This window comes from Oncorhynchus nerka, linkage group LG10 (assembly GCF_034236695.1).
Source record: "Oncorhynchus nerka isolate Pitt River linkage group LG10, Oner_Uvic_2.0, whole genome shotgun sequence".
Taxonomy (NCBI): domain Eukaryota; kingdom Metazoa; phylum Chordata; class Actinopteri; order Salmoniformes; family Salmonidae; genus Oncorhynchus; species Oncorhynchus nerka.
This window is the reverse complement of record NC_088405.1, coordinates 86,048,794-86,106,923: the sequence shown is the minus strand read 5'-3', so window position 1 is coordinate 86,106,923 and position 58,130 is coordinate 86,048,794. Positions and strand designations below refer to the sequence as shown.

The window sequence follows — 58,130 nt, the reverse complement described above, 5'->3', positions numbered from 1 at the left end:
TCAAAGTCAATATAGCTAATAGAAGGAACACCTTAATAAACCTGCTACAATCAGTACAGTGTAAGGGCAGCAAGCAGCTTAGCAGTTACACTGGCGGGCCCCGGTGGCAATAAATTAATAAAACCAAAAGCTTACCAGTGTAGCGTTCATTTCCCTTCACTTGAACTAAGGGGCCTAGCTTGAACCATGAAAAACAGCCCCAGACTATTATTCCTCCTCCACCAAACTTTACAGTTGGCACTATGCATTAGGGCAGGTAGCGTTCTCCTGGCATTGGCCAAACCCAGATTCGTCCGTCGTACTGCCAGATGGTGAAGTGTGATTCATCACTCGCGTTTCCACTGCTCCAGAGTCCAATGACGACGAGCTTTACACCACACCACACAATGCTTGGCATGGTGCATGGTGTTCTTAGGCTTGTGGGTGGCTGCTCGGTCATGGAAACCCATTTCATGAAGCTCCCGACGAACAGTTATTGTACTAACATTGCTTCCAGAGGAAGTTTGGAACTCTGTACTGAGTGTTCAATGACGTTCTCTGTAGACTCTCTGCTAATAGCCTGTGAGCAGTGGCTTTAGGGTTTGTCCTTACTTGACCAATGGGGCCTATTCCTCCCTCCCCCAGCAAACAGGAAGAACCCCGCGGGACCTTAACCCAACTCTACCAGATGCAGACCAGACATGGAGACAACTGTCTAATGTTTTGTACTTGTCTCATTGGATAGAAACATGGTACCAAAACCAGTACATGTATTGTCTCTACATTCTCACTAACAGGGATGTAAAGACATTTGTGCATAACATTTGAGAGAAATAAGCTTTTTGTGCGCATAGACAATTTCTGGGATCTTTTAATTCAGCTCATGAAACATGGGACCAACACATTACATGTTGTGTTTATATTTTTGTTCAAATGATTACTAAGTAAACTACATCAGGCCTACATTTTTTTAAATACTTGTTTTATTAAATTCTCCACACATTACTCTGGTGTGAGTAGCCATAGCAACTGCTCCATTTCAAATCAAATCAAATCAAAGTGTATCTGTCACCTGCACCGAATACAACATGTGTAGACCTTACAGTGGTGTCATGCTTACTTACAGGCTCTAACCAATAGTGCAAAAAAGGTATTAGGTGAACAATAGGTAGGTAAAGAAATAAAACAACAGTAAAAAGACAGGCTATATACAGTAGCGAGGCTATAAAAGTAGCGAGGCTACATACAGACACCGGTTAGTCAAGCTGATTGAGGTAGTATGTACATGTAGATATGGTTAAAGTGACTATGCATATATGATGAACAGAGAGTAGCAGTAGTGTAAAAGAGAGGTTGTCAGGTGGTGGGTGGCGGGACGCAATGCAGACAGCCCGGTTAGCCAATGTGCGGGAGCACTGGTTGGTCGGCACAATTGAGGTAGTATGTACATGAATGTATAGTTAAAGTGACTATGCATATATGATAAACAGAGAGTAGCAGAAGTGTAAAAAGAGGGGTTGGGGGAGGGGGAGCACACAATGCAAATAGTCCGGATAGCCATTTGATGACCTGTTCAGGAGTCTTATGGCTTGGGGGTAAAAACTGTTGAGAAGCCCTTTTGTCCTAGACTTGGCACTCCGGTACCGCTTGCCATGCGGTAGCAGAGAGAACAGTCTGTGGCTGGGGTCTTTGACAGTTTTTAGGGCCTTCCTCAGACACCGCCTGCTGTAGAGGTCCAGGATGGCAGTCAGCTTAGCCCCAGTGATGTACTGGGACGTACGCACTACCCTCTGTAGTGCCTTGCGGTCGGAGGCTAAGGAATTGCCGTACCAGGCAGTGATGCAACCAGCTGCTCTCGATGTTGCAGCTGTAGAACCTTTTGAGGATCTCAGGACCTATGCCAAATCTTTTTAGTTTCCTGAGGGGGAATAGGCTTTGTCGTGCCCTCTTCACGACTGTATTGGTGTGCTTGGACCATTCTAGTTTGTTGTTGATGTGGACACCAAGGAACTTGAAGCTCTCAACCTGCTCCACTACAGCCCCTGTAGTCCACAATCATCTCCTTAGTCTTGGTTACGTTGAGGGATAAGTTGTTATTCTGGCACTACCCGGCCAGGTCTCTGACCTCCTCCCTATAGGCTGTCTCGTCGTTGTCGGTGTTGTGTCGTCTGCAAACATAATGATGGTGTTGGAGTCGTGCCTGTCCATGCAGTTGTGGGTGAACAGGGAGTACAGGAGGGGACTGAGCACGCACCCCTGGGGAGCTCCAGTGTTGAGGATCAGTGTGGCAGATGTGTTGCTATCTATCCTCACCACCTGGGGGCAGCCCGTCAGGAAGTCCAGGATTCAGTTGCAGAGGGAGGTGTTTAGTCCCAGGATCCTTAGCTTAGTGATGAGCTTTGAGGTTACTATGGTGTTGAGCGCTGAGCTGTAGTCAATGAAGAGCATTCTCACATAAGTGTTCCTTTTGTCCAGGTGGGAAAGGGCAGTGTGGAGTGCAATGGAGATTGCATCATCTGTGGATCTGTTTGGGTGGTATGCAAATTGGAGTGAGTCTAGGGTTTCTGGGATAATGGTGTTGATGTGAGCCATTACCAACCTTTCAAAGCACTTCATGGCTACGGACGTGAGTGCTACGGGTCTGTAGTCATTTAGGCAGGTTTCCTTTGTGTTCTTGGGCACAGGGACTATGGTGGTCTGCTTGAAACATGTTGGTATTACAGACTCAATCATGTTCAACTCATGTTGTAAATGTCAATGAAGACACCTGCCAGTTGGTCAGCACATGCCCGGAGTACACGTCCTGGTAATCCGTCTGGCCCCGCAGCCTTGTGTATGTTGACCTGTTTAAAGGTCTTACTCACGTCGGCTATGGAGAGCGTGATCACACAGTCGTCCGGAACAGCTGATGCTCTCATGCATGCCTCAGTGTTGCTTGCCTCAAAGCGAGCATCGAAGTGATTTAGCTCATCTGGTAGGCTCGTGTCACTGGGCAGCTCGCGGCTGTGCTTCCCTTTGTAGTCTGTAATAGTTTCCAAGCCCTGCCACATAAGATGAGTGTCGGAGCCGGTGTAGTATGATTCAGTCTTAGCCCTGTATTGACACTTTGCCTGTTTGATGTTTCGTCGCAGGACATAGCAGGATTTCTTTTAAGCTTCCGGGTTAGAGTCCCGCACCTTGAAAGCGGCAGTTATACTCTTTATCTCAGTGCGAATCTTGCCTGTAATCCATGGCTTCTGGTTGGGGTATGTACATACAGTCACTGTGGGGACGACGTCCTTGATGCACTTATTGATAAAGCCAGTGATTGATGTGGTATACTCCTCAATGCCATCAGAAGAATCCCGGAACATGTTCCAGTCTGTGATAGCAAAACAGTCCTGTAGTTTAGTATCTGCTTCATCTGACCACTTTTTTATAGACCGAGTCACTGGTGCTTCCTGCTTTAATTTTTGCTTCTAAGCATGAATCAGGAGGATAGAGTTGTGGTCGGAATTACCAAATGGAGGTTAAGGGAGAGCTTTGTACGCAACTCTGTGTGTGGAGTACAGGCGATCTAGAATTATTTTGGTAGAACTGATTTAAGTTTCCCTGCATTAAAGTCCCCGGCCACTAGGAGCGCCGCCTCTGGGTGAGTGGTTTCCAGTTTGCTTATTTCCTTGTGCCGCATTTGGCTGCTCCATTTGGCTGCTCCTCAGCGCCAAGAGACAGTTGCCTATACAGTGTACACACGGCTGATAAGATTTTGGCAATGAAGGCAGTCCTATTTACCCAGAGTCTGAATAACTCATGACATAGACATATATAATTGTGCATATCTCTGCTTGCATCTTAGGTAAGTGACTGGTTACAACTGGAGTAAGACACGCCGAGACTGAGCCGGAGGAGGGGGGAAATTACAAAAAAAAAAATATGACTATATTAAGCCTACAATTTTTTTATTAAATGCTACACACATGACATATTTCTCGTCCTTTCTGGTCCTGCATCTTTTGCATATTTTGACCTATAGAAAAGAGTACAACAATGATATAGCAAATTAAGATGCGTGATGCAAGCCTTTTGTTTTGATGACAAAACAAAGTAGCCTTCAGACCTGTGGAAGTCTTGTCTTTCAGGGTCCAGCTCCAACTGACAGGTTGAATACCATGTGCCTTTGTTTTTGTTGTTGTTGAAGGGGTAAGGGGGTGGGCTCTAGATGATTCTATCAACCAATCAGACCTTTTTTTCCCCAAATCAAATCAAATTTTATTTGTCACATACACATGGTTAGCAGATGTTAATGCGAGTGTAGCGAAATGCTTGTGCTTCTAGTTCCGACAATGCAGTGATAACCAACAAGTAATCTAACTAACAATTCCAAAACTACTGTCTTGTACACAGTGTAAGGGGATAAGGAATATGTACATAAGGATATATGAATGAGTGATGGTACAGAGCAGCATACAGTAGATGGTATCGAGTACAGTATATACATATGAGATGAGTATGTAGACAAAGTAAACAAAGTGGCATAGTTAAAGTGGCTAGTGACAGAAGAATGCAGTCGATGATCTAGAGTACAGTATATACATATGCATATGAGATGAATAATGTAGGTTAAGTAACATTATATAAGGTAGCATTGTTTAAAGTGGCTAGTGATATATTTACATCATTTCCCATCAATTCCCATTATTAAAGTGGCTGGAGTTGGGTCAGTGTCAATGACAGTGTGTTGGCAGCAGCCACTCAATGTTAGTGGTGGCTGTTTAACAGTCTGATGGCCTTGAGATAGAAGCTGTTTTTCAGTCTCTCGGTCCCAGCTTTGATGCACCTGTACTGACCTCGCCTTCTGGATGATAGCGGGGTGAACAGGCAGTGGTTCGGGTGGTTGATGTCCTTGATGATCTTTATGGCCTTCCTGTAACATCGGGTGGTGTAGGTGTCCTGGAGGGCAGGTAGTTTGCCCCCGGTGATGCGTTGTGCAGACCTCACTACCCTCTGGAGAGCCTTACGGTTGAGGGCGGAGCAGTTGCCGTACCAGGCGGTGATACAGCCCGCCAGGATGCTCTCGATTGTGCATCTGTAGAAGTTTGTGAGTGCTTTTGGTGACAAGCCGAATTTCTTCAGCCTCCTGAGGTTGAAGAGGCGCTGCTGCGCCTTCTTCACGACGCTGTCAGTGTGAGTGGACCAATTCAGGTTGTCTGTGATGTGTATGCCGAGGAACTTAAAACTTGCTACCCTCTCCACTACTGATCCATCGATGTGGATAGGGGGGTGTTCCCTCTGCTGTTTCCTGAAGTCCACAATCATCTCCTTAGTTTTGTTGACGTTGAGTGTGAGGTTATTTTCCTGACACCACACTCCGAGGGCCCTCACCTCCTCCCTGTAGGCCGTCTCGTCGTTGTTGGTAATCAAGCCTACCACTGTTGTGTCGTCCGCAAACTTGATGATTGAGTTGGAGGCGTGCGTGGCCACGCAGTCGTGGGTGAACAGGGAGTACAGGAGAGGGCTCAGAACGCACCCTTGTGGGGCCCCCGTGTTGAGGATCAGCGGGAGGAGATGTTGTTGCCTACCCTCACCACCTGGGGGCGGCCCGTCAGGAAGTCCAGTACCCAGTTGCACAGGGGCGGGGTCGAGACCCAGGGTCTCGAGCTTGATGACGAGCTTGGAGGGTACTATGGTATTGAATGCCGAGCTGTAGTCGATGAACAGCATTCTCACATAGGTATTCCTCTTGTCCAGGTGGGTTAGGGCAGTGTGCAGTGTGGTTGAGATTGCATCGTCTGTGGACCTATTTGGGCGGTAAGCAAATTGGAGTGGGTCTAGGGTGTCAGGTAGGGTGGAGGTGATATGGTCCTTGACTAGTCTCTCAAAGCACTTCATGATGACGGAAGTGAGTGCTACGGGGCGGTAGTCGTTTAGCTCAGTTACCTTAGCTTTCTTGGGAACAGGAACAATGGTGGCCCTCTTGAAGCATGTGGGAACAGCAGACTGGTATAGGGATTGATTGAATATGTCCGTAAACACACCGGCCAGCTGGTCTGCGCATGCTCTGAGGCGCGGCTGGGGATGCCGTCTGGGCCTGCAGCCTTGCGAGGGTTAACACGTTTAAATGTCTTACTCACCTCGGCTGCAGTGAAGGAGAGACCGCATGTTTTCGTTGCAGGCCATGTCAGTGGCACTGTATTGTCCTCAAAGCGGGCAAAAAAGTTATTTAGTCTGCCTGGGAGCAAGACATCCTGGTCCGTGACTGGGCTGGGTTTCTTCTTGTAGTCCGTGATTGACTGTAGACCCTGCCACATGCCTCTTGTGTCTGAGCCATTGAATTGAGATTCCACTTTGTCTCTGTACTGACGCTTAGCTTGTTTAATAGCCTTGCGGAGGGAATAGCTGCATTGTTTATATTCGGACATGTTACCAGACACCTTGCCCTGATTAAAAGCAGTGGTTCGCGCTTTCAGTTTCACGCGAATGCTGCCATCAATCCACGGTTTCTGGTTTGGGAATGTTTTTATCGTTGCTATGGGAACGACATCTTCGACGCACGTTCTAATGAACTCGCACACCGAATCAGCGTATTCGTCAATATTTCCATCTGACGCAATACGAAACATGTCCCAGTCCACGTGATGGAAGCAGTCTTGGAGTGTGGAGTCAGCTTGGTCTGACCAGCGTTGGACAGACCTCAGCGTGGGAGCCTCTTGTTTTAGTTTCTGCCTGTAGGCAGGGATCAGCAAAATGGAGTCGTGGTCAGCTTTTCCGAAAGGGGGCGGGGCAGGGCCTTATATGCGTCGCGGAAGTTAGAGTAACAATGATCCAAGGTTTTACCACCCCTGGTTGCGCAATCGATATGCTGGTAAAATTTAGGGAGTCTTGTTTTCAGATTAGCTTTGTTAAAATCCCCAGCTACAATGAATGCAGCCTCTGGATAAATGGTTTCCAGTTTGCAAAGAGTTAAATAAAGTTCGTTCAGAGCCATCGATGTGTCTGCTTGGGGGGAGATATATACGGCTGTGATTATAATCGAGGAGAATTCTCTTGGAAGATAATGCGGTCTACATTTGATTGTGAGGAATTCTAAATCAGGTGAACAGAAGGATTTGAGTTCCTGTATGTTTCCTTCATCACACCATGTCTCGTTAGTCATGAGGCATACGCCCCCGCCACTCTTCTTACCAGAAAGATGTTTGTTTCTGTCGGCGCGATGCGTGGAGAAACCCGTTGGCTGCACCGCAACGGATAGCGTCTTCCCAGTAAGCCATGTTTCTGTGAAGCAGAGAACGTTGCAGTCTCTGATGTCCCTCTGGAATGCTACCCTTGCTCGGATTTCGTCAACCTTGTTGTCAAGAGACTGGACATTGGCAAGAAGAATGCTGGGGAGTGGTGCGCGATGTGCCCTTTTTCGGAGTCTGACCAGAACACCGCCTCGTTTCCCTCTTTTTCGGAGTCGTTTCCTTGGGTCGCTGCATGCGATCCATTCCGTTGTCCTGTTTGTAAGGCAGAACACCGGATCCGCGTCGCGGAAAACATATTCTTGGTCGTACTGATGGTGAGTTGGCGCTGATCTTATATTCAGTAGTTCTTCTCGACTGTATGTAATGAAACCTAAGATGACCTGGGGTACTAATGTAAGAAATAACACGTAAAAAAACAAAAAACTGCATAGTTTCCTAGGAACGCGAAGCGAGGCGGCCATCTCAGTCGGCGCCGGACCTGTATGTAAATATATTCAAATTTATATCACCACGCCAACACAGTCGGACTGAACATTTCAGTGGCCCAAGGAGGCTCACTGAGATTTAGTAGACAAAGTGATGATTGAAAAATTAAATGAAAAGGACTGAATTGGGGCATTAATAAAAGACACTGTTTATTGTGGTTCACATTTTCCATTTTTAAAAATGTCACAATGATACGGTGTAATAATTTAAGCAGTCTGTAAATGCAAATGTAGTGGACAGAAAACAAAGTTCTCATTGGGTTGTGCTGTCAGTATGTGATTATGCATGTCATTTTTTTTAAACAAAAAATCATAATGCTAAACAAAACAAGAAATTAGAGCCTTTAACGCTACATACCCACAGTATATTCACATATCCACCTCCTTTTATCTGCATAGGTACTGAAGAGTCAAGACTCAACTCCATGTTAAAAGCCAGAATGGATACCACAGTAGGGTGTGTGTGTGTGTGTGTGTGAGTGAGAGAGAGAGAGAGAGAGAGATCAATAAAATGTTCAGGCACTATAGGTAGAGTGTACACCTCCAGTCTGAGATCAGTGGTGAGAGGTTCGGTTCAGTCCACTTCTGTCAGGCCACATGGCCTCCTAAACTCTTGACCTCGCTCATGGATCCATTTGTTGGACACTGGCAACAGAGAGAAATATAAAATGTCAGTGCCAATCTCAATTCTCTCCAATGTGCCAGACTAAGGGTTCTCCAATGTGCCAGACTAAAACCTACTACTAACGGAACGACTCAAAGCTTAAAGTTTTATTGTCACGTGCACGATTACAGTGAAATTCCTTTCTTGCAAACTCTTTTCCCAACAATGCAGTAATCAATATATAGTACTATAAAGTAAAGTAGAACAAACACACATGATAAACAGATACAAGAACAGAGCTAGCTAACCAAGCAAACCAGATGACAGGTTTCAATACAACCTCACCAGATCAAATTAATGCTAGCTCATGTTAGCTAGCAGACTTGTTTCAACTTTGATTTGCAAGCTAATGTTAGCTAACGTTAGCTAGCTATCATTCGAGGACTGACTGTTCTCATAAAAGTGTATTGTGCAGTGCAAAAATAAATGAAGGATCCAATTATGGTGGTAATTCGTGTCATGTCTGACTACTGCAGTACTGCTTGTCATTGTGATAGCTAACAGTCAGCAACAAGCCCAGACAACCTGGCTAAACGTGCTGTCAGCATCCAGCGGTGATTAGCTGGCAGTTGCTTAGTAAAACTGGGCTGTGAAACTGGGCCTCAACCCAGCTCGAAACACAAGGAAGACTGACTAGGAAGTAGTCAAAGAAACACATCAAATGACTGACACCAACAAACATAGATGAGATTAGAGAGGCTGCTTGTGTGTTAAGATTAAACTCTCCATCTGACTCACCCCATTTACTTCCTACTAACACAGGACAGGCAGCGTGTCTGGTCCTGTAGTCTCCCTCTCCACTCCTAAAGAGGTTGTACCAGAAGACTGCAGTTCCCTGTGGACACACATTGAGAAGACATACCCTGTTCAGTACATGTAAGTCACCACTGCATCAACGTAATGGCTCACTATAAGATAGTGGCTAACATTGTACCAAGGCTAACATTGTATGATGGCTACGGCTAGGAGATTTCTCTGACCGTGTGACCTGACCAATAGTTTTTCCTGGCCCCTAGTGCTGAGGGCTGTGCTTGACAGCAGTCACATTGTTTCTATCTCACCTTTTTGGGATAGATAGCTGCTCCAAAGTCTGGGAACACAGTGGCTCCTCCAGCTTCAACATCACTCATCTGTCAGGGAAAAGACTGCCTTGTGAGCTGGCTTCACTAATACACTGAAGTACTCCACCTAATACCATTTACTGTAGCCTACTTCTCTAAGGGATGTGTTCTGTATTTACATAAAAAAATGTAATGTAGCAGGCGTAATCATACAAATTATAGTTTCCAAGTTGTAAAAATATATCTGTAGCAATTCTAAAGTTTACTGAAGATCTGAAGGGTTTTGAACGTCTTGAAGTCTTGAAACTATGACAACCGACATCCAAAAGCGCTGTAGTTCTGCAAAGCATGGCATTCTACCTCTATTTACACACTCACATCATATTTACAGTATTAGCATGGGCCAATAAATGAGATAGCATGTTATGGTGTACTGTAGGGCTGGGGAGGGCAATTCCAGTCCTTGTGGGCCTGATTGGGTACAACACGGAAATTAACTGACAGACTCCAACGGTCAATTTCCAGTGTTTGACAAACTTTTTTCCCACCACCATCTACTGTAGCAATGTTAGTGGCCGTGTCCAAATACCCATACTTGCATCCTAAATAGTAGGCCGTTTGGATATGTGAAAAAATGAAGTTTAATAGTATGCAGTATTTTGAAAATCGAGCATACAGTGTACTATAAATGCCCGAATATCGTACTCATTTCGGCTTTGACAACAGCTGATCAATTATATAAATCAACGAATAGTGGGAAACAACACAATCGCAGATGATGCATTCTCAGAGCTTTTAAACCAAATACTAAACCATCTTTTGATTTCTGAATCTGTCAGCACCAGGGACTTGGGATGTGGTTGCGTTATAGATGTCATGTTAATCCGGCCTTTTGATAAGGAACATACAGTATGGATTGTTTGAGTTTTGTAGGCTAGGGTACCTATTTAATGATTTAATTTATGGATCAAGCCTTAGCAGTCATTTTGATCTCCCTCCCAATTATCAGTGCTTTAGTTTATTATGTTGTTGTCCAGTGGTTGTGAATTTGCGATGCACCGGACTGTCTACGTTTTTCTGTGCAATAGCCAATTTTATTTGAACATTTGTGTCACGGCCGTCAAAGGAAGTGGACCAAAGCGCAGCGTTGTGAGCGTACATATTCCTTTTATTTAGGTGACGCCAACAAAAACAATAAACAATACAAAACAACCGTGATGCTTAAGGGCTATAGTGCCACAAACAAAGTTAACTACCCACAATCACAGGTGGGAAAAAGGGCTGCCTAAGTATGGTTCCCAATCAGAGACAACGATAGACAGCTGTTCCTGATTGAGAACCATACCCGGCCAAAACAAAGAAATACAAAAACATAGAAAATAGAACATAGAATGCCCACCCAAATCACACCCTGACCAAACCACAATAGAGACATAAAAAGCTCTCTTAGGTCAGGGCGTGACAATTTGGAAAGTTTTGGTGTGTGTACTAGGCAATTTGATAAAATGTATATATGTTACAGCACTTTGGTTTCACTAATACATATGTTGAAATGGAACCAAGTTTCTGTCTTCAGTCCTTTTTAAATAGGATAGATGGGCTGTATATGGACTACTGTGGTAAATTGGCCCTACCCTGACTACAGCCCTCACCTTATCACCAACCACCATCCCCTGTCTAATCCCCCTCCAGCAGAGGCAGGACTCATTCACCATCTTTAAATACCCACACTTGTCACTAATCAGTGTGGGAGACCTAACCGTTTCAGTTTGCAAGTGTTTTGTTACAAGACACCTTTTCTCTTGTAACCTTTTCCTTTGAGTATTTTGGATGTATATGAACAAGTCATTTTGTTATTATTTCTTAATTTATACTATAATTTGATTTAGAACATTTACTGTTTGACATATTCATTTCCTTTAAGCATTTACTCATATTTAAACCTATTGTGTACGTTTCTTCACCGTAATATTCATTTAATATGTTATTTAGATTCATTGAGTATATTTGTTTATCTTGTTCATGTGAAATCACTACCATGTATGTTTTTGTTACCTAGCTAACTGTCCTTGTTAACCATCCCATTCTTACATACTCAACCTTATCCATCTTCATGATCTTCAACAATTCAACTGAAATAATAAACCGGACAACAGCCCTTTGAACATCAAACTACGCCGCAATAACCACACTGTAAATGAGCTACAGGCATTTTTTTTCTTTTTTGACTCTTAGAACTGTTAAGGCTCCATGGATAGATGAGAAATTGAAAAACTGTATGGTTGAAATAGATGGGGCAAAAAGAGTGGCTAAATGGCTGCACATCTGACTAGCTGACTTAATGCAAATTGAGAAGTTATGTGACTAATCATTAACATGTATTGATCACATTTTTACTAATGCTGCAGATATATGCTTTAAAGCGGTATCCAAATCCATAGGATGTAGTGATCACAATATAATAGCGATATCTAGGAAAAACAAAGTTCCAAAGGCTGGACCTAATATAGTGTATAAGATGTCATACAAGAAGTTTTGTAGTGATTCATATGTTGATGATGTAAAGAATATTTGTTGGTCTGTGGTGTGTAATGAGGAGCAACCAGACGCTGCACTTGACGCATTTATGAAACTACTTATTCCAGTTACTTATAAGCACGCACCCATTAAGAAAATTATTGTAAAACTGTTACATCCCCTTGGATTGATGAGGAATTGAAAAATTGTATGGTTGAGAAGGATGAGGCAAAAGGTATGGCAATTAAGTCTGGCAGCCCAACTGATTAGCAAACATACTGCAAATTAAGAAATCATGTGACTAAACTAAATTAAAATAAACTACACTATGAAACAAATATAAATTATATAAAGAATGATAGTAAAAAGGCTAGGGGCAACTTAAATGAAATTTTGGGGAAAAAGGCAACTCGGCTCCTTCATTTATTGAATCAGGTGGCTCATTCATCACAACGCCCACTGATATTGCAAACTACTTTAATGACTTTTTCATTGGCAAGATAAACAAACTTAGGGATGACATGCCAGCAACAAACGCTGACACTACACATCCATGTATATTGGACCAAATTATGAAAGACAAGAATTGTACTTTTGAATTCCGTAAAGTCAGAGTGGAAGAGGTGAAAATAATATTGTTGTCTATCAACCAAACACCAGGGTCTGACAATCTAGATGGAAAATTACTGCGGATAATAGCAGACGATATTTGCTTCTCCTATTTGCCACATCTTCAATTTAAGCCTAATAGAGAGCCCTCGGGCCTGGAGGGAAGCTAAAGTCATTCCGCTACCCAAGAAAAGTAAAGCCCGCTTTACTGGCTCAAATAGCCAACCAATCAGCCTGTTACCAACCCTTAGTAAAATTCTGGGAAAAAATTGTGTTTGACCAGATACAATGTTATTTCACAGTAAACAAATTGACAACAGAATTCCAGTATGCTTATAGGGAAGGACATTCAACAAGCACAGCACTTACACAAATGACTGATGATTGGCTGAGAGAAATTGATGATAAAACGATTGTGAGGGCTGTCTTGTTAGACTTCAGTGCAGCTTTTGACATTTTTGATCATAGTCTACTCTTGGAAAAATGTATGTGTTATGGCTTTACACCCCCTGCTATAATGTGGCTAAAGAGTTACTTGTCTAACAGAACACAGAGGGTGTTCTTTAATGGAAGCCTATCAAACATAATCCAGTTAGAATCAGGAATAGCTGTTTAGGCCCCTTGCTTTTGTCAATTTTTACTAACGACATGCCACTGAATTTGAGTAAAGCCAGAGTTTCCATGTATGTGGATGGCTCAATACTATACACGTCAGCTACGACAGCGACTGAAATGACTGCAACACTCAACAAAGAGCTGCAGTTAGTTTCAGAGTGGGTGGCAAGGAATAAGTTAGCCCAAATATTTCTAAAACTAAAAGCATTGTATTTGGAACAAAACACTCACTAAACCCTAAACCTCAACTAAATCTTGCAATAAATATTGTGGAAATTGAGCAAGCTCAGATGACTAAACTGCTTGGCGTAACACTAGATTGTAAACTGTCATGGTCAAAACATATTGATGCAGTAGTAGCTAAGATGGGGAGAAGTCTGTCTATAATAAAGTGATGTTCTGCCTTCTTAACAACACTATCAACAAGGCAGGTCCTACAGGCCCTAGTTTTGTCACTACTGTTCAGTCGTGTGGTCAGGTGCCACAAAAAAGGACTTAGAAAAAATTGCAATTGGCTCAGAACAAAACAGCACGGCTGGACCTTGGATGTCCACAGAGAACTAATATTAATTATATACATGTCAATCTCTTCTGGCTGAGTGGAGGAGAGATTGACTTCATCACTACTTTTATTTAAGAGAGGTATTGACATGTTGAATGCACTGAGCTGTCTATCTAAACTACTGGCACACAGCTCTGACACCCATGCATACCCCACAAGACATGGCACAAGAGGTCTCTTCACAGTCCCCAATTCCAGAACAGACTGTGGGAGGCACACAGTACTACATAGAGCCATGACTACATGGAACTCTATTCCACATCAAGTAACTGACGCAAACAGTAAAATTAGATTTAAAGAACAGATTAAAAAAACACCTTATGGAATAGCGGTGACTGTGAAGCAACACAAACATTGGCACAGACACATGCACACACACACATACGATAACATACGCACTGTACATACACATGGATTTAGTAATGTAGATATGTGGTGGTGGTGGTGGAGTAGGGGCCTGAGGGCACACAGTGTGTTGTGAAATCTGTGAATGTATTGTAATGTTTTAAAACTGTATAAACTGCCTTAATTTTGCTGGACCCCAGGAAGAGTAGCTGCTGCTTTGGCTAATGGGGATCCATAATAAATACAAATACAAACTCAATAACAAAAAAGAAGAATCTGTATTATTAAGCCAATATCAATGATATTAAAAATGATGGAAAACTTGAAATGAAATGAAGGGGAGAAAGACAAATTCAACTACATCTTTTATCGAATCAGATGGTTTATTTATCACAAAACCATTTGATGTTGCCAATTATTTTAATGATCACTTAATTGGCAAAGTGGGCAAACTTAGGCAGGAAATGCAAACAGTGAGCCATCATATTCATGCATAAAACACTAATGATGAGTTTGAATTTTGTAAAGTTAGTGTGGAAAAGGTGGAAAGATGATTGTTAATGATCAATAATGACAAACCTCCTGGCATTTACAATTTAGATGGAAAGCTACTGAGGATGGTAGCTGACTCTATAGCCACTTCCATCTTTCATATCTTTAAGGAAAGAGGAAAGGCCTGTAGGGAAGCCAAAGTAATTCCGCTACCCAAGAGTGGTAAAGCGGCCTTTACTGGTTCTAACAGCAGACCTTTAAGTTTGCTGCCAGCTCTTAGCAAACTGTTGGGAAGAATTGTGTTTGACCAAATACAGATTTTCAGAATGCATATAGAGAAGGGCACTCAACATGTACTGTACTTACACAAATTACTGATGATTGTTTGAAAGAAATTGATAATAAGAAGATTATGAGAGCTGTACTGTTAGATTTCAGTGCAGCCTTTGATATTATTGACCATAACCTATTGTTGAAAAAAAATTATGTGTTATGGCTTTTCAACCGCTACCATATTGTGGATTCAGAGCTATCTATCTAGTAGAACTCAAAGGGTTTTCTTTAATGGAAGCTTCTCTAATGCCAAACATGTCAAGTGTGGTGTACCACAGGGCAGATCTCTAGGCCCTGTACTCTTTTCTATTTTTACTAATGATCTGCCACTGGCATTAAACAAAACATGTGTGTCCATGTATGCTGATGATTCAACCACATACGCATCAGTAACCACAGCTAATCAAGTCACTGAAACCCGTAACAAAGAGTTGCAGTCTGTTTTGGAATGGGTGGCCAGTAATAAACTGGTCCTGAAAATCTCTAAAACTAAGAGCATTGCATTTGGTACAAATCATTCCCTAAGTTCTAGACCTCAGCTGAATCTGGTAATGAATGTTGTGGCTGTTGATCAAGTTGAGGATACTAAATTACTTGGCGTTACCTTAGATTGTAAACTGTCATAGTAAAAACATATAGATTCAATGGTTGTAAATATGGGGAGAGGTCTGTCCGTAATAAAGAGATGCTCTGCTTTTTTAACACCACATTCCAAAAAGCCCTGCTGTCCTTTTGTCTTATCTTCATTATTGTCCAGTCGTGTGGTCGAGTGCTGCAAGGAAAGACCTAGTTAAGCTGCAGCTGGCCCAGAACAGAGCTGCACGTCTTGCTCTTCATTGTAATCAGAGGGCTGATATAAATACTATACATGTCAGTCTTTCTTGGCTAAGAGTTGAGGAGAGATTGACTGCATCACTTCATCTTTTTATTAGAAACATTGTTGAAAATCCCAAATTGTTTGCATAGTCAACTTACACACAGCTCTGACACACACACTTACCCCACCAGACATGCCACCAGGGGTCTTTTCACAGTCCTCAAATCCAGGACAAATTCAAGAAAGTGTACAGTATTATATAGAGCCCTTATTGTATGGAACTCTGTTCCATCTCATATTTCTCAAAAAACAGATAAATTAACACCTCTTGGCACAATGCCTCTCCCTTATTTGACCTAGATAGTTTGTGTATGTATTGGTATTGATATGTATGCTACATGTGTCTTTAAAAAAAACAATGTTTAATTGATGTAGTTCTGTCCTTGAGCTGTTCTTGTCTATTAATGTTCTTTATTATGTCATGTTTCATGTTTTGTGTGGACGCCAGGAAGAGTAGCTGCTGCTTTTTGGGACATCATCTCTGTGTTTTAATGGACACCACCATGATAGCCCTAACTCAAACCAGCAGTTATAGCAAGATCAAGTATGTTGACCACCACAACTCCGATCAGTTTCTATACTACGGTATAGTTGGCTGTGATAGTCTGGCTATGATGTGATAGTCTGGCTATAAACAGCCTGAGTAGGCCTATAACTCCATTCCTATTATTTTCAGAGTTTAGAGAAAATAACTATTATCAGGCTGGTTAATGCGATGCATGTCAGTTAAATTTGAAAAAAATACACCCACACTCAGTTCCGCCCCACCTACTCAGCCTGTCAGGAGTCGCTACTGCATTGCGGCCGTGGCATGCTGTATACTTTTTACTAACCGGTACGTGATAAATAGTATGCGATGACGAGTACATAGTATGCAGTTTAAGTATCTAGCACACTAGTATGTGTATTCGGACACGGCCAGTGATTTTATGAGTATGCGGTAACATTGATTGACATTCCATGTTTCTCAACCATTTGGCAATCAATTGAAGTCCAATATTGAAATGGAGGTCATGGATCTGCGAAAAACAATTATGCAAAACAGAGAGCCACAAAGAAGAATCTAATGGCTCTATTCAATCTCTTAAGGTAATTGCTGATTGAGCCGACATATGCAGCATTCAACGTGAATGCAGACTCCGCTAAAGCGGGAACATTGCCTTTAAATTTCAATCACGCTGTAATGTTGAATAGAGCCCTAAATCATTAGCTGCTACTGTAAGTTGACAGCAGCAACTGGATTCCCATACTTACGTAATTTAAAAAAGTAGCCACACGATTTCCAGTGCCTAATGTTTTGAAAGCATCAGGTTCCTCTTTCTATGAAGTAAAACACAAGTTGAATACACACAGGGACATGTACTTACGTAGTTCAGGAAGGTAGCAAGTCTATTTCCATCGACCATGATGTCCTGAGGACGCTGCAACAAATGTTTATAACTTTTAACCCAGACTAAAATGTCTCTAGGATCCCGCCATTAAAGAAATCCTTTGTGACCAAATTGATTGTTAATATTTGTTTGACTTAATTTAGTTATTGAAAATCATTGGGATAAATTGACTAATTTCACAAAAATATGAGCAACAATTGCAACAAAACTTTTGGTGTGTGCACATGTATTTGTTTACACATGTATTTGTCTAAACTTAAATTGAGATTTTTCACTTCAAAGTAAAAAATGACCTGGACTAAATGTTACAAAATTCAAATGAATTTGGTTGGAGGTAAGGATTCTTGTTTATGATGTCGTTTATTTCACCTGTGGTAGGTTGCAGTTGCCTACAGGGTAAAAAAAAACAGAACATTCTGCTCCGTTGCACTCCATTGTAAAATGCAAGGCTGCCAATATATCTGTACATACTGTTCCTAACTATTCTTACTCTACTAGGAATATGGCCTCTGAGTTATTCTCCTTCTAGGAATATGCCCTTGGGGTTATGGACGTGGTTGAACTGTCATCTAGGTCTCCTTTGGCAATCTGCCATTTAAGAATTCAGGGCCCCTTTGGATACACACCACTCTATCTGTGCCACAAATGACACTGTATTCCCTTTACTCGATAGTGCACTACTTAAGGAGTAGGTTGCCATTTGGGAAGCAGACTCTAGCAGTCGGTGAGAGCCAGAATCCTCCTAATTTTACAGGTCCACATTGACCTTTGACACTGTCTTGCATGTTGACAGCTAAATGTGCAGCTCTAATTTATTTTTAGGTCAACATATATTGTCATTGTAATGGAGAAAAACAACATAAGCAAGTGGCGTGTGGCTACACGTGTGAAAGCGTACTTCTCTATAGATCACAGCAGGATAAACGACTACATGACTGTTGCATCCCTTCCCAGATGCAACAGAGAGCACACTTTAGTCCCCGTCTAGAGGTTACCCTTACCCTGGAGAAATCAAAATGTGGCTCGTATTGTCCTCCGACCCCATAGTTAGCAATCTGTTTAGTGAGACAAAGAGTAGAAGCTAAGTTATTGGACAACCTCTGGGCCTCATTTTTCAGAAGTTAACTGATCGGATTTCTTGAATCAGATAGGATTAAAGTCGTAGAAATATAATTAACAGAATGGGCGTCCCCATTCAAGTCAATGATACGCCTGTTCTATTCATTCTATTTCTATGCATTTAATCAAATCCGATTGCCGAAATCCGATCAGATAACTTTTGAAGCCTGAAGTTTACAACGACTCACACAAAACCAGATGACTACTAAATGATCAGCTAAGTTTCACAAAGTGAAGAGTGGTATTCTAACATGATGCCCAATGTTGATATGAGTGTAACAGGTAAACTACAGTATACCCCTGTCTAACACGACTATATGTATAGTTATCTATGTCTACCAGGTAGGCTCATCGCGCAGGAAGTAGGGGTGCTGAGGGGATTGCAGCACCATCTGATAAATTGAAATTAACGCCCCAGCCCCCTCCCACGGCCATGGGTAGACTGTATGTATTATGTATGTGATCGGTACCTGGAGTAGTTCGGCAGTCTGCGTTGTCAGACCTGTGATGTCCTCTATCCTTTGGTTGACGCGTTCAATAACAGGGTCCTCTTCCCCCTCCAGCCACGCACTGAAGGACAAGACATCCACTGACTCAACCCAACAACATGACTCATTCACCCAGAGATGAGTCATGACTAAACATGATCTACATAATGACTCACCTTTTGGATACCCTGTAGTTTGCTGTGGTCAGAATGCCTGTTATGGGGTCTCTAACAGTAGCTCTCGCAAGCTATACAAAGACATATAGAGTATAAATTAATATTGACACCATAGTGTGTTTCTGAGACATTCTCTCTCTTATGATAAGATGTTTCAATACTACCACTGAGACATACGGTATAGTATTCCATCTACTAACAGAGACAATCTAAGGTTATAGTGGAACTGGAACTGGCCCAGTTTGCTGCTCCTCTCACCCTGGGCTTGGCCAGCTCCTTGATCTTCTCTATCTCCTGGTCTGACAGAGCGTTGAGGTAGCGGACGATGTGTGGGCTGTCCCACTCATCCTCCTCCTTCATGGGCTGGAGCAGCAGACGAGGGTTCCTGTTCCCGTCATGGTAGCGGCAGTACAGCCGGCTGCGCCTCTCAGTGGTCTGGATGGGGTGGAGGGTGGAATGGGTTGTGTGAGTTAAAGTGGAATTCACATCTCCTCTCCAAAACCCTGTTAAGTTACCTCACATCTCCTCTCCAGTGCTTAATTTGTAAATTGGGAGGTGCCGGAACGAAAATGGAGCTGAGTTGGGTGTGACCTGAGGGGTTCTGAGGTACCGGAACACCAGAAAAGAAAAGAAAAACTTTATAATAAAACATTGCATGCATATCATCGCTCTTGCGTGTTGGCGTAGAGTGGAGGCACTTTCAGAAGCTGCACACACACGGGGGGGGGCCCTAGAGTCTGAGAAAAACTGGGCCATTTATGAATGCATTTCATGCAATTCTACAAATTTTAGATAATTGGAAACTTTAGCTGAATCTTTTTTAATACATCACATATGATCGAAATGAGGGTACTTTCACACTGACAAACTGAGAATCAGAGATCAATAAAAACATCCTTGTCTTGAATCCATCTGTAGCCTAGACCTAGGTGTGTGGAGACACACATAATGTACAATATGAGGAGGAAATTATAGTCCTAAAAAAGCTCTCCAGTTTCACTGACTCACCGAATGATGCGTAGCTCACTCACCGGCGATGGCCGATGCGCTCGTCCTAAAAGCTTATATCGCTCTTGTTTAACTTTCTAAAACAATTCTCTTCACTCAATAGGCCTATTTGGAAGTTGATAACTATTTGGCAGCCTACAGTCAGATTAGTCATCTCTTTTCAGCAGGAACTATTTGCTTTCCAACTTGTGTTTTTCCCGCGATTGTATTCTAAATATTGCGAAAGGCTTGTTTTGGCGGCTGTATGCTGTTCACTGACAGATGTGCATTCCTGACTGTAGGCATGCCTTGTGATTGGGCTACACACAATCCACAGATAGGCAATAAAACATTTATTTTTTATTTTTTACAAGCTATTGTTGATCCTCTGTGGCTAAATTATAGGTCTGCTCCTGGTGCAGTATTCTGAATTATTTAATTTATTTCTGAACAGACAGCAGTAATTCTATAACTTTGGCAAATGTATTTCAATGTATCAGGGGTGCTGAAGCACCTCCAGCCAGTGGTGTAAAGTACTTAAGTAAAAATACTTTAAAGTATGACTTAAGTAGTTTTTTGGGGTATCTGTACTTTACTTTATTATTTCCCTTCTTTACCAATTTTACATCACTACAATCCTAAAGAGAACAATGTACTTTTTACTCCATACATTTTCCCTGACACGCAAAAGTATTTTTTACATTTGAATGCTTAGCAGGACAGGAAAATGGTCCAATTCACACACTTATCAAGCGAACATCCCTGGTCTTTCCTATTGCTTCTGATCTGGTGGACTCACTAAACACACATGCTATGTTTGTAAATTATGTTGAAGTGTTGGAGTGTGGCCCTGGCTATCCCTAAATAAAAAAGAAAATGATGCCGTCTGTTTTGCTTAATATAAGGAATTTGAAATGATTTATACTTTTACTTTTGATACTTAAGTATATTTTAGCAATTACATTTACTTTTGATACTTAAGTATATTTAAAACCAAATACTTTTAGACTTTTACTAAAGTAGTATTTTACTGGTTGACTCACTTTTACTTGAGTCATTTTCTATGAAGGGATCTAAACTTTTACAAGTATGACAATTGGGTACTTTTTACACCACTGACTCCAGCAACTACAGTGGCTTGTGAAAGTATTCATCCCCCTTGGCATTTTTCCTACTATGTTGCCTTACAACCTGGAATTAAAATAGATTTTTTGGGGGTTTGTATCATTTGATTTACACAACATGCCTACCACTTTGAAGATGCAAAATATTGTTATTGTGATACAAACAGAAAACTTGAGTGTGCATAACTATTCACCCCCCTCAAAGTCAATACTTTGTAGAGCCACCTTTTGCAGCAATTACAGCTGCAATTCTCTTGGGGTATGTCTCTATAAGCTTGGCACATCTAGCCACTGGAATTTTTTCCCATTCTTCAAGGCAGAACTGCTCCAGCTCCTTCAAGTTGGATGGGTTCCGCTGGTTTACAGCAATATTTAAGTCATACCATAGATTCTCAATTGGATTGAGGTCTGGGCGTTGACTAGGTCATTTCAAGACATTTAAATGTGTCCCCTTAAACCACGCGAGTGTTGCTTTAGCAGTATGCTTCGGATCAATGTCCTGCTGGAAGGTGAACCTCCGTCCCAGTCTCAAATCTCTGGAAGACTGAAACAGGTTTCCCTCAAGAATTTCCCTGTATTTAGCGCCTTACATCATTCCTTCAATTCTGACCAGATTCCCAGTCCCTACCGATAAAAAACATCCCGACAGCATGATGCTTCCACCACCATGCTTCACTGTGGGGATTGTATTCTCGGGGTGATGAGAGGTTTTGGGTTTGCGCCAGACGTAGCGTTTCCTTGATGGCCAAAAAGCTTCATTTTAGTCTCATCTGACCAAATGGTCATATGTTTGGGAAGTTTGCCACATGCCTTTTGGCAAACATCCAAATATGTTTGCTTATTTTTTTCGTTAAGCAATGGATTTTTTCTGGCCACTCTTCTGTAAAGCCCAGCTCTGTGGAGTGTTCGGCATAAAGTGGTCCTATGGACAGATACTCCAATCTCCGCTATGGAGCTTTGCAGCTCCTTCAGGGTTATCTTTGGTCTCTTTGTTTCCTCTCTGATTAATGCCCTCGTTGCTTGGTCTGTGAGTTTTGGTGTGCGGCCCTCTCTTGACAGGTTTGTTGTGGTGCCATATTCTTTCCATTTTTAATAATGGATTTAATGGTGCTCTGTGGGATGTTCAAAGTTTCTGATATTTTTTTATAACCCAACTCTGATCTGTATTTCTCCACAACTTTGTCCCTGACCTGTTTGGAAAGCTCCTTGGTCTTCATGGTGCCGCTTGCTTGGTGGTGCCCCTTGCTTAGTGGTGTTGCAGACTCTGGGGCCTTTCAGAACAGGTGTATATATACTGAGATCATGTGACAGATCATATGACACTTAGATTGTACACAGGTGGACTTTATTTAACTAATTATGTGACTTCTGATCTTATTTGGGGGCTTCATAGGAAAGTGGGTAAATACATATGCACGCACCACTATTCCGTTTAGAATAGAAGTTATTTTTTAAATTCCACTTCACCAATTTGGACTATTTTGTGTATGTCCATTACATGAAATCCTAAAAAAATCAATTTAAATTACAGGTTGTAATGCAACAAAATAGGAAAAAAGCCAAGAGGGATGAATACTTTTTCAAGGCACTGTATGTTTCTACTTGTATTTGCATTTATTATGGTTCCCATTAGCTGTTGCCAAAGCAACAGCTAATCTTCCTGGGGTCCAGAAAAATGAAGGCAGTTTATACAATTTTACAAAATATTACAATACATTTACAGATTTCACAACACACTGTGTGCCTTCGGGCCCCTACTGGACCACATATCTACAGTACAAAATTCATGTGTATGTATAGTGTGTATGTTATTGTGTGTGTGTGTGTGTAAGCATGTGTCTGTGCCAATGTGTGTGTTGCATCACAGTCCCCGCTGTCCAGAAGGTGTTTGTTAAATCTGTTCTTTAAATCTAATTTTACTGCTGGCATGAATTACTTGATGTGGAATAGAGTTCCATGTAGTCATGGCTCTATGTAGTACTGTGTGCCTCCCATAGTCTGTTCTGGACTTGGGGACTGTAAAGAGATCTCTGGTGGCATGTCTTTTGGGGTATGCATGGGTGTCAGAGCTGTGTGCCAGTAGTTTAGACAGACTGCTCGGTGCATTCAACATGTCAATACCTCTCATAAATAAAAATAGTGATGAAGTCAATCCCTACTTCACTTTCAGCCAAGAGAGATTGACAAGCATATTATTAATATTAGCTCTCTGTGTACATCCAAGGTCCAGCTGTGCTGCCCTGTTCTGAGACAATTGCAAGTCCTTTTTTTGTGGCACCTGACCACACGACTGAACAGTAGCCAAGGTGTGACCAAACTAGGGCCTGTAGGACCTGCCTTGTTGATAGTGTTGTTAAGAAGGCAGAACATCACTTTATTATAGACAGACTTCTCCCCATCTTAGCTACTACTGCATCAATATGTTTTGACCATGACAGTTTACAATCTAGTGTTATTCCAAGCAGTTTAGTCATCTCAACTTGCTCAATTTCCACATGATTTATTACAAGATTTAGTTGAGGTTTAGGGTTTAGTGAGTGTTTTGTTCCAAATACAATGCTTTTAGTTTTAGAAATATTTAGGGCTAACTTATTCCTTGCCACCCACTCTGAAACTAACTTCAGCTCTTTGTTGAGTGTTGCAGTCATTTCAGTCGCTGTAGTAACTGATGTGTATAGCGTTGAGTCATCTGCATACATAGACACTCTGGCTTTAAAGTTAGTGACATGTCATTAGTAAAAAAAATAAAAAGCAAGGGGCCTAAACAGCTACCCTGGGGAATTCTTGATTCTAACTGGATTATATTTGAGAGGCTTCCATTAAAGAACACCCTCTGTGTTCTGTTAGACAAGTAACTCTTTATCCACATTATAGCATGGGGTGTAAAGCCATAACACACGTTTTTACATCAGCACTGTGAAATAGCATTGTATCTAGTCAATCACAGGTTTACTAAGGGTTGATGAAGATGCAAAGGTGGAGAGATGAATGTTGCAGGCTCATGTCTATCAGAGCAGAGAGACATCATAGAAAGGGAATCTCATTCCAGTTCTGTGAGAGATACAGGCGCAAGCTTCTCTTACCAAAGCAACGGTCACCCGTTGGTCTATAGGCTACAATGTTGCTCAAACCATAAACCCGGGCCGGCCCAACACGAATCAATTCTTAGAATATCAGGTACGTTTTCACATTATGTTTTTTAGGGGACAGGATAATTAAAGAGGAGGCAAATTGAATTAACCCTAATTGCTTTTTTGGAAATTTGTACATTGCACATAGTGAAAATAATTTTTCATACCACGAGAGGTACCGGGTCCTGGAAAAAGGGTTCCGGAACAAGTCCGGCAGGATCCAGCTCAAATTAAGCACTAATCCCTCATTCATGTCACCACTCTGACAGTTTATTCATCATGGGCCTCTCTCTAGATTGACATTATCGAGGCATAGCCATACAGATTGTAAATCGAACTTTTGGCCATTACCCCTAATCAACTGTCATTGAAGAGTCTTAGACAATCAGTCTCTTACCATTTTGACTCCCTCTCCCCTGCACAGGGCCTCGTAGATCTCCCTTTCAGGCAGGTAGTCTTTGGGTCTCTTGTAGGTCCCCAGCTGGATGGGCTCCTCGGTGGCTGGCTCCTGGCCCTCCTGGTTCAGCTCGTTCAGCTGCTTGGACAGCAGCTTCTCAAAGTAACGCAGGTTTTCTCCTGCCCTCTGGTGGCTAGAGTCTGTAAGGACACCACGGGTCATGCAGTTACGCAGACTAACAGGACATGGGGAATATGAGGGAAATATATTAGAATCAGCATTAATTAATTGTGTGATTGCACAATTCGACAATGTGTAACTCTCATCACTGGTTTGAGTGAATAACAACAATAACCTGCCCTCCAGGACACCTACACCACCCAATGTTACAGGAAGGCCATAAAGATCATCAAGGACATCAACCACCCGAACCACTGCCTGTTCACCCCGCTATCATCCAGAAGGCGAGGTCAGTACAGGTGCATCAAAGCTGGGACCGAAAGACTGAAAAACAGCTTCTATCTCAAGGCCATCAGACTGTTAAACAGCCACCACTAACATTGAGTGGCTGCTGCCAACACACTGTCATTGACACTGACCCAACTCCAGCCACTTTAATAATGGGAATTGATGGGAAATGATGTAAATATATCACTAGCCACTTTAAACAATGCTACCTTATATAATGTTACTTACCCTACATTATTCATCTCATATGCATACGTATATACTGTACTCTACATCATCGACTGCATCCTTATGTAATACATGCATCACTAGCCACTTTAACTATGCCACTTTGTTTACTTTGTCTACATACTCATCTCATATGTATATACTGTACTCGATACCATCTACTGTATGCTGCTCTGTACCATCACTCATTCATATATCCTTATGTACATATTCTTTATCCCCTTACACTGTGTATAAGACAGTAGTTTTAGAATTGTTAGTTAGATTACTTGTTGGTTATCACTGCATTGTCGGAACTAGAAGCACAAGCATTTCGCTACACTCGCATTAACATCTGCTAACCATGTGTATGTGACAAATAAAATTTGATTTGATTTTATTTTATTTACATGCTACTAAAACATGTATTTTTTAAATTTTATTTTCAAGGATAGAAACACTTACATTGAATGTCTGAAATAAGATGCCCTCTTGTGGTCTTTAGAGTCAGTCAACTGCAGTTATTTCATAATTGCCATTACGTGTTATGAGATGAGAGGCAAGACTAGGAATTATATGGCAACATTGCATTCAGTTACAGTGCATTCGGAAAGTATTCAGACCCCTTGACTTTTTCCACATTTTGTTACATTACAGCCTTATTCTAAAATTGCTTGAATAGTTTTTTCCTCATCAATACACCATAATGACAAAGCAAAAAAACAGAAATATCACATTTACTTAAGTATTCAGACCCTTTACTCAGTACTTGTCTTGGCTATGCGCTTAGGGTCGTTGTCCTGTTGGAAGATTAACCTTCACCCCCCAGTCTGAGGTCCTGAGCTCTCTGGAATGGGTTTTCATCAAGGATCTCTCTGTACTTTACTCCGTTCATCTTTCCTTACTAGTCTCCTAGTCCCTGTCACTGAAAAACATCCCCACAGCATGATGCTGCCACCACCATGTTTTACCATAGGGGTGGTGCCAGGTTTCCTCCAGACATGACACTTGGCATTCAGGCCAAAGAGTTCAATCTTGGTTTCATCAGACCAGAGAATCTTGTTTCTCATGGTCTGAGAGTCCTTTAGGTGCATTTTGCGGGCTGTCATGTGCCTTTTACTGAGGAGTGGCTTCCGTCTGGCAACTCTACCATAAAGGCCTGATTGGTGGAGTGCTGCAGAGAGGGTTGTTCCTCTCGAAGGTTCTCCAATCTCCACAGAGGAACTCTGGAGCTCTGTCAGAGTGATCATCGGGTTCTTGGTCACCTCCCTGATCAAGGCCCTTCTCCCCCAATTGGTCATTTTGGCCGGGCGGCTAGCTCTAGGAAAAATCTTAGTGGTTTCAAACTTCTTCCATTTAAGAATGATGGAGGCCACTGTGTTCTTGGGGACCTTCAATACTGCAGAAATGTTTTGGTACCCTTCCCCAGATCTGTGCCTCGACACAATCCATTCTCGGAGCTCTACGGACAATTCCTTCGACTTGGTTTTTGCTCTGACATGCACTTTTAACTGTGGGACCTTACATAGACAGTTGTGTGTCTTTCCAAATCATGTCCAATCAATTGAATAGGTGGACTCCAATCAAGTTGTAGAAACATCTCAAGGATTATCAATGGAAACAGGATCATCCTGAGCTCAATTTCGAGTCTCATAGAAAAGCGTCTGAATATTTATGCAAATAAGGTATTTCTGTTTTTTTTGCAAACATTAAAAAAAAAAACTGTTTTTGATTTGTCATTATGGGGTATTTGTCATGACTTCCGCTGAAGTCGGTCCCTCTCCTTGTTCGGGTGGCGTTCGGCGGTCGACGGTCGCGTCACCGGTCTTCTAGCCATCGCTGATCCACCTTTCATTTTCCATTTGTTTTGTCTTGTCTTCCCACACACCTGGTTTCAATTCCATCATTACATGTTGTGAATTTAACGCTCTGTTCCACCCATGTCCTTGTCGGGAATTGTTTATTGTAGTGCTTGTGCACGTTATGCTCGTGTGTAATGGGTTTTGTTTACCAATTGATTTATGGTTCTGTTTATGGTGGTTTTGTTTATTAAACGCCGTTGGAAATCAGTTTTTGCTCTCCTGTGCCTGACTTCTCTGCCGCCAGTACGCACCCCATACAGTATTGTGTGTAGATTGATGAGGGGAAAAAAATATTTAATCAATTTTAGAATAAGGCTGTAACGTAACAAAATGTGGAAAAAGTGAAAGGGTCTGAACACTTTCCGAATGCACTGTATTTTAGTTGGGTCAGTTACAGTTAACTTGACAAAAACAATCTACTGACAACTCCCTAGTACTGTATTTCCCTTAATATACTTCAAACGCTTTAAAGGGTTAAAAGTAGCACTTTTCCAGCCACTTATCCTGCCCTTTTCCTGCCACAAACACAAAAAAACATACCAAAACTAGGGAAAACTACCCGGCAATATGTTATTTTAGCTAACTACAGTAGCTAATGTTACTCTTTTAAATCTGATTCTTTCCTTGGTAAATATGGCAGCGCTGGTAGATTTTCCTAGCTGTTCGCCTTCGGGTTTTCATTTAACTTCACATTCAAACAAAGCAACCAGATCGCCATAATTGCAGCCTTCAGCACACAACATCACTGATGCAGTTCAAAATAGTAAACCATGACCACTCTCTTGGTTACACCCTGGAACTATGGAAGATGTATATGAGAGTTGGTGAGATGGTGATTATGTGAGAATGCATGAGAATATTAGATTATGTGAGGAATCTGTGTGAGAGAGTGAGAGTATAAGAGATTGAGATAGTGAGAATGTGTGAGGGAGAGTGAGAGTATAAGAGATGGAGATAGTGACATTGTGTGAGAGAGAGTAAGATAATAAGAGATTGAGATAGTGAGCGTATAAGAGGTTGATATTGAGAGAGTGAGAGAGAAAGATGTCTCTCGTGCTCTCAAACACCCCTAAAAATAAGCTCCTGGATATTAAACAAGTTCTGAAGATGTTTCAGTGGTATGTCGCGTGTGTGTCCTACCGATGGCCACTAGGCGGCGTGTCAACTCGATGGCGCGGGGCAGGTCTCCCATCTGGTAGACGGAGTAGCTGAGATAGTCCAGGACATCGGCCTTGGACACCACGTGCTCCTCCTCTGCATCCATCTGCCTGAGGGCCTGCTGCATCCACAGCACTGCGTGGTAGTAGTCTGCCTCGTTGTACGCCGTCTTCCCCATATCGTAACAGTCATCCACTGTCAGGATGGCGTTGTGGTGCATCCCTGCAGTTATAGTATAGTATAGTTAGGGTTGCAAAATTACAGTAACTTTCCCAAAATGACCAGGTTTTTCAGAATTTCCAGTTGGAAGATTCCTGGAATCAGGAGGGAATTAGCAGGAAATCCATGAATCCTCCAAACAGGATTTCTGCAAAGTATTGGAATTTGGGGAAATGTTGCCACCCTTAGTATAGTGTAGTACAGTAGAGTATTAATGCACCATTCTGTTCTTAGCACTTCATAACAACTTCCATGAATAAGACTGTCTATAACCAGTTAATGAACTGTTTATGAGGTTTACTCCATAAAATTGCTCCATAAATCCATAATGGTGCTGTGATACTGTAGATTATGTTTATATTGCAACAATAAGAGGGGAATATCAAAACACTTTGCTTTTTATCCTTTTTCTGACAGAGTTGTCAGACTTGGTGTGGTAGAATACTAAGAAAGGATGCACATTTGTCGTAAAACAAATATACACAGTGAATGTGTGGCCAAAGCATCTGCTCTTGGTGTCAAGGCTGTTCTGTTTTAGCTTGCATTTCTGGAGAGGTTAGACATCTGTCTGGAAGAAATAGAAACCACTCTGCAGTAGTACTTAGCTTGTTCGAAGCGTTCTGGAAGGGCCAGGTTGAGATACGCTCAGCTCACACACTGTGATAACACATATGGAGACTTCTAGTATCTTCCTTGGCAGCGTTGGAGTGATTTTATCTGTGTCTGCAGGGAGTCAGAGAGAGAATAACAACACTCCTTCTTTACCTGGCAGTTTGCCCCTGGCGAAACTCTCAGAGTCCAGTTTGTACGTGTCCTGGAGACGCATCAGTGCCTTGGCAGCACCTTTCTCATCCTCCTGGTCAGGGAAGTACTGCCTGTGTACTGTCATGTTGGAGATAAACCCTGAGGGACCACAGTGATACATACACAGAGTGAAACGGTTTAAAATGATTCAAATCTTGTGAGTCATAGAAACGTTTGTCCCAAGTACCACTCTATTCCTTTTATAGTGGACTACTTTTGACCAGGGCACATAAATAACAAATTGACCAGGGCACATAAATAACAGATTGACCAGGGCACATAAATAACAGATTGACCAGGGCACATAAATAACAGATTGACCAGGGCACATAAATAACAGATTGACCAGGGCACATAAATAACAGATTGACCAGGGCACATAAATAACAGATTGACCAGGGCACATAAATAACAGATTGACCAGGGCACATAAATAACAGATTGACCAGGGCACATAAATAACAGATTGACCAGGGCACATAAATAACAAATTGACTGTGAGCTCGATACAAAGTTTCTGTATAAATAAATCAGATCAAGCCTGAACTGTGCGATGTAGTAGGGAGTTGTAGTTTCAAACAGGCCCATATTCTACATAGTTTAGAGCAGAAAACACGACAATTAACTACAATGACCATAATCCTTTGCATGCCCACTTACTTGTCCGTTCTGTGTGGAGGAGACACGGAGACGGAGAGAAGAGAGAATGTGTGAGAGGGATAGAAAGCAGTTGCTTCGCGAGGTATCTCTACCTGGAAATATATGATCTACGTGATTGATAGTTGCTATTCAGCGATCATAAAAGTATGCCTTATTTACTTTAAAAAACTACTAAAAATGTTATTTTGTCAGACAGCATAGGCAGCAGCTCTATAGAGATGAGATGATGACTTGGAATAAAGTCATTAAATAAAACAAATATTTTATTAAAGTAAAGTCATATGAAGAAATGATGGTTAATAAGTGATAAGCAGTAATGGGCCGTCACTAGCATCATGGGACTTTTATAATTGTTTTATTCTGTGTTGTTAGAGCATTCCCACCACATAACGCATAGTGCATTTACTGTCTAAAAAAAATACTGAAATCAAAAACAGTAATAATTTTAAGTAAATTTGAAATGAAACCGAACCGACCTCAAGCAGCACTAATCGCTCAGCAATAATAAGGTGCTATTTGGGATGCATACAAATAGTCAAAGACACCAAGCACAGAACATCTGCAGTGGAGCTGCCTGGTGTGCAATGATATAATATGTGATCTAGTGTGTGAGGTTCAGATAACTAGAGAATGTAAACTGTGATTCTAGTCACGTATAGCAGTGGTTCTCAAACCTCTCCTCAGGGAACCCAAGACATTTCAATATTTTGTTGACTCACCTGATACACCTAATCAAGGTTTTGCTGATTAGTTGACAAGATGAATCAGGTGTGCTAGCTCTGGAATATATCAAATACATGGAACGGCTTGGGGTCACTGAGGAGAGGTTTGAGAACCACTGATGTATAGGCTAAGGGAGCTGATATAATAACGGTATCTACAGGTATTTTTGTTGCCTCTAGTGATGGCTAGATAACAAACACACCGAGTGTGTTACGATCCAGCCCTAATATCAACAAATACACTGGACCTTCCATTTAGCCTCCTTCCAGACATCTGACAACACCAAGTTGGTGGGTCCACATTTATGCTCGGTTGCATGGCTGTGCATACAGCATGCAAAGACAAACATATAAGACAGAAGACAATTACACACACGCACACGCACACACTGAAGACGTGACCAATGTAAACAGATACAGTTACAGCTGCACAGCCAGTGTTCTCTCTCAGCTCCACTCTACTCTGCAGATGTGGGGTTGGAGCATGATGGATCACAATTGGCCCCACACCCCTTTCTCCACAAGCCTCAACACACACCCACACAGAGAGAAGCTATATAGAAGCTGTAACCTCTCCCTCCCTCCATCCCTATCGTACCATCTGAAGGGTCCTGCAGCACCAGGCTCTCCAGCTCGGACCACTCCGTGTTGAGCCTCTTCATCAGCTTGTAGGCGTTGACGGGGTGGGCCAGGTAGCCCTCCGGGTCTAAGGTGGAGGCACGCGTCAGCACGTCCAGCTTGTTGGCCCAGCTACAGCACATGGAGGGAAAGAGTCAGGTTCAGGCTAGTAGAAAAGTATCTCCAGTCGTGCTACAATCCGATCATTGATCATCTCACAAACTGACCTATTCCATCTGTCAGTTAGGCATATTCTGGCAAATGAACATCATTGGGAAAAAAAGGCTAAAAGGATTCTATGGTTACAGATTCTATGGTTACAGATTCTATGGTTACAGATTGTAGTGTTCACCTTTTCACAGCATCTAGTTTGGATTCCTCTGCTTTGATGTATTCTTTCAAGGACTGAACCAACTCCTTCTCTGTGTATATCAGGTCTGTCATTTGACCTAATAGAAGGTTTAAGGGAAAAAAGCAAATCTGTGAAGTTGAAAACTGAAGATGACTCATTCAATATCCTGAATCTTTTGTGTTATAACAGACTACTGTACACCTATGTTATAAACGTGTTAGGCAACCAGGTCGAGTCATTTCCCATGATCATCATTTCCTGAGAGAAAGTGGATGCAGAATGTGCTTCGGTTTAATGGTCCGTGAAATATTTAAGCTATTTTCTGAACAGTTTCCGACACAGACTTTAGTAAGTGAAAACGCAAAAAAATGCTCAACACGTAGCCTCCTCTGCTGAGATTGTGTAGTATTAGGTGTCCAACCACACCGCATTATAAATACCCATGTGTCTTTGAGGTAAGGGGGTGTGGATGCCGATGTATGCAGACAACAATTCCATAGCAACGCTGGACAGTTAGGAGTGAGCTCAATGCGGTTGCCAGGAGGACAGTGAAACAGCTTCACGGCCCATTTGTAACTTAGTCTAATGGCTGCCAAACTAAGCAAAGTAAAGTAAATTACTACTTCAACTAACATTATACAGCCTGCTGGTGCACCTTGGAGTGAAATTAAGTTCAAAATGTTATTTCAGAAATTGGACTGAATAAGAACAACTTCTACTTGCTTAGTTACTAATATTTGTTGTATTGAGAAAATCTGTTAAGGCTGCTTTAAACAATGTAAACTCTCCTAAGCTTTGTCTGATGCAGGTGTTTCCTTCCGTTGATAGCTTTGCTGCTTTTATGCTGCTTTTATGCGGGTCAGATGTGAGAAGAGTTCAGAGACTTAGAAAATGTGATCGAGATAATTATTTGATTGACTTATGCCATGTTCTTATGCTATCTGAGTGACTCAAACATTATAACAAAATCAATGTGGGTCCCATGCCATGACAAAATACTCCTGAATGCATCATCTTTGGCATTTTAGATTCTCCCTGACAGTCTAGCTTTAATTTGGTGATTGTTAGTTCTCAAAGATTCTTTATTTAAATACTATATAGGACCATTATTTTTTTTGCATACTTTATATCTGGTTTAAGTTGTTTAAGTTTACACTGAAAAAGTTGTATTATCATTTGATTTTATTGTTTGGACTTAGGTGGTCAGAAAAAACATTTAGGCAGCCCACTCAATACTTTTCTACACACAAAACCCTGATGTTATGTCATACATATAAGGGTAATGCTATAGGCCTACTTATAGATTTGTAGTGGTACAGGCATACACTACAGAGGCGTAATGCTATAGGCCTACTTATAGATTTGTAGTGGTACAGGCATACACTACAGAGGTGTAATGCTATAGGCCTACTTATAGATTTGTAGTGGTAGATTTAGGTAGTGGTACAGGCATACACTACAGAGGCGTAATGCTATAGGCCTACTTATAGATTTGTAGTGGTACAGGCATACACTACAGAGGCGTAATGCTATAGGCCTACTTATAGATTTGTAGTGGTACAGGCATACACTACAGAGGCGTAATGCTATAGGTAATAGATTTGTAGTGGTACAGGCATACATAGGCGTAATGCTATAGGCCTACTTATAGATTTGTAGTGGTACAGGCATACACTACAGAGGCGTAATGCTATAGGCCTACTTATAGATTTGTAGTGGTACAGGCATACACTACAGAGGCGTAATGGTATAGGCCTACTTATAGATTTGTAGTGGTACAGGCATACACTACAGAGGCGTAATGCTATAGGCCTACTTATAGATTTGTAGTGGTACAGGCATACACTACAGAGGCGTAATGCTATAGGCCTACTTATAGATTTGTAGTGGTACAGGCATACACTACAGAGGCGTAATGCTATAGGCCTTATAGATTTGTAGTGGTACAGGCATACACTATAGATTTGCCTACTTATATTTGTGGTACAGGCATACACTACAGAGGCGTAATGCTATAGGCCTACTTATAGATTTGTAGTGGTACAGGCATACACTACAGAGGCGTAATGCTATAGATTTGTAGTGGTACAGGCATACACTACAGAGGCGTAATGCTATAGGCCTACTTATAGATTTGTAGTGGTACAGGCATACACTACAGAGGCGTAATGGTATAGGTATACAGTACATATAGGCTTACCTATAGAGGTGAAGACTTCAGCCTGTATGCTACAGCAGCAGCAGACCAGAGCCAGGGAGAGGAGGGACGGGTATTTTCTCATTGTACTGGTAGACAAGACCTGCAATGACATCACACAATCACGTCAGTCATTCAATTCAATTCAACGTTATGTATCCCCTCAGGGGCGATTAAGAAAGGCATGTCAGTTAGTCAATCAGGCATATATTTTCATTATCCACACAACAAATTACATTAGGCTTTCAGAGATGCAATATGAGAAAAATGGTTTAACTGGCAATGTTTCCATTATTTGAAAGTTGTGCAATAATGCTGTGTGTTAATAGTTTCCAACAGGCCTTTTCCTAATATGTGAGCCATTACTGGCCAGTTGTTACTTGGTAGGCCTTGTGTTGTCTGGCGTCTTGTCATCTGAGTCTAAAATGGCTGCAAAACCAAGGGCCTTCATTGGGGCTGGCCCGTCACGTGCCTGATGAGAAAGGATGACTAATAGAGTGAATCTCAAAAGAATTTCCCTTGACTCATCATATACGCTCTCCTCGCCTCCTAAAACACATCAGAGGGAAGCTAGTGGAGCTTTGGAGTAGAAGACTGCTAAAAGGTCTGGTAACCAACTACAGTATGTCTGGAACTTGGGTTCATGGGGTCATGGGGTTAGGGGACAGGCAGAGTGTACTAGACTGCTGCTTCATTTGCTTCCCTAATGGTTAAGAAGCCCAAAAACCTGTCTGGCTCACAAATACAGAGGAATTACTTGGTTGAAAGAAGTACTCATTCGACCAAAGACAAAACAACATTTTGTTGGTGGATTACCACCACCAACAACGTCTAGTAAAATACAGTGTGATATCTAATTGTCAAACAGAGCTCATGAATCTGAAGCATGCTAAAGGTGTTCTATGGAGTGGGAAAAAAACTAGCTTAATCAATAACTGTTTGTGTCTAGTTTTGATTGAACCGTGAAAGCTATGACAACGGATTTAAAATTCTTAAATATTTGTGACTAGTTCTACATTATGCTTCCAATTGTTTATTACTATGCTATACTTTTAAAAGTGAAACACTGAAAAGGGAGGGCAGAATTGATAGATTTATACGTACAGTATATGCCATCATTGTGCAATTCATTGTTTTCATCAAAATTATACCAATCCCTTGAGTCTTTCCAGATGATGAGTCCAATAATCATTTGTGTGATGTTATGAGCAGAGGGAGAGGAGGAGGAGCAGAGATGGCTTCTAGCTAAAGCACTACCTACAGTGCCTTCGGAAAGTATTGACCCCCTTGACTTTTTCCAAATTTTGGAAATAATTTGACCCTGAGCCTGCCTGCCGTCCTGTACCTTTGCCTCTATCTGGATTTCCGACCTCTGCCTGACCTGACCCTGAGCCTGCCTGCCGTCATGTACGGTTGCCTCTGTTGCTGTAATAAACATTGTTACTTCGACACGGTCTGCATCTGGGTCTTACCTTATCCTGATATATATAAGGTCCCACAGTTGACAGTGCATGTCAGAGCAAAAACCAAACCATGAGGTCGACAGGGTTGTGTTGAAGCACAGATCTGGGGAAGGGTACCAAAACGTTTCTGCAGCATTGAAGGTCCACAAGAACACAGTGGCCTCCATCATTCTTAAATGGAAGATGTTTGGAACCTCCTAAACTCTTTCCAGAGCTGGCCGCCGGGCCAAATTGAGCAACCGGGGGAGAAGGGCCTTGGTCAGAGAGGTGACAACGACCCTGATGGTCACTCTGACAGAGCTCTAGAGTTCCTCTGTGGAGATGGGAGAACCTTCCAGAAGGACAACCATCTCTGCAGCACTCGACCAATCAGGCCTGTATGGTAGAGTGGCCAGTCGGAAGCCACTCCTCAGTAAAAGGCACATTACAGCCCACTTGGAGTTTGCCAAAAAGCACCTAAAGACTCTCAGACCATGAGAAACAAGATTCTCTGTTCTGACGAAACCACGATTTAATTTTTTTATTTTTTAACCTTTATTTAACTAGGCAAGTCAGTTAAGAACAAATTCTTAAGATTGAGCTCTTAGCCTGAATACCAAGGACGTCTGGAGGAAACCTGGCACCATCCCTACAATGAAACATAGTGGTGGCAGCATCATGCTGTGGGGATGTTTTTCAGTCGCAGGGACTAGAAGACTAGTCAGGATCGAGGCAAAGATGAACGAAGCAAATTACAGAGAGAACCTTGATGGAAACTTGCTCCAGAGTGCTCAGACTGGGGTGAAGGTTCACCTTCCAACAGGACAACGACCCTAAGCACACAGCCAAGACAACGCAGAAGTGGCTTCGGGAAAAGTCTCTGAATTGTCCTTAATTGGCCGAAAGAGCCCGGACTTGAACCCAATCGAACATCTCTGGAGAGACCTGAAAATGGCTGAGCACCAACGCTCCCCATCCAACCTGACAGAGCTTGAGAGGATCTGCAGAGAAGAATGGGAGAAACTCACCAAATACCAGTGTGCCAAGCTTGTAGCATCATACCCAAGAAGACTCGATGCTGTAATCAATGCCAAAGGTGCATCAACAAAGTACTGAGTAAAGCGTCACCCCCCTTAAAAGATTTAGATGCACTATTGTAAAGTGGCTGCTCCACTGGATGTCATAAGGTGAATGCACCAATTTGTAAGTCGCTCTGGATAAGAGCGTCTGCTAAATGACTTAAATGTCTTAAATGTACTTATGTAACTGTGATATTTCTGTTTATTATTTTATTATTTTACTAGCAAACATTTCTAAAAACCTGTTGTGCTTTGACATTATGGGGTATTGTGTGTAGATTTATGAGGGGAAAAAACAATTTCATACATTTTAGAATAAGGCTGTAACGTAACAAAATGTGGAAAGTCAAGGGGTCTGAATATTTTCCAAAAGCACTGTCTATCTATATCTATATACTGTGAACCATCAGATCCTCCTCTCCACCCTCTCCGAGTTGGGCATCTCCGGCGCGGCCCACGCTTGGATTGCGTCCTACCTGACAGGTCGCTCCTACCAGGTGGCGTGGCGAGAATCTGTCTCCTCACCACGCGCTCTCACCACTGGCGTCCCCCAGGGCTCTGTTCTAGGCCCTCTCCTATTCTCGCTATACACCAAGTCACTTGGCTCTGTCATAACCTCACATGGTCTCTCCTATCATTGCTATGCAGACGACACACAATTAATCTTCTCCTTTCCCCCTTCTGATGACCAGGTGGCGAATCGCATCTCTGCATGTCTGGCAGACATATCAGTGTGGATGACGGATCACCACCTCAAGCTGAACCTCGGCAAGACGGAGCTGCTCTTCCTCCCGGGGAAGGACTGCCCATTCCATGATCTCGCCATCACGGTTGACAACTCCATTGTGTCCTCCTCCCAGAGCGCTAAGAACCTTGGCGTGATCCTGGACAACACCCTGTCGTTCTCAACTAACATCAAGGCGGTGGCCCGTTCTTGTAGGTTCATGCTCTACAACATCCGCAGAGTACGACCCTGCCTCACACAGGAAGCAGCGCAGGTCCTAATCCAGGCACTTGTCATCTCCCGTCTGGATTACTGCAACTCGCTGTTGGCTGGGCTCCCTGCCTGTGCCATTAAACCCCTACAACTCATCCAGAACGCCGCAGCCCGTCTGGTGTTCAACCTTCCCAAGTTCTCTCACGTCACCCCGCTCCTCCGCTCTCTCCACTGGCTTCCAGTTGAAGCTCGCATCCGCTACAAGACCATGGTGCTTGCCTACGGAGCTGTGAGGGGAACGGCACCTCAGTACCTCCAGGCTCTGATCAGGCCCTACACCCAAACAAGGGCACTGCGTTCATCCACCTCTGGCCTGCTCGCCTCCCTACCACTGAGGAAGTACAGTTCCTGCGCAGCCCAGTCAAAACTGTTCGCTGCTCTGGCCCCCCAATGGTGGAACAAACTCCCTCACGACGCCAGGACAGCGGAGTCAATCACCACCTTCCGGAGACACCTGAAACCCCACCTCTTTCAGGAATACCTAGGATAGGATAAAGTAATCCTTCTCACCCCCCCCTTAAAATATTTAGATGCACTATTGTAAAGTGGCTGTTCCACTGGATGTCTTAAGGTGAACGCACCAATTTGTAAGTCGCTCTGGATAAGAGCGTCTGCTAAATGACTTAAATGTAAATGTAAATGTAATATCTGTGATATAGGTTGTATCACATCCGGCTGTGATTGGGAGTCCCATAGAACGGAGCACAATTGGCCCAGCGTCGTCCAGGTTTGGCCGGGGTATACGGTCATTGTAAATAAGAATTTGTTCTTAACTGACTTGCCTAGTTAAATAAAGGTTAAATAAAATAAATAATGACAAAATATCGGCATGGGTAAGTTTTGTCCCCCCCAAATAACGGAATTGGTATCGGACCCCCCAAAAAACATATCGGTAGGGCTCTAATTTATATACCAATCTAGCTACTGACTGATTGTACATTATATTTATTTTTGCTTAACATTGACCAGAGGCTGGGATGAACTCACAGTGAAACTGTTGCTGTGTAAAAAATAGATATGCTCTAGTTAATCTGGATAAATGACCTGATCAAGCATAAACACACACACCGTCCCCAGGCTGAGAACATGCTGAGACAACCCACCCAAGCCTCAGACTTCACCTTTCCAGATATCTGTCATTTCCTAACATTAACTCATTACTCACAACACACTGCTAAAACATTCATCCCACAACACCTTTCACCTCAGGAGTAAAATTTCCCTCTAATTTCTTGGGGCGCTGAGCAAATTTCAGGTCTGCTGAGTGCAAACTTCAACGTTGTGAAAATTCTGTGCGTTTACTGTGAAAACTGAGGCTGTACCCCCTTTACTGTTTCAGACAGTGGTCAAGTAGATTACTGTGGATGATGATAATGTAGACCTACCAGAGTGGCCTACCATCAAAAACAATGGAGAAAATGCATCCCTTAACATGGAAATAGCTGTTCAATCCTTCAGACTAAAGCAGCAGCCAATATGTGGTGTTCAATGTAGTTCTACATCCCATGAGACTGAAAAAAAAACATGCAGGGCTGTTTATACACTTCCCATACCATTATTACAGAGAATCAGACAAATCATGCAACCCTGCCTATTGGCTACTTAGCTTATTCAAACCTGTCTCAAAACTCAACACTCCCCCTTTAAGACAAAAAAAAAGCTCTTTACCCCACTTGCCTTTCAAAGTTGTCTAGAAATGTACACGTTTTGTGTTCTTGTAAGAAGCAATCACTCCCCCATTGCTGACTGCAAATGATCTATAACTGGGCTAACAACTCACTAACTAGCAAAGGATATGAACAAATGTGCACACATTGCTACATGCAGCTCTCGCTTTGATCTCTAATCAAATCAAATCAAATTGTATTTGTCACATGCGCCGAATACTACAGGTCTGGGATGCCATTTGATTAGCTGTTCAGGAGTCTTATGGCTTGGGGGTAGAAGCTGTTTAGAAGCCTCAAGCACATCTACTCACGACCGCTCATACTGTTAACACAGTCCAGTTCAAAGTGAATGGCACAGATCTATATTTGCATATAGGCGTGCTGCAGCTCTGATTGGTTATGGTGCACCGGTCTGTGTCGAGTACAAGCCTGAGTCGTGTCTGTCAATGCAATAGAAACCTACTCCGAAGCGTTTTGCATACTAAGTCTTGCGTAGTTGTTTCGGGCATGTTGCATTGAAAGTGGCTCAAATTGCATTGATTCGATTACAATTCCCACAGTAAAGCAAATGTTGATAGTGTTACCTATGGGGGAAAAGTTGAATATTGTGCTTCTCTGCGCAGGCTGATAATTCTTCTGGGCGGCAGTCTCCAGGGAGCTGCACGCCCCCGCAAAGCTTAGAGGGAACAGGAGGCCAACCCGCTCACTCCCTTCCATCTCGGCAGCACACTAGTAAAAAATGTTTTCTCTGTGTTACTTGAGTTGAAAGAAGGAGATGTGTTCAAGAATAGAACTCTGAACTATTCCAGAGCAGTATTGGTTAGCAAGTGACCTCTCCAATATGTATGATGAGCTGAGATCCAGTAAGTTTGATAAGGGTCCAGAGTTGACACAAGGTCAGGGCTAAGTGATCAAGATCCTCAATACAGTCCAGGTCTTACTGCAACTGTTTGTTGTTTGTCAGCCTGAGCAACCTTTGACGTGAGCTCCACAATGAACTGCAAAGCATCCAATCAAGGACGCAGCAACACTGTTCAGCATTCAGCCTCACGATGTCACTGCTAGCTCACCTCTATTTTGGCATTTATCTGGATATCTGTTTATACAGTTTGACTCAAGCGGTGCAGGCACTCATTACACAAACTTGATCTAACACCAAGCTCCCTCCTGGCTGTGTACACATATGGGCTCAAATAATTCCGGTGTTATATTGCAGTAACATTCGCAAACACTTACACCACACACAGACGTGCGCACACGCACACAGACTCACACGCTCCCACAAGTAATGATGTTCTTTAAACAGAATATTGAGATGTAAACCTACATTGTAGTAGAGTCTCTGTACACAGATAATGACATTGAAAATAAGAAATGTCCTTTGCAAGTTTCTTCCCCCAATTAAATCGAATTTGTTTCTGGGGAATGATGACTTTGTTCCTTTGTCTTATTTGAGCAGTTCTCTCTGACAGTAGGGCTATAGAGGAGTAAATGACGTCAATGTAGACTTGTCAATGACGACTTTACTGAGTCTGATGGATTATAGAGCAGAAATGGTTCAATTCAGTCTGAAAATGTGTAGACATTTTCTTATTTCTTATTTCTCAAACTGATTGTTTTGGGATGCTTGCTTCTTAGTTTTCTCAGTTCTGTAACCTGCATGGCTGCTTGTCATATCTGCAGCCAGAATGCACAAAGATGTACTAAAAGTAAGAGGTTCCACCTATGGCAATATCAAATATGCATTGTAGTACCGTTATTACTAGGCTACTTAGCCTATTGCGGATCTTTCTATTGTTTCCCTGTTAAACAGATAAATTAGTTATGTGTATATTTGATTCACGGATCAAAGTAAAGTAAAGTATCCAATAACACTCCCCAGCATAAGAACAAAAATAACCCAGACCGGCTGTCTCAACGTCTGGAAATCACATCTTCTTGCTACTTCACGCCGTTACAATGCCAGTGACGTCAGCCAAGACACCGACTTTTCTAGAAATCCCCGTCACTGGAACACTTCTGGGTCTCGTGAATGTAAATTGTTCTGACATCGCTCTATTTTTTTGAATGTTGAGAGAAAGGTGAATGTATATGTAATGTTATAAATACCTATAGCTTACCTACCCCTCAAAAACCTGAAGTTATAATTGCATTCTGAAATATTGGCTAAAACTTTTAAAAATTTCTCTGCAAGTCATGTTACATTTTTGCTGCATTATGCTACAGTTGCCAACAAGGCACGTAAAGCAAACAAATGCGCAAAGGCGAGAAATTCACGATTTCATTAAATAATTCGGCAGAAATCCCAAGTTTAGCATCAAGAATGTCCCATAAAACGGGGCAGTTTTTATTGACAACCATACACAGCATGTTATTAAAGTAATAACATGATGCTCGCCTCTGTGTGGATATTACATATTAGATCAAGTAAGATATCATGACAGTATGCATTTGGAACATGAAAATGTATATGAAATCTTACCGTTTCTTTCCCTTGCAAGACTATCCTACACCTTTAACCGCACAGAACATATATTCAAGACCGCCCGGGGTAGGTGATTAGCACGAGTATTCTGCCAGCAGCACAAATGATGACGTCAGTTTTATGTGGTAATGACACCTTCAAAATAAAACGCCCTCATTTCTAAACAGTGCAACTCATTCAGATTATGTTGAATTTGTATACATTTTTACGAGGGCTTTTTTAATCAATGGCCACAGGGGTGGTGGAGAACGAAGTGCTGCTGGGTATGTATGTACGCTCTCGTTGGCTGGCCCTCGCTTCATACTCGTCGCCAAACCCACGGGCTCCAGGTCATCTACAAGACCCTGCTAGGTAAAGTCCCCCCTTATCTCAGCTCGCTGGTCACCATAGCATCTCCCACCTGTAGCACACGCTCCAGCAGGTATATCTCTCTAGTCACCCCCAAAACCAATTCTTTCTTTGGTCGCCTCTCCTTCCAGTTCTCTGCTGCCAATGACTGGAACGAACTACAAAAATCTCTGAAACTGGAAACACTTATCTCCCTCACTAGCTTTAAGCACCAACTGTCAGAGCAGCTCACAGCTTACTGCACCTGTACATAGCCCACCTATAATTTAGCCCAAACAACTACCTCTTTCCCAACTGTATTTTATTTATTTATTTATTTTGCTCCTTTGCACCCCATTATTTTTATTTCTACTTTGCACATTCTTCCATTGCAAAACTACCATTTCAGTGTTTTACTTGCTATATTGTATTTAATTTGCCACCATGGCCTTTTTTGCCTTTACCTCCCTTGTCACCTCATTTGCTCACATTGTATATAGACTTGTTTATACTGTATTATTGACTGTATGTTTGTTTATTCCATGTGTAACTCTGTGTCGTTGTATCTGTCGAACTGCTTTGCTTTATCTTGGCCAGGTCGCAATTGTAAATGAGAACTTGTTCTCAACTTGCCTACCTGGTTAAATAAAGGTGAAATAAATAAATAAATAAATGTATGACACAGTCCCCCTCCAAAAATAACTATTTGGTTAGTAGAGACCCTACTGAGTATTTCCCATCCCTACTTTAGCTGAGGCAGGTAGAATAGTTATCTCTTTACAAGCCAATAAGCATCTCGTATACTGTGTATTGAAGTGAATGGAGTGGGTGGATTAAGGAATCACCAGTACTCTGTATTAACGCCGTTACGCAGCACAAGAGACCCATTTAAGTTTTGCACTCTATTGAGTAATTCAAATACCTTATATTTGTATTTTATTAAAAGTGTATTTAAAACTATATATAAATTAAAGAATAGCTTTCAACATACCAGTATTTGAGTAAACGTTCAAATGCTGTTATAAATACTACAATATATATTTTTAAATACGTACATTTATCCTTTTAATTTTTTAAAGGTGTTTTCAATGCTGTGAAAAACAGTTGTACTACACTAGAGTGCAAAACAATTGTGATATTACAAAGTTTAACATGTCTTTGCAGGGGGACTCTTGTTCTTTTTATAATCCACGATGATAATGCGAGCATAATATCCTGCTGCCAGGAGAACGGTAGTGTGACGAGCAGAGATGTTACCCCTGCCACGTACAGAACCTCCTCTCATCCGTAGAGAAGGTCAAAGACCTCCTACAAAATGCGCACTTCGTTCTGGGACACTTCAACCCCACCGGTGGTATTAGCATTAAATCAGACTCGTATAGTTGGCTACTGATGACAAACCGTCATAGAAGGGCTGTGGATACCATGGCGCACTTAATGGAAGGAAGGTCCTTATTACCAAAATTATACATTATAAAAAGGTAGCACACCTACAACCTAGCGCACAAAATGACGCCATCTGTGGAATGGTCCAAATTCCTTCTTGTAGGCTACTTTCCAGCACATGTCTGAAGCCGGTTTAACTGGAATGTTATGTAAATAATGAGTTGGTTCGAGCCGCTACAGATGCAACCAACATTCATACTGCTGTCTGGACTGAAGGTAATTACGGTAATATAATACATGCCCAGCTGCACGTTTACACAGTCCAGTTTTTTTTTCTAAAGCACTAAAGTTCTACATCTTTCTGGAAACTCAAGACATTCCACCAGAACTCCTGCTTCACTCGGCCTTTTTAGAGCTGTAAAGTGCCAATCTTTTAGGTCATTTGGTTATTCATGATTAATTGCTGACCACTCAGTAATGAAGTTAACAATTTGGTAACAAAGAACTGATTCCGATTTTGAGGTCAGTGTTGTGCATGCAGCTACAGCCTGTATGCCTACAAGCAACAAGCCTATTGATCCATTTTGAATGAAAACCATAAAGGAAAATGCAACACTGTTGCATATAATCCATCTAACTATAAATTGCGTACAAACTAGTAGACTGTTTCCATACTCATTATATTGACATTAGGTCTTATACATCAGTAAATAGGTCTATATGTTAATATTAATTACAAGAGCCTGTAATCATCTACTAATCATGAGCAATAGCCCTTACGCATGTATGTTTATTTAATTAAGCATTAAATGAACTACACTATAATGTTTATAGAAAGATTATTTGAAAGTAGACTCAAACTAAGTGTTGCCAAGCTTAGGGTTCTTGCGCAGGTTAGGTTATTTCCTTATAAACACTTACTTGGGATGAATAAATGGCTCTGGATAAGAGTGTCTGCTAAATTACTCAAATGTGAATGTAATTAATATATAATTTAAATCTGAATTTAAAGATATGTTGTCTCCTGAACTACTTACCCTTTGAAAAAGGGTTGTTGTCAAATACTATCCTTATTTATGGATACGTCAAACTCCACTTTTTGATGAGTATATTGTATTTTCATTAATTTCTACTTTATGAACCACAGTATTGTTTCTGAACGTAAATCAACTCTTCAACCATGGAATTGAGGGGTCAAACTCTATTTTTGAGAGAAATCAAAGATTATCCAGTATATTGACAAGATAGCCGAGTGACCGCTCTAAGAATGGAAATACATGTCCTTAATGATTGAATGCAGGCCAGATCAGGTGGGACCATTCTAGCCAATGAGAGGGCAGATACAGGTGTGAACAACAGTCACAACTAAGTAATTTTTCTCAAATCAAATTGTATTTGTCACAAATTTGCACCAAATACAAGGGTGTACATGTTACCATGAAATGCTTACTTACGAGCCCTTTCCCAACAATGCAGAGTTAAAAAGTGTGTGCCAGTGGAGGCTGCTGAGGGGAGGACAGCTCATAATAATGGTTGGAAAGGAAGGAATGGAATAGTGTCAAACAAATGGAAGTTACCTTCGATCCACAGAAAAAGGACTATGTCAGAGTTTAATTCAATAAGACAAAAGCTGTGAAATGGAGAGTTGAAAATAAAGAGAAGGGAGGGCCAGAAAAGGAATGTTTGTGGTAAAAGAGGATGATAGCAGTGCCGACTATGTTATGTGTGATGATAGTGAGGTACTATACAAATTTGACAGTCACATGACAGGGACTTAAAATAGGCCTATGGCACTTCAAGGGAACGGTTGCCGACTGTTCAGATGGGTTAAATGGAAACTGAAATCTGGACACTGACTGTAGGACCATAATCTCTGACATATCCTAATATGAACTCCTGCAGAATTAAGCATTTTTTGCAGTAACATGATACACCAAATATAGGCTACATTTTGACTTGGGAACATTGACGTTAGTGGAGAAATATTCTTTCTTTCTTTCAGCATCTTGAGAGAATTAGATATCATCTGTAGAGGTGCTATCTTTATCAGCATCATAAAAGCTGATAGTATTTCCACCAGATAAAATGTGCATCCAAGTCAAACTGAAATCTTATCAGAAACATATTGGGTTGTTTTCACTGATTCCTATTTCCTTACAACAGGTCAGAATGATGTCATTTGGACATTTTGCACAGAAAATATTACCTGTTTTTTTTGGTTATTGCATTTTCTCCCTGGTCCTTAAACGTCTTTGCTCCTTGAAAGAAGCAGAGATCCCAAAGAACTTTAACTAGATTGAAGCATTCATTCTATCGATTTATGACATTATTATGGTGAGCAAGGGTTTATTTAGTCTTCTAGGGCAACATATAATGACAGAAGGTTAGCTGCATGTTTCTAATTATAGACAAGTTTAGTAACAAATAGCTTACCAAAATGTTGGAAATTAAAAGCAGAAAAAAAATATATATATACATACATACATACATACATACATACATACATACATACATACATACATACATACATACATACATACATACATACATACATACATACATACATACATACATACATACATACATACATACATACATACATACATACATACATACATACATACAGACAGATAGATAGATAGATAGATAGATAGATGGATGGATGGGGTGGCAGGGTAGCCTAGTGGTTAGAGCATTGGACTAGTAACTGGAAGGTTATAAGTTCAAACCCCTGAGCTGACAAGGTACAAATCTGTCATTCTGCCCCTGAACAGGCAGTTAACCCACTGTTCCTAGGCTGTCATTGAAAATAAGAATTTGTTCTTAACTGATTTGGGAGGGACAGAGTAAAAATTCCCTGTCTTAGGTCAGTTAGGATCACCACTTTATTTTAAGAATGTGAAATGTTAGAATAATAGTAAAGATAATGATTTATTTCAGCTTTTATTTCTTTCATCACATTCCCAGTGGGTAGCATTGTATTTGGTAGCATTGCCTTTAAAATGTTTATCTTGGGTCAAACGTTTCGGGTAGCCTTCCACAAGCTTCCCACACTAAGTTGGGTGAATTTTGGCCCATTCCTCCTGACAGAGCTGGTGTAACTGAGTCAGGTTTGTAGGCCTCCTTGCTCACACACGCTTTTTCAGTTCTGCCCACAAACTTTCAATAGGCTTGAGGTCAGGGCTTTGTGATGGCCACTCCAATACCTTGACTTTGTTATCCTTAAGCCATTTTGCCACAACTTTGGAAGTATGCTTGGGGTCATTGTTCATTTGGAAGACCCATTTGCGACCAAGTTTTAACTTCCTGACTGATGTCTTGAGATGTTGCTTCAATATATCCACTTAATTTTCCTGCCTCGTGATGCCATCTATTTTGTGAAGTGCACCAGTCCCTCCTGCAGCAAAGCACCCCCACAACATGATGCTGCCACCCCCGTGCTTCACGGTTGGGATGGTGTTCTTCGGCTTGCAAACCTCCCCCTTTTTCCTCCAAACATAACGATGGTCATTATGGCTAAACAGTTCTATTTTTATTTCATCAGACCAGAGGACATTTCTCCAAAAAGTACAATCTTTGTACACTTCCGACTCCAACCTAAGTGTATGTAAACTTCCGACTTCAACTGTATATACAGTATATATATATATATGTGTGTGTGTGTAAACTTTATATATGTAAACTTCCGACTTCAACTGTATATATATATATATATAGTTGAAGTTGGAAGTTTACATACACTTAGGTTGGAGTCTTTCAACCACTTCACAAATTTACACATACACACACACTAGTGGTGTGTGGGCCAACAGTTTGTTTACCTGCACCCACCCACAATTTCAAACAACCACCTGACTATATGTGATGAAGTGAAAATCTGAGGCCAGCATCCAACCCTAACCCGTTATAGAAAATGCACTGTAGGCTACAGTCAGAGACAGTGTATTGATTTTTCGACAGGGGGTGCAGGAATTTCTATATATATATTAACAAACTGTGGTTTTGGCAAGTCGGTTAGGACATCTACTTTGTGCATTCCTGCACCCCCTGTCGAAAAATCATTACACTGTCTCTGACTGTTGGCCCACTACTACTGTGTGTGTGTGTGTGTGTGTGTGTGTGTGTGTGTATATGTTTAGTCCAGTGAATCACAGAATCAGTGCAACAAAGGGTCAAGGCAATAGTCCGCGTAGCCATTTGATTAACTGTTCAACAGTCTTATGGCTTGGGGGTAGAAGCTGTTAAGGTGCCTTTTGGTCTCAGACTTGGTGCTCCAGTACTGCTTGCCATGCAGTAGTAGAGTGAACAGTCTATGGCTTGGGTGGCTGGGGTCTTCGATAATTTTCTGAGCCTTCCTCTGCCAGGTATAGAGGTCCTGGATAGCAGGGAGCTCAGCCCAAGTGATGTACTGGGCCATCCACACCACCCTCTGTAGGGCCTTGCGATCAAGGGCAGTGCAGTTGCCATACAAAGCGATGATGCAGCCAGTCGATGCTCTCAGTGGTGTAGCCGTAGATGCGCTCAGTGGTGCAGCTGTAGAACATTTATTTTTTTGCCTTTATTTTACTAGGCAAGTCAGTTAAGAACAAATTCTTATTTACAATGACAGCCTACACCAGCCAAACCCAGATGACGCTGGGCCAATTGTGCACAGCCCTATGGGAATCCCAATCACAGCTGGTTGTGATAGAGCCTGGAATTGAACCAGGGTGTCTGTAGTGACACCTGCAGCACTGAGATGCAGATCCGTAGACTGCTGCGCCACTCTAGAGCCTCGGTTCCATCTTTTCAACGTCCTGGAGGGGAAGAGGCGCTGCCCAATATAATCTCTTATTTTGCTCTGTTTGCTTCCGTCTGGTTCTTAAACGGTAAACGGTTTCCCTAATGAATACACCCCTGGTTAGATACAAGGCTGCATTATTCAGTTACATCCATTGGGTGTCAGCAATGGTCCATGTGTGAGAAAAGAATAATGTTCTGAAATGGTCATGTCTCAAATAAAGGACCATGTTCTTTCCTTATTGTACCTTGGCCCTACAGGGCCTCTATACAGGTATCATAATAGGCTACTAACATTGATTATGAGGTTTATATTATTATTACATATCGTATCATTGTAATACCGTTGAAGATACTAAGGTCAGCAGATGTCACCCTCTACAGAACTTTCTGAACTCTGAACTCCATCAAATGGCAGAGTAAAGCTTTCCATCATAGAATTGATTTATCACTTGTAGTTGTTTATCATGTGCGACGTAGGCTATAATATGTATGTTTTGTAGTCTGGGTCAGTTTGATTGTATGAATATTCCGATATTTTGCTATTGTTTATTTACGTCAGGCCTCACCTCTCTTTCACCTTTCTCATTGTGACGCTACATGAGGAATCACATCTTGTTGACTCAAACAGGTGTCTCATTTATTCTTAGCTACTAAACACAAATGTTGTTTCCGGTGTCCTTTGACAGCTCTTTGGTCTTGGCCATAGTGGAGTTTGGAGTGTGACTGTTTGAGGTTGTGGACAGGTGTCTTTTATACTGATAACAAGTTCAAACAGGTGCCATTAATACAGGTAACGAGTGGAGGACAGAGGAGCCTCTTAAAGAAGAAGTTGCAGGTCTGTGAGAGCCAGAAATCTTGTTTGTTTGTAGGTGAAAAAAATACTATTTTTTCCACCATAATTTGCAAATAAATTCATTAAAAATCCTACAATGTGATTTTCTGGATTGTTTTTTCTCATTTTGTCTGTCATAGTTGAAGTGTACCTATGATGAAAATTACAGGCCTCTCTCATCTTTTTAACTGGGAAAACTTGCACAATTGGTGGCTGACTAAATACTTTTTTGCCCCACTGTAACTAAGTTGCTTTGGATGAAAGCATCTGTTAAATGGTGCGGTGGTCTATGGCACTGCATCTCAGTGAAAGATGGGACTACAGTCCCTGGTTTAATTCTATGCTGTATCACATAGGGTGGTGCACAATTGGCCCTGGGTTTGGCCAGGGTAGGCTGTCATTGTAAATAACAATTTGTTCTTAACTGACTTGCATAGCTGTCTAAAGTTAACTTTAAAAAATATATGTTACTGTAGGAAGATGTATAATATTTATAGATTGTAGAATGTATATAGTATGTTCCATCATCTGACACTCTGATGACTATGTACTGAATATGTTGGTGGCTTTGTCTACTCGGGCATCAGGTAGCTGAGTATTGTGCATTTAGTGACAGAATTGCTCGAAAAAACGGCATTCTTTCCACCCATTTACTTAAGTTAACTCTAATAAACTTTTATCAGTCATCTGAAGGTACTGTACTTGAAGGTATACCTCTACTACTCCAGAACCTTTTCTCCAGAGCAGATCGTTCTGCCTGGCTTCCAGAACACAGAACATGACAGAGAAACAAAAGGCAGGGAACAGGAGATTTAGGCTGGGTGAATTAGTGTGTCCAGCCACCCAGCCAAGGAATGACTCAAGGGCAATCTCTCAATGTGAGGGATCAGGTTACAAGCCGTGTCTGTCATTACAGCTCATTCTCCAACAATAGAGCTAATAGTCTTTTTGTTGAGGTTAAGCTGGTAGATCATTTCAATCAGTTGGTGACATCACTCTGGCAGAGAAATTAAGTATGATTTGTGTGATTGCGTTTATTTAGTGAGCAGGCTTTTCTGATCCCGATCCTATATCTGGAGTACTTACGCACTGTGTGTGTGTGTGTGTGTCGCTTGAGTACGCACCCATGCAAATCTATTAGTGTGTGTGTCAGTAATGGCACTCAAGCATCCCTTACTGTTTAACATATCACTTTGTCTTTTGTGTATTTTGTATTCTTCTGTAATATTTTATGGACACGCTGCTATTTCCCTATTTTGCCGAGGTCACCCTCGCAAAATAGTTTTTTAACCTCAATGGGTTTAACCTGGTTAAATAAATGTTTAATTATTATTATTTTTATTTTTTTAAGTTATGGCTTCACTAATATTGACTCAGTTCTTTCCTGAAAGGATAAGTAGCCAAGCCAGATGGACAAGCAGGTTGCTACCCATTACAGTAGTAAAATACAGGTGAAAACAAGGGAGAGGCTTTTCCTTACACCAAAATAACCACTGAGTACTGACCCAGGTCAGAGAGGGACCTCTCAGTAGGGAGTAGCTCTCAGCACCAAGCCCCTGATTCAAAGGCCTCTAATGAAAGTGTTCTGTAGGTCCTATCTGGTTTATAGTGGCACAGAACATAGGCAAGGAACCCAATAATAAGAAGAATATGAGGATGAAATATAACTTAACCTAAAGAGACTCCATCTCTGGAGGGATAAACATCCACGATACGTCAGTACAGATGTAGGATCTTCGATTGAACACTATTATGTTGCTGAGAATTTTCCTGCACGGCAGGAAATGCACAATTGTAGTGTATTTTAGTTTTAAAAAGGCTTCTAAAGTTTGTCATTTCCACTTGGAAAATTCAGACTTCATTTGCCCCGACAAAAAAATTATCAACCTCTACAAAAATGTCCACACATAATAATTTACATGTCCTGTTACTGCAGGATTATTTTCCTGCTGAAGCAAACTGGCTCAAATTATGATCCTACATATCTACCACACAAGGACTGGAAATCACCCTTCTGGCATTCCCAGAAATTCCCACAGCAATAACAACAGTGAATGAGAAAGACAGATTGACAGACACTGCTGCAGAACTGCTTTTCAATCCGGATAGCATGTGGCTAATGCCACAGCTCTCCTCTTTGAGATCTGAAATCAGGTCAAACAATTTCCTATTACAATGTTAAGCCCAGAGCCCACAAAATACAGTTTTATGCGTCTCTAGGTTTGGGACAGGCTCTTTTATCATCAAATTACATCTATGGTACACTATATGACCAAAGGTATGTGAACACCTGCTTGTCGAACATCTCATTCCAAAATCATGGGCATTAATATGGAGTTGGTCCCCCTTTTGCTGCTGTAACAGCCTCCACTCTAATGGGAAGGCTTTCCACTAGATGTTGGAACATTGCTACTGGGACAAAAGCATTAGTGAGATCGTTCCAATTCATCCCAAGGGTGTTCGATGGGGTTGAGGTCAGGGCACTGTGCAGGCCAGTCAAATTCTTCCACACTGATCTCAACAAACCATTTCTGTATGGACCTCACTTTTTGTACGGGAGCATTGTCATGCTGAAACAGCATGGCTGTGTGCTTGATTTTATACACCTGTCAGCAATGGGTGTGGCTGAAATAGCTGAATCCACTCATTTGAAGGGGTCCACATACTCTTGTATATATAGTGTATATGGCTATTCTCATTTGGGAAGGGTGCTTGACTAGCAACACTCAGGGTGTAATATAAATATATAGAGGAGAGGAGGCATGGGCAGTGTTTCAAAGTGCAGCTTAGAGAGGGAATCCAGACCCCCAGGTCTTCTCTGCATTTCACTCTAAATCCTATTTGACCACATAAGACCAGAAACCATAAATCTCTAACCACGGCCTGTTATAAAAAGCCAACGTAGTTCCTTCCCGAGAGAAAGATTCCACCACTCAGCACAAAATCCTTGAGGCCTGCAACTCAAAACAAATATGCAATTGTAATACGTTAATTGACAGGCCAATTGTGCGATACCCAAGCCTGCACACCACACATCAAAGAAAAAGAAAAATTTCGGAGTATTTGACTTTTGTTTCATTGGCTATCTAATATGAAACACACCAAGACATGTTATGTCATGTTATGTTGGTAACGTGTGTAAAGTACCTGAAGAAATAAGCAGAATATAATGGAAAACATGTGTGCACCCATAATTACATTTGCATTTCATCAAAGTATTGCATTTCACCAAAGGGTTAGATGAGGACGGTACAGTGGACTGATTGTTGAAGCTCATCTGTTTGAAACTCTGAAGTTAGCCATAAAAGGTTGTTAAGGATGTCTCTCACAAAGGATCAACTCACTGATGTTCCTTGACAGAGGTATGTAGCTTAATGAGAAGGAAACAGCAGATAGTCTGGAAGTAATTATGCAAAGAAGGTAAGGCATTCTCCTGCAAACTCCCCCTAAAGCCACAAAATACTTTCCATTCCTTAAGTCTAGGGCCGTAAATAAGGGTCAGAGCTAGATTCCCTTCCATCACTCAAAGGTATGTGGACACATACTCGTTGATCATCTCGTTCCAAAATTAGATGGGCATTAATATGGAGTTGGTCCCCTCTTTGCTGCTATAACAGCCTCCATTCTTTTGGGAAGGCTTGCCACTAGGCTTGCTGGAACATTAATGCGGGGACTTGCTTCCATTCAGCCACAAGAGCATTAGTGAGGTCGGGCACTGATGTTGAGCGATTAGGTCTGGCTCGCAGTCGACGTTCCAATTCATCGATGGGGTTGAGGTCAGGGCTCTGTGCAGACCAGTCAAGTTCTTCCACACCTTTCTCGACAAACCATTTCTGTGTGGACCTCGCTTTGTGCACAGGGATATTGTCATGCTGAAAAAGGAAAGGGCCTTCCCCAAACTGTTTCCACAAAGTTGGAAGCACAGAATCGTCTAGAACATGGGTGTCAAACTCTGGCCCGCGGGGTAATTATATTTGGCCCGCGAGACAATACCAAATTACTACTAGAGCTGGCCCGCCGGTATTATACAGCGCATTCACCACTAATACTACGAATCCCATAATGCTCTGCTGTTTTCGCGCGCCAATCAGGACAGGACCCAGAAACGCTCTCTCCTCTGTGACAGTAGTCATAGCAACATAGACGCTACAACTGTCAGCGAGCTAACCCTTCCCAAAAATGGCGAAAAGAAAGGCAGAAAACAGGAGCTTTCTGGACAAGTGGGAGGCAGAATATCTGTTTACATATGTAAAAGACAAACCTGTTTGTCTTGTTTGTGGAGTCAACGTGGCTGTAAGTAAGGAGTACAACATTAGACGACACTATGAAACGAAACACCATGACAAATACAAGGACCTGGACATGACTCAAAGGAGCTAGAAAGTAGAGGAGATGAAAAGAAGTTTGGTTTCACAACAGAATATGTTTAAAAAAGCCACATCACAAAGCGTGGCTGCTGTAAAGGCTAGTTATATAGTGGCAGCAGAGATCGCAAAATCAGCCCGGCCCTTTAATGAGGGAGAGTTCATGAAAAAGTGCATGATGAAGGTTTGTGACCTCGTATGCCCAGAGAAAAAACAAGCATTTTCAAACGTGAGCCTGAGCAGGAACACAGTAGCTGATCGCACATGTGATCTTGCCACCAATCTGTATGACCAGCTGATGGAAAAGGGAAAAGATTTTGTTGCGTTCTCCCTCGCTGTGGATGAGAGCTGCGACGCATCTGATACTGCTCAGCTGTCAGTCTTCATCCGTGGATTGGACTCAAATCTGTGTGTTACGGAGGAGCTATTAGGATTCAAATCAATGCATGGCACAACCACAGGAAAGGAAATCTTTGAGGAGGTTTCCAAATGTGTAACTGAAATAAAGCTGCCGTGGGATAAACTCGTTGGATTAACGACAGATGGTGCGCCAGCGATGTGCGGTAAAAAGAGTGGACTGGTGGGCATGGTTCGGGAGAAGATGCGGGAAGAGAACTGTGCAGGTGAGCTAACTGTTTACCACTGCATCATACATCAGGAAGCACTGTGTGCCAAAGCCCTAAAGATGGAACATGTTATGACCACAGTAACACAGGTAGTTAACTTTATAAGAGCCAAAGGTCTAAATCACCGCCAGTTTAAATCTTTTCTGGAGGAGTGTGGTTCGGAATACGCAGACGTGCCGTATCACACAGAGGTGAGATGGCTAAGCAGAGGAAAAGTACTGAACAGATGTTTCGAGCTGCGTGAGGAAATATGTCAATTCCTGGAAACCAAAGGGAAGGATACAGCAGAGCTCCGGGAGCAAAAGTTCCTGTGTGAGCTGGCCTTTCTCTGTGACATCTCGAGCCATCTCGATGCGCTGAACCTGCAGCTTCAGGGGCGGGGGCGCATCATCACAGACATGTACGCTGCAGTGAGGGCCTTCAAAACTAAACTGTGCCTGTGGGAGAATCAGATGCTGCAAGGAAACCCTTGCCATTTTCCCTGCTGCCAATCCATAAAAGCGCAGATCTCTACCGCCGTGTTCCCATGCGCACAGTGTTCTCGCCGCTGAGTTTAGCCGGCGATTTGCCGACTTCGGTGCCCAGAAATGCAAGTTTGAACTGCTTAGTAATCCCTTCGCAGTTGATGTGGAAAATGCACCAACCAACATCCAAATGGAGCTGATTGAACTCCAGTGCAACGACACTCTGAAGTCAAAGTATGATGCTGTGGGCGCCGCACAGTTTCCACGGTTCATCCCTGACACAATGCCTCAGCTCCGCACCCAAGCTGCTCAGATGCTCTCCATGTTCGGCAGCACTTATCTATGCGAGCAACTTTTCTCCTCGATGAAGATGACCAAAACAACTCACAGGAGACGTCTGACTGATGAACATCTTCGCTCGATACTGAGGATTTCTTCAGCTCAGAGCTTGAGCCCAGACATTGATTAACTAGCATCCAAGAAGAGATGCCAGGAATCTGGCTTGGGCACATCAGATTAGACCAGTGTGCAATAATTAACGTTTTCTTTATGCACTTTTTCTTGCTACAAGGCATGGGCTTGAATGGTTGATTGATTTATTATCATTTTATTTGTAAAATTATTAGCCAGTGGAAAAAGTTTATTTTGGTATTTAAATCAGAAGGCTGCAAATAGAAAAGAGGCATACAATTTTTATTAAAATTTTATTTATTTAATAAATGAATGCCATTGATGTGTTTTTTCATTTGAAATTCGATTTTGCATGTCTCCACTATTAAATTATATATTGTATGGTAATAAGCGATGCTTGTTCCATATTCAATGTTAAAGCAAAACTTGTTTGGGTCCATATTAAAAGGTTAATTTGTTCAATGTTGGCCCGTGACTTTGTTCAGGTTTTTTTGGCCCACTAGGTATTTGAGTTTGACACCCCTGGTCTAGAATGTCATTGGATGCTGTAGCGTTAAGATTTCCCATCACTGGAACTAAGGGGCTTAGCCCGAACGCCCCAGACCATTATTCCTCCTCCACCAAACTTCACAGTTGTTACTATACATTAGGGCAAGGTTGCGTTCTCCTGGCATCTGGCAAACCAAGATTCATCCATCGGACTGCCAGATGGTGAAGCATGTTTCATCACTCCAGAGAACGTGTTTCCATTGCTCCAGACTCCAATGGCAGCGAGCTTTACACCACTCCAACAGATGCTTGGCATTGCGCATGGTGATCTTAGGCTTGTGAGCGGATGCTTGGCCATAAAAACCCATTTCCTGAAGAGCCCTACGAACAGTTCTTGTGCTGACATTGCTTCCAAAGGCCGTTTGGAACTCGGTAGTGAGTGTTGCAAGCGAGGACAGACAATTTATATACGCTACGCGCTTCAGCACTTGTGGTCCCGTTCTGTTAGCTTGTTTTGCCTACCACTTCGCAGCTGAGCCGTTGTTGCTCCTAGACGTTTCCATTTCACAATAACGGACATCTCTAGCAGGGCTGAAACTTGATGAACTGACGTGTTGGAATCAAATCAAACTTTATTTGCCACACGCGCCGAATACAACAAGTGTAGACTTAACCATGAAATGCTTACTTTACAAGCCCTTAACCAACAGTGCAGTTCAAGAAGAAGAAAATATTTACCAAGTAGGCTGAAATAAAAAGTAATAATAAAAACTATCACAATAAGAATAACAATAACGAGGCTATATACAGGCGGTACCGGTACCGGGTCAGTGTGCAGGGGTTCAGGCTAGTTGAGGTAATCTGTACTTGTAGGTTGGGGCGAAGGGGGGAGGGGGTGTAACTGTAAATTGTCCAGTGGCAATTTTGATGAATTGTTGTGAATTGTTCAGCAGTCTAATGGCTTGGGGGTTGAAGCTGTTGAGGAGCCTTTTGGTCCTAGACTTGGTGCTCCGGTACTGCTTGCCGTGCGGTAGCAGAGAAAACAGTCTATAGCTTGGGTGACTGGAGTCTGACAATTTTATGGGCTTTCCTCTGACACCACCTATTATATAGGTCCTGGATGGCAGGAACCTTGGCCCCAGTGATGTACTGGGCTGTTCGCGCTACCCTCTGTAGCGCCTTACGGTCAGATGCCGAGCAGTTGCCATACCAGGCGGTGATTCAACTGGTCAAGATGCTCTTGATGGTGCAGCTGTAGAAGCTTTTGAGGATCTGGGAGCCCATGCCAAATCTTTTCAGTCTCCTGAAGGGGAAAAGGTTTTGTCGCTCCCTCTTCAAGACTGTCTTGGTATGTTTGGACCATGATAGTTCGTTGGTGATATGGACACCAAGGAACTTTGAAACTCTCGACCCACTCCACTACAGCCCGTCGATGTTAATGGGGTCCTGTTCGGCATGCCTTTTCCTGTAGTCCACGATCATATCCTTTGTCTTGCTCACATTGAGGGAGAGGTTGTTGTCCTGGCACCACACTGCCAGTTTTCTGACCTCCTCCCTATAGGCCGTCTCACCGTTGACACACTGTTGTGTCATCAGCAAACTTAATGATAGTGTTGGAGTCGTGTTTGGTCACACAGTCATGGGTGAACAGGGAATACAGGAGGGGACTAAGTACACACCCCTGAGGGGCCACAGTGTTAATTATCAGTGTGGCAGACGTGTTGTTACCTACTCTTACCACCTGGGGGCGGCCCGTCAGGATGTCCAGGATCCCATTGCAGAGGGAGGTGTTTAGTCCCAGAGTCCTTATCTTAGTGATGAGCTTCATGGGCACTATGGTGTTGAATGCTGAGCTGTAGTCGATGAAAAGCATTCTCACAAAGGTGTTCCTTTTGTCCAGGTGAGAAAGGGCAGTGTGGAGTGTGATTGAGATTGCGTAATCTGTGGATCTGTTGGGGCGGTATGCGAATTGGAGTGGGTCTAGGGTGTCGGGGGTATGCTGTTGATGTGAGCCATGACCAGCCTTTCTAAGCACTTCATGGCTACCGACGTGAGTGCCACGGAGCGGTAATCATTTAGGCAGGTTACCTTTGCTTCCTTGGGCACAGGGACTATGGTGGTCTGCTTGAAACATGTAGGTATTACAGACTTGATCAGGGAGAGGTTGAAAATGACAGTGAAGACAATTGACAGTTGGTTCGCGCATGCTTTGAGTACATGTCCTGGTAATCCGTCTGGCCCTGCGGCTTTTTGAATGTTGACCTGTTTAAAGGTTTTGTTCACATTGGCTACCGAGAGCATTATCAAACTGTCCTCCAGAACAGCTGGTGCTCTCGTGCATGCTTCGGTGTTGCTTGCCTCGAAGCGAGCATAAAAGGCATTTAGCTCGTCTGGTGGGCTCGCGTCACTGGGCAGCTCGTATCTGGGTTTCCCTTTGTTGTCTATAATAGTTTTCAAGCCCTGCCACATCCGACGAGCGTCAGATCCGGTGTAGTAGGATTTCATCTTAACTTCTTGCGTCGAGCCATCCTGGATCCGGGATCGTGAATACAGCCTCAAGCTCATTACCATAACACAACATTAACTATTCATGAAAATCGCAAATTAAATTAAATAAATATGCTAGCTCTCAAGCTTAACCTTTTGTTAACAACACTGTCATCTCAGATTTTCAAAAATATGCTTCTCAACCATAGCAAAACAAGCATTTGTGTAACAGCATTTAGCGTTAGCATGGCATTTAGCGTTAGCATTCAGCAGGCAACATTTTCACAAAAACCAGAAAACCATTCAAATAAAATAATTTACCTTTGAAGAACTTCTGATGTTTTCAATGAGGAGACTCTCAGTTAGATAACAAATGTTCAGTTTTTCCTGAAAGATTATTTGTTTAGGAGAAATCGCTCCATTTTGTGCGTCACGTTTAGCTAAGAAAAAAAA

The 58,130-nt window shown here is 42.1% G+C and overlaps 1 protein-coding gene across 3 annotated transcripts; it reads right to left on the bottom strand.

Annotated features, from left to right (window-relative positions):
• Positions 1-7,809: 7,809 nt before the first annotated feature.
• On the bottom strand, positions 7,810-41,593 carry LOC115136198 (prolyl 4-hydroxylase subunit alpha-2-like). 3 transcript variants are annotated; one of them, XM_029671749.2, is made up of 15 exons: positions 41,507-41,593; positions 33,843-33,942; positions 31,643-31,739; positions 31,271-31,422; positions 29,252-29,389; positions 28,250-28,489; positions 24,573-24,772; positions 19,192-19,368; positions 18,934-19,004; positions 18,740-18,839; positions 18,152-18,205; positions 17,127-17,180; positions 9,410-9,478; positions 9,087-9,183; positions 7,810-8,329 (listed from the first exon to the last, which is right to left on the bottom strand). In XM_029671749.2, exons 2-15 carry the CDS (start codon positions 33,922-33,924, stop codon positions 8,259-8,261), a joined length of 1,602 nt encoding a protein of 533 aa, XP_029527609.1. In that variant the 5' UTR covers positions 33,925-33,942; positions 41,507-41,593; the 3' UTR covers positions 7,810-8,258. The 3 variants fall into 3 exon arrangements, with proteins under 3 accessions (XP_029527609.1, XP_029527608.1, XP_029527610.1); XM_029671748.2 differs by lacking the exon at positions 17,127-17,180 and adding an exon at positions 17,014-17,079; XM_029671750.2 differs by lacking the exons at positions 17,127-17,180; positions 18,152-18,205 and adding an exon at positions 17,014-17,079.
• Between the last annotated feature and the right edge of the window lie 16,537 nt (positions 41,594-58,130).

Excerpts from the sequence above, each read along its gene's own strand:
- LOC115136198 (XM_029671748.2), bottom strand. The coding sequence starts at position 33,924 with ATGAGAAAATACCCGTCCCTCCTCTCCCTGGCTCTGGTCTGCTGCTGC. Across the intron at positions 19,369-24,572 it reads GGGGAGAGGGAGTCAAAATG|ACCACTGAGAGGCGCAGCCG; the intron begins GTAAGAGACTGA and ends CACCCCATCCAG. Across the intron at positions 18,840-18,933 it reads AACTACAGGGTATCCAAAAG|TGCGTGGCTGGAGGGGGAAG; the intron begins GTGAGTCATTAT and ends CTTGTCCTTCAG.